Below are 72,089 nucleotides of genomic sequence, written 5' to 3'. Positions count from 1 at the left end.
CGTAGGCGAAACCTACATTATCCGATACTAGTCTTGATGAGTGCTAAAACTTGGAAAGCATAAACTTAATATTTAATTTGAGGGAATTTGCATTTATTCTGATCTCACTGGCTTATTTATCATATAAATCGTTTCTCACATGCATCAACATACATTCACATGCATCAACATACATAATGAAACAGTTATGGCCCCTAGCACAATTGTTCTCCCAAGCCAATGAGAGAACCTAAGCTAACCTAATAACGATCTAAGCTTCTCCAAGCAAGATCTTCAAGGTTGTCCTCCTTTGATATTGAACTCTTCTCTTTCTTCATAACATTACATTACATAAAAGAAACTCGTTTTACATACGAGGGAGTGAGATGAGAAAAGAAGTTACATTAAGAGATTAAAAGAGATGCACGACACGCAGGTCGTATTTTAAAAACCCAAAACAAAATAAAGGAAAACTAAGGCCATAAGCGATCACCACAAGACAAAAATAATAAACACATTGTTATTATTAATTTTAATTCTTTTAATTAATTAAAACCAAATTAAATTTCGGCGACCGATCACACTACGCAGAGTTAGTCGGGGGTCTGTTGCCCGATCAACGGACGGGGGTTCCGCTGCCTGGTCAGCGGATGGGGGTCAAGGGGGCAGCGCCCCCTTGCGGGGTTGTAGGGGCAGCGCCCCTGACTGAAATTTTTAATGAACAATTCATTTGAAATCGACGTCATTTTTCGCATCAACACTTGATACTTTAAAGCACAACTCTTGCGCAGTCATAACCCTAATCGCATAACTCTTTGACAACACAACCCTTGTGTCGTCATTAACCCTAATGCACCAATTTCAGACCGTCAAACACGCCTCGATTGTTAATTCAGTATGATTGATCAACATGTCATTGCTTCACCATACTAATGTCGGATCAAGAAGCAAACAACCATTGATCGCTCAAAGGAAAACAACCATTAAGTGTTTGAATGAACGAAACAGAAACAGTATATCATATATACCGTATTTTGCATCAGGATTACTTATATCATATATATAACTTGATCGATCTCAATTGCATAACCTATGGACGATCGATGTATCGCTGCTTCACCATACTAATTCGGATTCCGAAGCATAGTCAACATCAATCATCCAAATCGTACACACATGATGCCAAATTTAATTACTCATTTATTCTTTGATTCATTCTGTCTTTTAATCATATTAATACAGAAAATACAGAAAATAAACAGCTATCAGATGCAGGGTTTCGTAAGTGGCTCTGATACCACTGAAGGAGAAGAGCGATCCAAAATGCAGCGGAATTTAAAATTTCTCCTTTAATGATCCTTATGAATGGGCATGATCAGTGATAGAATTGTTACCTCTTGTGGCGATTGTAACCTTTGATGCAGATCTACGGAGCGATCACGAACGTTGAACGATGACAACGCCTCTACTCAGTCCACACGAACGGATTCCTTCAATCTTAGTGCTAGCTGCTACGAATGAAGGCTTTGAGTGAGAGAGAGAGAGAGAGAGAGAGAGAGAGAGAGAGAGAGAGAGAGAAACGAAATTGCAACTGCACAAATGCTTCTACACAAGGGTTCTATTTATAGAACCACTTGTGTGGGCTGCAAGCTAAAAAAAAGCCCACTCAAGTGTATGTGGCCCATATCTTATAATATGCCAAAATCACTTAAGCGCGTGGTACCTTACCATATTTCGTATTCTACTTAAGTACACCGTACCTTATGATGTTCTACAATTCACTTAAGTGCACCGTACATTACGGTATTCCTTAGTTACTCTATCTCTCATCAATCCGTCCTTTTGTGTGTGACCCTGTAGGTTTTCGCGGCATTGGCAATTATATTAAATCACGTATTTAACATAATAAACAGTGAGCGATATCTAGCAACACATCACTGCTACCCAAGACACGAAAATGTCATGTGATATGACAAATCCTGTTGTGATAATACTTATGTGTACAATTACCCTTTTGCCCTTATGTCTATATTGAACACAAGGCATAGACCATGTCATCCTTGTCCAGTTCAATATTGGGCCCATAGACATTTATCCTGTTACACGGGATGGACAAATTCCATCTAGGTCACTCATGTCCCTTAGCATGCTTCGTGGAGTACTCATCAACTGTCTTTATGGTCATCCAGTTATGGACAATGTTTTATCAGCAATAAGGCCATCAACTCTACATCTAGGGTCCATAGTGGTTTCAGGTCGAAGGATGGTATACACCGTTATCACCATGAGAATAACTTATGACACTTTGCATAATATTCTATATATTATTCTCATAACGGGTCAATCCAGTATAAATATTACTCTTAATATTCATACCTATGTTTAAGACTTGATAACTCTTTATCCATGATCCATGAGATATGATCATTAGTCTATATACATAATAGTCTTAATGCTTTAATGTTATCCCACTTCACAATAAAGCTCGACTATGGATACTTTAAGAATAGTGTCCTTATGTTTAACGTGATCTCATGATTAAGTCACACTTGATACATTAAACGAACTATCTATTCTAGGGACTTTATTAGACAAACATAATAAAGAAAAAGCATTTTATTATTAATAAATAATTCGATACAAGTACCAAAAGTATTGGCCTCTAGGGCTTACACCAACAGACATATCCATAAATGTGTCGACACATTGTGAAGAATTTTTGACAAATACAAAGCTTAAATTTATGCGTCGACCTATACGACCATGTGTTGGAGCATTATGGACAAAACTTGACAAATATCACATTTATGACCTATGAAATGATTTTTGATGACTCAATTTACTTAGGCATGACTAATGAATAAGAGACTTATGCATATGAAATGATTTGATGGCTTGAAAGCAATTAACATGCAAACACAATTGTAAGCATGAAATGACAAAAGATATAGATCACATATGATAATATTTAGTATAAATTCACTATAAACATATGAAATGAAACACACAATAGTTGCATAGATATTTTTGGAAGTGAACAAATATTATACATATCATATATATACCACACCATATACCTTTAAAAATAAATAGGTAAACGTAATACTTACTTACAAAATAAGAAAAAGGATTGAAACAATATTACCTCACCATACAGAAGATGGAGGATGCACAAGCACTCCACGAGAACACAAGCACTCCACGAGAAACTTTCGAACGAAAGTTGAAATGAACGCAACAAGTGCCACAAACACAAACAGAACCAAAATGCTATTACCACTTTTCTATTTGTACAAGTATTTCAGAATGCTATTAATAATGTACCCAAGTGAATCATTGACTTGATGATTTTCATAATACTTTGACGTTCAATCATGATAGTAATCTTGATCCTCCTCACATTTTCTCATCTTAGGTTGATGAATCCTTAATTTGATAAACTTGAGTATGTTTTGTCGAAGATAACCTACATCATTAACAACAATACCTTTTCCGATGCATTTTGATATAAAATATTAGTAATAAGAAATACACTTTTACCAATTAAAAGAACACTAAATGTTAACTTCTTTAGTAACATATTCTATCTTCCATGTCACCAAGTCAAGAAATAGAGAAGTGTTACAAGTATTATGTCTTGAGCTTCCACAAACGAGATCTCATACTCTACTCATAGTGCCAAGACATTTATCCTGCAAAATCAATGACTAGTGTTAGGTACCCAATCTTCATTCGATCCTTGATGATTAGTTAAACCTTGGTTGCATTTAGGCAATCATTGACGAGTGCTTTTGGGGACCAAGAGTCTCCTAAAGTTACATTTTGCAATGGCATGACCCTTCATGCAACAATAATGAAAATAAACATTGTGAGAAGATGCTCTTTTACTAACCTAACTCTTTTCAACATATCTATACCTTCTATAAGGATTATGAGAAGGCATGTCATATTTTGAAGTGTCAATAGCAAAAATGACTTTAGTTTCAAAGCCTTGTTCAACTTGGCTTTAAGATCTCTTGACTCTTTTTTCCAAATATGACAAGTCTCGCTTCCAAACCATGAGTTTTTTATTATCATAACACTTATCCTTTAAAATATCTATCATAGATTTCCTTAGAGCTTCCTATTCTTTTCATTTTCCAACATTTTAGTTTGCAAATAAGAGAAAATTATTTTATTTGAAGCTAGCTTTTTGAAAGCTTTTATGGCTTGTCTTCGTAGATTTTCAAAGGATTCTTGCAATTGAGAATAAGATAAGTCATACGTGGATTTAGGATTAGAGTGACTTATATTCTTTTTTTTCCTTTGTTGGCCATGTAACACATCTTTGTCGATTCGTCATTGAGTTAGAACTTTCTCCACTTGAAGAACCATTTTCGCTTTCCCAAGCAACATAAGCCCTTCTGGACTTATTGGACCTTTTGTGATGACCTATCTCATTTACTTTCATGATCTTAGGGCACTCTGGCCTAATGTGATCTTCTTTTCCACAATTATAGCATGTACTTCTACCCTTACTTTTCTTCTTCTCATCTTCCTTTGAGGATTTTAACAACCTTCTAGATTTGATGTAATCATCCTTTTCGGGGTACTTATTTGCTTGTTCCCACATATATTTATTGTACCTCTTGATGAACAACCCCATATCTTCTTTATCAGAATATTTGTCATATTTAGTTTCACAATTACTAATCTCATTCATTTAGGACTTTAAACTAGAAGTCTTTAGAGCAATTTACTTCTTCTCTTCCACCTTGTCTTTACCTTTCTCTTTCTTCATCTTCTTTTCATACTCTTTTTCATGTTTTCCCAAGCAAGTGAGTTCTTGCTCATGTTCTTCCAATTTTCCAAACAAAATAGTGAGATCAAGTGCTTTAATATTATTTTCCTCTTTAATCGCGATGACCTTGGGTTTCTATTCCCTATTAAGAAATCTTAAAACCTTGTTAGTAGCAATACCATTGGAGATAAGATTACCAAGAGCATTCAATCTATTAATAAGATATGTGAATCTCTTTTGCATGTCGTCAATGGTTTCACCATGCTTCATACGAAAGAGTTCAAACTCTTAGTTTAATGTATTGATTATAGCTTGTTTAACCTCATTAGTTCCCTCATGGGCAAATTCTAATGCATCCTACATAGCTTGGCGGTATCATAATGAAAAACACGATAATACTCATCAACACCTAAAGCGGATATGAGAATATTTCGTGCTTCCCAATCATGTGACCATAACTTTATATCATTATCATTCCATTGACCTTCCGGTTTTTGTACAATGACGCATTCACCATTGCTCATTGTAATTTCGTTTGGACCATTGATGATGACGTCCCATACACCCTTATCAATGGAGTTGATATGGATACGCATACGAGCTTCCAAAAGCCATAATTTTTGCTGGTGAAAATAGGTGCTCTATTATACGCTCCTTTAGGTTCGGTAGCCATTATCTTATAAGCAAATCTTAATACCGGAAACAATCGGAGCTCGTGATACCACTTGTTAGGCGATAGGCCTAGATCTAGAGGGGGTGAATAGATCTCAAGTTAAAACTTTATCTGAAAATTTGACTTAGAAACATTTATGGCGCATAAGCATGTTTCAAATATTTCCTGGATCAAAAATCGTCTAACCGAACCTACTATTGAATATCCCATATATGCGTAAAGGTGTCAATGTTATGATAATAATCCATAAGTCAATCAACAACAATTAAGCACAACTAATTGAATACTCTACAATAGTAAAAGTCCATCTCTAATGATATCCACACACACAAAAACTAAGTCAAACAATTTGTCGAACACTTGGTGTGCGAAAAATAAAGTTTAGAATTTTATGTGGTGTTTGTTGTTATAAGAAATCCAATCACAGTCAAATGGTTAGTGATCAATACAACAAGCACGAGATTCAAAATGTAATCAAAATTATGATTCAAACTATGTTGATCCGCTTATCAAAGCAATCGATAATTTGCAAATTGAAAAATAAAAGAGATGGAGATCGAGAGAGAGAGAGAGAGAGAGAGAGAGAGAGAGAGAGAGCACAAGGATTTGTTTAGGCAGTTCCCCAATCGAACTCGCTATGGGTACGTCTTTCCTCAATTCGAATCGAATTGAGATATTATTATAATAAATATTACTTTGTAAATGTATGTATACAAGATATGGGAGATCAAATTACACAAACCATGAGTTTATTGTTGACTCTAACACCTCCAAAAACCTTGATCAAAGATTGATCAAGACACAAACAATGTCACTTCTATTCACCTGTTGTTACTACTTCCTTGTATGACCTCCTTCTCTCAAGGCTTTCACCCGACTGAATTAATCTCAAACGCACACTTGTTGAACCCAAGATTTGTCAACATGACCCACTGTTTCATATTACTCCCTTGCACAACACACCTAGTCCCAAGGCTTTCACTCAATCGGATCCGAATTGCACAATCTTGTCCAAAACCTTCAAACCCTAAAGATCTTGAAGGAAAAACCCACCTCGTTTTTTTGATTTGAATCCCTCAAAGATCTCAACCTAATATTCTCAGTACAACAACCCTAATTGGAAGTTATCAATCCTAATATAGATGACACCCAATCCAAAAATGATTATGTGTAGTTTGATTGTGTGTATGCATATATTGAATTGAAGACGGTGAGATGCTTTGAAATCCTGGATTCATGTAGGTTTTACTCACTCTAGAAACTTTGCTAGAGAATGATATATGTATATGGTACTTATATGTATGTCACCAATAGAGAGCAAAAGGAATGCAAAAGGAATGAAAACAAGAGCGATTTTTCAACTTTTTTGTTCAATAGGTCGACCTGTACGAGCCATGTGTAGACCTATTTAAGCAATGTATTAACTTGTCTGAGGTCATGTGTCAACCTATCAAGGTAGTGTGTTGCCTATAGGTCGACATGTTTAGTTAGCACATAAAACAGAATATTACATGCTTTAATACTGTAGTGTATGTGTCGACATGTTCCTACAATGTGTCGACCTATGCATTTGCAGATGAGCTATGTGTCGACCTGTTACGCACATGTGTCGACCTGTAATGTAAAATTTTCACCTAAAACCAGTTTTTCATGAATGACATAATATTTTTCCAAACCATTTCCCTAATGCAAGAGCGCTAAAATGCACATCTAGACTCGGATGATACAATCCAATATACATAAACGTTAATTCCTAGTTTTGACATCATACAAAAACCTATATAAACAAAAATATGCAATCACATAAGTGTGGTAAGCCATTAGGATACAAGGATTTTATGCCAGGATATACAAGTGATTATACACATTAGCATGCCCAATCATCTTCAGCGAAGGTAGTGCCTGAATGGTGCAAAAATAGTGATAAAAAACAAGATGACATGTATCGTTAGCAGATAATTGATGTGCAAATATTAGATTACATGTAAATGCAGGAACATACAAGACATGGTGAAGTGTTAAATTCTTATTTAATGTAACGGTGCCATAAAATTTTGAAATAATGTTAGAACTATTAGGTTATTTGATGGTGATATGATTAATAGAATGGTATGAGTAAAAAAGATTTTTAGGGAAGATCATATATGGTTTGTTTCATCTGCGTCAATTATCCAACTGTTGTGAGGATAACTTACATTATTGTGTATGAAAGTTTGGTGCAAACCTGATGAAGATGTGTTAATGGCGTGAGAATCATATGGAGTTGAGGTATCAACTTGATTAAGGAGAGCTACCAATTTGTTGTACATTGTTGAAGAGATCTCTACTTTGTCTTCTTGAGGAGTTGCATCAGGGGACGATGATTCCTGGTGTTCATAAGCAGTTGCAGCATTATTGGTGAATCCAACTTTGTCTTTGAAACGAAAACCTGGTGGAAAGCCATGATTGAAATAGCAGGTATCAACAATATGGCATGTCTTACCACAGAAAGAACACATTTTGGAATTACTTGGGGATTTAGTGTAGGAAGAGGGTTTTCCACGCCCTTTGTTGTGTTTGGGGTTGAATCTATTTGGAGTCATATGTTGAAATTGAGCCAAGAGAATGTTGGAATTATCAAAGAAAGAAGAAGAAGATATTTGACGTTCTTGTTGCAAGATCGAAGAGAAAACTTTTGAAACATCAGGAAGAGGCTCAATCATAAGAATTTGAAACTTGACGGTGTTGTAGTTTTCATTCAAACCTTTCAAGAAAACATAACATAATCCATGTCACGTTGTCTCTTAAGGGTAGCATGATCACCACAGGTGCGGGTTGGAAGAACTCTGAGAATTTCCAGATCTTCCCAACATGTTTTGAGTTCATTAAAGTACGATGTTACCGATTTCTCTCCTTGGCACATAAAATGAATGTTTTGAAGAAGATCTGATAATCTGAAATGATCAGTTTTTGATAAATGATGTTGGAGATTTGTCCAGAGTTGAACAACATTGTCGATATAGATTGTGCTCTGCACAATTTCAGAAGAAAGAGACGTGGAGATCCATGCAAGTATCGAATGAGGAATCGGTTTCGTCTGGAGTTGTTATCTTTCCATTGATAAACTTGATCTTATTCTTGTTGAGAAGAGCTCGCTTCATGGATCTACTCTAAGATTCATAGTTATTCTCCGATAATGGAGGTGAGACAAGAACAGTGTTAGGATTTTCAGCATGATGTAGGTAGTATAGGCTTGAGTGATCAAGGGCAGGGTTCTTGGCATTGTTGTTCTTGTTTGTGATTATGGATGAGTCTTCATTATCGCTATCCACCATGGTGAAAAAGTTGAGGAAGTTCAAGAATGGAATGAAGAAGATGGTGAATAGTGAAACTGAATATTATTCACACTACTAATACCATAATATGATTGGTGTGTAATCGCATTAATGAACTTGTGTTACAAGAGAAAGGTGATGTCATATATATACAAGTGAATGCTTGAGATACAAGCAATAGAAAATAACAAACATTCCTATAAAAAGGCAGCAAACCTAACCACCAATGGTAAACTAAACTGCCAGAAAATATAGTTTAATAGTGAGCTCACCATAATTAAAAATAGTTCATATACATTTACCTTCCTCATTTTCAATATGAATGATTTCCTTATTGACAATGGTCGAAAGGGTTGGATATGTCAGATGCAAGGCCTGAGGGATATGTCATTGGTGATTGAGAATAAAAGTCTTGACCGAAGCCTTAAGTTGATGATGAGCTCAATTTAGAACGTTTAGAACGTGAACCAAAGGTAAACCACACTAAGAATCTAACCAAAAGTTGATTTTGTTGTCATCTAAAAAAAATCAACCATAGTTATTCTTGAACTAAATGGTTAAAGAGTAAACCAACATGTTATAAAAAATACTTTTAATAAACCGAATTTTTTCAACAAAAGAAAGCAGAATATCTTCCAAACTAGCTGACCAGATTTCGACTTTGCACCACTTTCTATTTTATACTCCCTCCTCTCTTATTTACAAGCAAAATATTTTTAAATTTATTGACTTTAAATATAAGTAAAGGTATACAAATATAAGTTTATTTCATGTCTTTATTTCAAAATTATCCTTGCATTAATGACTTAATAGTATTAGTGGATGATGATTTAATTAAAAGTATACTAGTAATTATGCCGTTTCTCTTATATAAAATTAAAAAAAAAAACTAAATATACTTAACTTATATTTTTTAATAAACATAAAATTTATCTTTGCTTATAAATTATGTTGAAGTAGTACCTCTAGTAAAAGCCAATACATTAATAAATGATAAAATCATTTTAATAAATTATTATTTCTATTTATATAAAAAAATTCAAGATACACACTTATTTCTCTCTTGACTTTGTCTCTTCTCATATGACAGATGCTTATATATGTCCCACCGAAGTTCACATGGTGATACAGCTAAGTCCATAGTCCATACATACATGAGAGTGGTCCACACCTATGTATGTGGTCCTCAACTGTGTTGAAGTTAATTAATTAATGAATTAAATTAACACTTTTTGAGTGTCACAATACTCTCCTCTTTCAACCCTCAAAATTGAGCCAAAATGGATAGAAACACCAATAGCCACGTAAAGGATTAAGCTTTTACAATATGTAAGAAAAGAATCTGTCCTTTTTTGGGGCACGATTTATGTATCAAAGCATATTTGAAACTAAACAACGGTAGCATATCATTCAGCCATTTGAATAAAGAAAGTATACATAAAGGAGAAATGGAGGTATTGAAGCTTTATCATTGATTTAAAGAGGTAAGATTGAAAACCAAGGCTTCAATTGTATGCTACTGTTACAATAACAAGTCATACTGTCGCACTGAAATTGGATGAAAGAAAAAAAAAAGACAAATTAGAAGCATAAATAAGGTTTTAGATAGGGCAAAATATCTGTAGGTATTGGAATACAGATATGAAGGTATCATATTTGTAAGTGTTTGTATTTGTTAATAATTATTAAAATTATTTATATTATTTTGTTGAATCTAAAATAATAATAATTATTATTATTATTATTTTGTTGAATATAAAACTTTTTTTTGTTGAATATAAAATTGTTATTATTATTATTATTATTATTATTATTATTTTGAATTTAGTATTTTTATGTGGTAAAAGAAGAAATAAAATGAATGCTATCTTTTATTATTATTACTATTTTATTTTGTGTTAAATTTGAAATTATTTATATATATTTTTAAAAGAGGATAAAAAATTTAATTAATTATATATTTTTTCCAAAAAATTGTTATTTAATTAATAGTATTCATGTATATTCGTAAATATACGTGGATATCTCAAAATCTATGATTGCTCAAGTATGAGGTTGACACGAATATTCCATTTGTTAAAAAAAAATAGATTGCGAAAAACTAGTACTAGTACTTGTGTTTATGGGTATTCATTGGCATCATTACATTCATATTATAAAGGCTAAAATATTATATATTTGTCCTTTATATTATTATGAAGAGTTTTATTTTTTAGTTTTTAAAATCTATTTTATAAATTAATTTTAAAAAATTATTTTGAAGAAAATAATAAAATGAATAACTTTCATTTTGAAAATTATTTTAACGATGAATTTTTTTTGTTTAAATGATTTATTTTCAAAATATATTTCAAAAATTTTGAAAAGAAAAAAATTGTTTTATACGTATTTATTATTACTTTAAAATAAATTTTATTTTAATTTAGATATAATTCAAAATATTTTTGATAAAGTCAAAACAAACACATCTAATTTATTCTATTTTATATTCATCATCTTTATATTCGCATCTACATTATAGATATTTACAGAACACAATGTAGCATACTGGTATGAAAAATATGATTAATTGGACTATATTCTCACTAACTTGAACTATTTAAATGGTTTATATATATATATATATATATATATATATATATATATATATATATATATATATATATATATATATATATATATATATATATATATATTCTAAACAATTAAAAATGAAATTAACCAAATTAAAATAAAACCAGTTTAAACTTTTGAATGAATTTTTTTAAAAAACATTAACTAAAATGTATTTAATAATTTTTTTTAAATCAACATTTTTTTCTTAAAATAAAAAATGCAAAAGAGAATTTAAAAGACTGTTTACAATTTGTTTTTGGAAAATATATTTTTTGTTTGTTTTTTCTATAAATAAAAAAACTTTTTCATTTGAAAAAAAAGTAATTTTTTTTCTTTCTGAAAATTTTAAAAAAAACGACAAAAAAATAATGATTTTTTTTAATTTTTTAAAACAATATTTCTTATTCTAAGTGTGTGAGAGATATTTGAATAAATTGTGTGAGAATAGTGTCGCATCCGCGAAAAACAACCGGCGGGCTAAAACAAAACAACACAGAGCCGCCACCGTGCGTTATTTATCCCAAAAGAGGGAAAGGAAACGCTCGAAGTAAACCTGGGAAAAGCATGGTCTCGCGACCAAAGAGAATGGGATCGGGAGTCGGTTATGCGAAGGGAAGGTATTAGCACCCCTACGCATCCGTCGTACTCGACGGAATCCACGCTCAAAAGATAGAAAAAGGTTGCTAAAACAAACATCACACACACACTGAAGACAACACAGGTGGAGGAAGAGGGGAGAGGGCTCGCTAGGACATCGCATCCTATGCCTACGTATCTCGTCTGGAACGAGAATCAGAGCTACCGTAGTTCGGCTCACGCACGCCAAACAAAACACACACTGGAAACCGACTGCCAATCGCTGGACTTATGTCAGACTCCACACAAAACGGCAAACATGGAAACCGAACGCCAATCGCTGGACTTACATCAGATTCCGAACCAAACAAACACACTCAGGATATGGACAACCAATCGCTGGTCTTACATCCATATCCTGACACACAAGAGGGTTAACAAACAAACAAGTTACTAAGGAGTCAGGCACTCGAGCCTAGTAACTGTCAAGAAAACACACACAAAAAGAAAAAAGGGTGCCCGGAGAGATCTCGTGCGACCTCCTGCCTACGTACCTCATCTGGTATGAGGATCAGGGCAACGTAGTTCCCCTGAACAGGGGAGAAACTTTCTCCTAACCAGAGACCGGGAAATGACTAACTAGAAGGGAGACTGACTCGAGCCTAATAGTTATCATGTATTCCACAATGGTCCTAGGTTGAGTTTTCTATCTACTTGCACAAGCAGCAAGCTAATCCTAACCAGGCAAAGCAAAGCATGCAAGCATAATCAAAACAAAGCAAACACTCACAATTAGCACACACTATATACAGACAAAGGTGGGCTCACACAAGGGTTAGGCTGCAAAAGCAAGCCAACTGTATCAGGTGAAGTTAGCTCTTTACCCTAACATTGAGAGTTAGGGTGAAGCAGATGAAATAGGAAGTGAGGGGTGTGCCTCACAGCTCTTATCTCTGGCCAGGGAGAGCTTCAGACAAAGAAGTGTGGGTTCAGAAAGCGGGAACCCTTCTACACTTATGACTAACTCAACTGTACAACTGTACAAGGATCTTGGGTTACTATCCTCAAGGCATCAACATGTAATGTGAGCCAAGGGATGACTCAACAGATTAGCAGGAGATGGATTGCACATCTCTTGTGTCTGCCAATTGCCTTAACAAAGGTCTTTTCCTGCTTGGGGACAAAAATAAACAAGCACAAGCATTGCCTCTTAAGGAGGACTTCAGACAGGTGCCTGGCCAAGTAACAGGCCAGGTCTTCCAGACTACATGAAGTTAGTGATGCTACACCTCAATTGGTTAAGCAACCAAGCAACAACACAAGCAAGTTCACAATGAACTATAGCAACTAATGTACCTGAAATCAATCTAACATAATCAGTACTCAGTTCAAACAGTCAAACATACAAGTTAAAAGTCAACAGTTAACTGTACACAAGCAATGCATCAAGCAAAGCATAAGCCAATGCTCAACACAAATGACTTTGAGGCAACCTACAAAACAAACTTAATGTTAATCAACATCAATCAACTAAGCAACTCAAGCCAAGTGAATTAATTCCTCCATGCCATATGTTTTTTGTCCTGAAAACACAACTCAAACATAAGAAGCAAACCTCTAGGACAAGGCCTAGGGTCAAAATGGATCAATATTTCAAAATAGAACATGAAAATTATGAAAAATCAAGTTCAATCAAATTAGAACAACATCCAATTGGTCCCATGTTCAAATCATACACCAAAATTATTTCACAAGGCATCTAGTGCAAAGCATGTCATTTCAAAGCTCATTGGACCAAACAGAATGAATCAATCCAAATCCAATCAAAAACAATTCAATAAATCTCAAGAAAATTCATAGCTAAACAGCACTCATAACATGATTATCATACCAAATTTCAGGTCAATTGGACAATGGGAAGCAAGTCAATTAAAATCCCTAAGTCAGGGCAAGGCAAAACAAGCTTATACAAGGCCTAAAATCATGCATCAACTTCAAGCAAGCATAAAACAGTGTAGGAACATGATAAATGCACCAAACCAAAACCATGGCAAACTTTAAAGTGTCTAGAATCACTCCACAAAATTTCAAGTCCATCCAATATATATCAAGAATTTCACAAAACATTTAAAAACATGACTCACAAAAGGTCCACAATTGGTCAAACAGAAAGGAAATTCTCAAACAAATTGGAAATGCACTCAAAAATTCTACAAACATTCACATGTGAACCTAACATCCAGAAGTATCATCATGCAAAAACTCAGCTCAATTCAAGTTCATATGGCATGGAAAATAAAATCAGCAAGTTAGACAAGAAATGGTGTGACATACATTGTCACACCTAGATTCAAATGATCATATATCACAAACCAGGAATGATAAAATAGCAAACTCAAATCCAAAATGTCCATTAAGGTCTCTAGAATAAGCATGCAAAGTTTCAAGAATTTTGGATTAAGTATCATCATTTCATAAACAAAACATCAAGCAAGGTGCATGAAAGAATACATGTGAACAAACCCTAGCCAAAACAGAAATCCACATGTGCACAATTTTAATAAAAATCACCAAAAAATAGTAGTGGTTACAAGGATCATGGCACAAAAAATTTCATCTCAATTGGATTAGTGGTTTAGGAGATATGATTTTTGTAATGTGAAGAAAAAATAAAAATGAATGGAACAAGCATGTGGACAAGGCATGGTATATGAAGAAAAATTGCAAAAGGAAAAAATGAGAATGTGCTGAAGCCAGAATCGAAGTATGTTCACTTTCAAAACGCGCGTGCTACAGTATGACTAACACCAATCAACATGTAAGCAAGCGAAATTATGGATCAAAATCATGTTTCTGGAAAATTTCTAAAGCTTCATACGCGTTCTTCATAGATTCATCACTCAAGAACAAATTGTCACCAAATTCCACAAACCATATATCATTGGAATCCTTGTTCAGCATACATCATGAATCACAAATTGATTAACCTAATTCCTCATAATTCAAGAGATTTGAACCAAAACATAATCATGCATCAAAATGAAAATCAACATAACTTCCTTGTTTCTCAACCAAATTCAGTGATTCAACTTGCAGCATGACCTACTCTCAAAGATCTATCTAAATCCTCCATCAATTTTAAGAATAATCACATTCGAAAACTAACCTTACTTGAAGCACAGTGATGGATTTGTTGTTTTTTGGCTTTGTAACATGAAAACAGATGCTCTCCAAGGTTTATATGAGTGAATGAAGGGAGAATCGAAGCTCAATTGTGTTGAATAATGTGGAATTCTTCAACTGCCATGGGAGGATGCTTCTTGCTACAGTCTCAAAATCAGCTCCACAGTTCCTGGATCTAGCTTCTAATCGCCTCAACAATGCTCATGGATCATGAATTGATGAAGAACAATGCTATGTTTATGCAGATTTTTGGAGAAAAAGTGAGAGAGAAAGTGAAGAGTTTTTGGATTTCTAGATCTAGAATGCAATTCTGTTATGGTTAATCAGAAAACAGTTATGATTTAGTTTATATATGTGATGTTAATGATGTTGTTAATCATGATTAGTGTAATGGCAAAGGATTAAGTGAAATGCAAGTTTCATGCTAAATGGTAATTGACCAATCCACCCTCACATGTACAAAACCAATGTAACAGTGTAATTTCTGGTTTGGAGCAAGTTTGAAATGATGTTTGTAAGCTAATGCAAGTGGAATGGAGTGAAAACAATGAATATTTTGCAAAATGACCTTTTTCCCTCCACTTTTCAAAATTGGTTCACTTGAAAAATGCACTTTTTGTGTGAGCAAAATTCATGAAATGTAATGCTTGTTTTGGATAGAGGACATCAAAAGTGATTTGCTCCAAAAAGTCTCACTCCATTTGGCCTTGTGAATCAAAAGTTATGCAACTTTGAAATTCAACTTTTTTGGACAATGATTTGATCATAACTTGCCAACCACAAATGAGAAATTCATGTTCTTGGACTTTTTGGAAAGGTGAGATCAAGATCTACAACTTTCATGTTGGACAAAATTTCATTTGAAGTATTTTTGGACATGTAATATTGAAGAGAAAACCTTTCCATTTTTGGCAATTTTGAATTACAAGTCACTTTCTATTTTTGGAAAGTTTTCATCTGACTTTATTTTCTTCATTGTTGATGTTTGCAATGTCAAATGAAACTTGTTTGGACATGAATGAAGTGTCTCTAACCCTCTCCCACCTCCAAATCCATCAGTTGACCTGTGGTTGACTTTTGTTGACTGATAGATGAATTGGCTGTGCATTGTTGAACTTGAGCCTCAAACTCCTGATGAAATGGCTCAATGATGAAACCCTAGCTTCCATAAGCTCAATATAGTCATATGATGATCCCCATATCCATGAAGACCTCATCTCCTTGACAAGCCCTGATTGGCACAATTCAGATGATTAGGGTTGACTAGAGGTCAAAACCCTAATCTCAAGGCATCTGATCAAGCATAAGGAATCTCTTGGTGATGATAATACCATGATGATGATGATGTACCATTTCAACCAAGATGATGATCAACCCCCTTGAGGAACCATGAAACCCTAATTTGAAGCACAAACCCTCAGATGGTTAGTGATCAATCCAATGAAACCCTAGCTTGCATCTTAACCTCTTTATCTTCGGATCAAGACCTAGGAGGATGACTTGCTCAATGTTGCCACATGATATGCAATATGCAATGACTAAAACCCTAAAAATGAAATGCAATATGCAAAGCTAGTCCCAAGAGAGGAGGGCAAATTTTGAGGTGTTACAAATAGCATTACAATGATTTTGTTATATATATATATATATATATATATATATATATATATATATATATATCGGTGTGTGTGCGTGTGCCCGCGTGTGTTTATGAGTGTGTCTGCGTGTGTGCACGTGCATGCATGCGTGCATGTGTGTGTGTGTGCATGCAAGGGTGTGCGCGTGCGAGCGTGTGTTCATGAGCGTGCACACATGTATGTGTGTGTGTATGTGTGTTTGCATGTGTGTGTTTATGTGTGTGAGTGTGTCTGTGTGCATGTGTATGTGTCTGTATGCGTGCATGTGCGGATGTGTGTGTGTGTACGTGTGTGGGTGTGTATGCATGTGTGTGTGCTTGCATGTAAATATGTGTGTGTGTGTGTGTTGTATGTTGGTGTGTGTGTGTGTGTGTATGCGTGCTTGCGTGTATGGGTATGTGTGTGCCTGCATCCCTGCATGTGTGCATGTGACCGTGTGTGTGTTTATGTGTGTGTGTGTGTGTGCGCGTGTGTGTGTGTGTGTATGTGCATGTGTGTGTGTGTGCGTGTGTGCGTGTGTGCATGTGTGAATATGTGTTTGTGTGTGTGACTTATCCACTCTTGTAATTTTAGACATTCCATCACATACAAGCCGAGATTTGTAACACTCAAAACAACCATTAGATTTCTTTTTATGCTGGAAAACCCATGTACAACAAATAATGTTAACATCACAAGGTTGAGGAACTAAATCCCATATATTATTTCTAATAAAAACATTAAATTCAGATTGCATTGTGGATTTCCAATTAAGATCAGAAAGGGCAAATTTATGGTTTTGGGGAAGAGGGGAGATGGTCGGATCATCAATGGTAACCGATAGGTTAAAGAGTTCCCTAGGTTTGTAAATGTCTCTTATGCAGCGAGTGGTCATGGTCCGGGTAGGAAGTGCGGGTTAGGTTAGTGGTGTAGGTAAGGGAGAGGTATCTAGGTGATTTGACGAGGAGGAGAGGGGTGACTATGGAGGATGGTGGTATATGATGAGGGTTAGGTATAGGCGATTGTCTGAGAATGTCATTTGGTGGAGACTCTAAAGATGTATGAGTCCACTGATGTATAAAGGAGGGGGTGTAAAGCATCAGTCAAATTGTCGTATGTAGGGGAATGTGGGCAAAGGGAAACTGAGTCTCATCAAAGATGACATGTCGCAAGATGGTGATTTTTCTATGCGACAAATCAAAACATTTATAACCTCTATGATCACTATTACAAAATAGACCTTCCGTAACACCCATTTTACAACGGTCTTCCTGTTAACCGTGATAATAATTTTTTGTGGGCGTTTTTTTTTTGTATTTACTAAAAGACATTTCACAATGGTAATAGGTATCAACCATGGTGAAAAGTGGCACATGGTCATGCGTTTGAATCCTAGCATCTACAATTTTGTTTTTTATTTAGTTTTAAGCCTCTTTTCACCACGGTTGGAACTTCTAACTGTGTTGAAAAGTGGCGTCTGATCATGAGTTCGAATCCTAGCACCTACAATTTTATTTTTATTTATTTATTTATTAAAAGACATGCAACAATGGTTGTTTAAAGTAACTGTTGTGATAGATTGAGACATACAACAATGGTTGTTTGAAGTACCCGTTGGGATAGGTTGAAATCTACAATTTGGTTTTTATTTATTTTAAATCCATTTTATATAAGTGTGTTTATTGAGTTTCTTCACTGTTCTTAAACAAATCTTTGTCGTCCATTTAGTGAGTTTCTTCACTGTTCAAGTTGGCTTTGTTCCATTCCTCCAACGATATTATGTTAAGATCGCCCTGACTTTTGGGGGAGCAAACTCTCTTCCATGCAATCGGAGATTTTCGGGTAATTTTGTCACTGCCCGACCACAAAAAAGACCTGCAAACAACCTCAATTCTTTTAATCACTTTCTTGGAGATAGGGATGCATTGCATCCAATAGTTCGTGATTGAAAATAAAATGTTATTAATTAACTGAATTCTACCCGCAAAATTGAGTAACCTAGCGCTCCAATGGTTAATCCTTGCCACAATTTTGTCTACAAGAACCATATAGTGGTGCATAGATAGCTTCTTACTTGTCAACGGTATGCTAAGGTATCTGAACTGAAGGGCCCCTTCATTGAACATAGTTATGCCATGAATATCTTGTTTGTTCTCATCATCAACATTCCCAAAATACACTATACACTTAGAAGGATTAACCTTCAGGCCCGTGGACTCAGAGAAGTCGTTAAAAGCTATCATAACCATCTTCACATATATAGGATCATCCCTGGTGAACAGGAGGAGGTCGTCGGCAAAACTAAGATTGATGATAGTGAGCTTTTCACACTTTGTATGGAAATTGAAGTCATGTTTATGCTTCAGCTTATGCAGAACTTTATGCAAGTAGTCCATAACAGTAACAAAAAGCAATGGGGAAAGAGGATCCCCTTGCCTTAAGCCTCTTTTAGCTAGAAAGATGTGGGTTCTCTCTCCATTCATTTGGTACCTATAAGAAACCATTTTCATAGTGATCATCACACAGTTAATAAACTTGTGAGGAAAGCTTAACTCTTTAAGAATAGTTTCTAAAGCATCCCATTCGACGGTATCATAATCTTTTTGTAAATCTATTTGAAGCATACATCTAAGATTTCTCCTTTTTATGCTATAACCTCTAATCAACTCATATGTGTAACACCTCAAAATTTGCCCTCCTCTCTTGGGACTAGCATAACATATTACATATCATTTTAGGTCATTAGGCATTGCATATTGCATATCATGTGGTTACAGTGTGCAAGCCATTCTCACAAGTCTTGGTCAGAAGATGAAGAAGTCAAAGTGCAAGCTGGGGTTTCAGTGGATTGGATCATTAATCATCTGAGGGTGGTGATTCAAGTTAGGGTTTCATGATTCTCAAAGGATATTGGTCTTCATCTTGTTTACAATGATTCATCATCATCATGGTTTGTCATCATCAAGTGTTGAAGCATATTCCTTGAGATTAGGGTTTTGACCTCTGGTCAACCCTAATCAGTTGCATTGGGCCAATCAGGGCATGATCAGGAGATGGGGTCTATGATGTATATGGGGATCATCTTATGGTTTTATGGAGCTTATTGAGGCTAGGGTTTCACCCTTGAGCCATGTCATCAGAGGATTGGAGCTCAGATTGATCTATGCATTGCCAAATTCATCTGTTAGTGGAAAAGTCAACTGTGGTCAACTGTACGTGATTTTATGGATTTGGAGGTGGAATTGAGTTGGATACACTTCATTCATGTTGGGACAAGTGTTATTTGACATGTCAAAGCTCAAGAATGAAGAAAATCAAGTCAGGACAAAAACTGCCAAAAATAGAAAGTGACTTGTAATGGAAGTTTCCAAAAATGGAAAGTTTTGACCTCAAAATTACATGTCCAAGGAAGCTTCAAATGAAAAATTGTTCAACATGAAAGTTGTAGATCTTCTTCTCACCTTTTCAAAAAGTCCAAGAACTTGAAATTCCCATGTATGGTTGGCAAGTTATGGTCCATTCAATTTCAAAAATGACCCATAATCAGAGGGGCATAACTTCCACATGGAGTGTCCAAATTGGATGATCTTTTTATGGGCAAACTCTATTTGACATGTACTTTCATGGTGCATAATTGGAATTCTTCAAAAATGGTCAATGCAAAAAGTCAAATTTCAAGTGTACAGTTAAAAATCCAAGGGCAAAATGGTCCAACTTGAGAAATAATGAGAGTTTTTGAGTGGGGATTTTTACAACACCTCACAAATGCTATTTGAAAATTGTTGGAATGGTCATAACATGTCAAGGTCTCATATTTGAACAAGTCATTTGTGAATTGCACTTGAAAAGTATACAAATTGCCATGGCATAGTGAAAATAAGAAATACACATCCAATGGCCATGGGACAAGTTGCAACAGATCACACATGTCATTTTGAGAGTGTGTGTGCTGTCAATGAGCTGTCACAGAGCTCATATGAAAAGACCATTTTGCCCTTGCTTTGAAAGTGACACTTTTGCTAATTACCTTGCACTTTGGTTAAATCATGATTAAGAGCTGATTAATTGGAAGTATAAATTCTTAATCATAACTAACTTATGAAAACAATCACAATTCACAAGAAATTGCAACCACTTTTCCCTCCAAATTCTCCAAAATTCTCAAGAACACACAAGAACAAAATTGGATCAAACTCTTCCAATTCTTCACCAAATCGTGTGATTCTTTTTGCTGCCATCTCCATTCATCTTCTTCTTGATCTGTTTTGGCAATTCATCACCAAAGAACAACCAATTCGCAACTGTTCACATAATGCTCAACAATGGTGATTTGAAGTTTCTCGCAATAGAAGCGTCTTTGAGCTAACCTAAGCGTTCCACTCACCTTCCCTATCATCGTTCTTCATCTGTTTGGAGGAATTTCGAGCCAAAACATCACGATTCAACACTGCCTTCGAATTAAGGTGCATTTTCGAATTTCTCCTTTGCTTAAACTATTATGTGCTTCTTGTAGATCGTTTAACATAGATTAACATGATATGCATAGTTTTTGAATTGGTTAAGTATTGAGAGAGTAATCTGAATTCGAAGCTTGATATGCGAAACTTTAAATGATCGATCCGGTTTGTACAGTTAGATTTAGGTTGATTAGGTTACATATTTGGAATCCTGATGATGAGACCTTTCCAATGACTATCCATTTGTTAATTTTGGTTGAGATTTGCGTATTTTTAATTTTCCGGAATTTGGCTCGAAGAACAACGATGAACTGCAGTTTGTTTTTCTGGAAATTCGTTGCTTGATCCGTGCCAGGCTTGTTCCGTTTTGAATTTCTGTTTCCCTCCCAAATTCGTCCAATCACGCGCCTCCACCTCATTTAATTAAACGCCTGCGTTTTGGACCGGCCAGGCTTAATAACGAAAATGCCACTGCTGTAATTCAAAATCATTTTAATTAATCAAAATACTTAATAATTATTTAACAATTCATTCAAACTTAGAAAATTCATAAAAAAATATTGGTTAGTCCAAAAATTATGAGAGTTTTTTTGTTGGATCCCAATTTTTCTCTAGTTTTTTATGAGCATGATATCACAAGTTGTGCATGGTGAAATGTTGACCTGGCCTATTGATCTTTGACTTGTGTGTATTTTTTACATGTTTTACCATTTTCAATGTGAAATGCTCATACATTAAAAGAAATTCCTGAACTTTTTTGTGCTCATTCTGGACATGTTGATGGTGATTTCCATATAAAGTTTGTGATTTTTGGATACCTGATGATTGAGATATGATTTTTTGAATCTAGGTGTGACAATTTGTGTCACACCTAGCTAGGTCAAATTCATGAATTTATTTGCATGACCTATGATTGTTGGATTGGATTGAAATTTTGCATGAATGATCATTGATGTGTTGAGATAACATGTGAATTGTTCTGGATTTTTCTATGGCATTTTCAATTTGATTGATATTTTTCTTCTCTGTTGATTCATTGTGCAAGCTTGTGTGACACTTGTTTGTGTATCTTGTGTGAAATTCTCATATGGTTTTGGATGAATGTGAAATTTGGTATGCTGGTTGTAGACACATTGTAGGACATCCCTGTTTTGGTCTCATTCATTTCTTAATTGATTTCATTGATTTATGAATTTTTGAAGTGAATGCATGTGTTGATGCTATGAGTTGGCTTGAATAATCTTGTCTGGATTTCTTGATTTTCATTGGCCTAGTTCCTTTTGTCCAATTGAGCTGAAAATTGACATGCTATACCTTGAATAGGTCCTGTTTAGGTGTGAATTATTTGAGGATTTTTGGAATTGTTTTGGTATGCTTTTGATTGAAGTTATTCTGTTTGGACATTGGATGTTGCATTTGACCTAGTTTGTACCATATTGTGCATGAAATGAGATTGGTAAATGATATGAGTATGGGATCAATTGCATTTGCTTTCTATTTGCATTAATTTGGTTTTGGCTGAGAATTGTTTGCTGTTTAGAATTTTTTCTCCCTTTTGGACCCTAGGCTTGGCCTAGTGGTCCAGTTTCTCACATTTGGATTGACTTTTCAGGATGAAATGCACAATGCTTAAGGAGAATGATTCAAGTCAATTAAATTGGGATTGTTTGATGTTGAGAACTAACATGATTTTGTTTTGTAGGTTGTGAAGCTTGAGCTTGAGCTTATAGCTTGCACTTGTGTGCATTAACCTGTGTTGTTTGTCTGTACAGATTAACTAATTAACAATTTGCTGTTTACTGTTTGTCTGTCTGAGTACTGATGATACTTGATTGATTTCAGGTACATTTAGTTGCTTACAGTTCTTTAAGAACTTGCTTGCTGCTGCTTGGTTTTTAAACCACTTGAGGTAGGACTTCTATTCTTCATGTAGTCTGGGAGACCCGGCCTGTTACTTGGCCGGGCAAAATGTCTGAAGTCCTCCTTAAGAGGCGATGTTTGTGATTGTTTACATTTGTGCCAAGCAGGTAAAGACCTCTATGAGGCAATTGGTGGAAGCCAAGGGATATGCAATCTATCCCCCACTATTCTGTGAGTCGTCCCTCTGCTCACACGGCTGTGTGTTGATGCATTGGTGTAGCACCTCAAATTTGCACCCATCATTGCACATACATTCTCATATTAGGTCATAGCATATCATGGTCCACTGCATAGCATTGCATTGTCCCATTTGCCTCAAGTGCAAGCCAATCAAGAAATTAGGTCAAACTGATCAAGAGATCAGTCAGTCAAGCAAGCAAGTGCATTTCTCAAGGAGCCAAGGCCCTAGGGTTGGTCCAACATGTTCACATGACTCGGGGATCCATTTGAAGTGTTTTGGTCAAGGATTGGATGTTCAGAAGTCATCAGTCAATGCACAGTCAGTCAGAAACCCTAAAAAGTCAACTGTTGGTCAACTGTCCATTTAATCAGTGATTTGATGATGGGATTTGGTTTGAGAGGTCTCATTCATGTCCATATAGTCTTCATATATCATGTCAAACACCATCATGGAAGAATTTGAAGCCAGATCAGAAATTTCCAAAAATGGAAACTGGACCTGTAACTGAAACCTGCCCAAAATGGAAAGTCTTGATCCTCAAACTTACTTCATGATACAAGCTTCAAATGAATTTTTGCCCAACATGAAAGTTGAAGATCTTGTTCTCCCATTTACAAAAAGTCCAAGAACACTCAATTCCCATGTATGGTTGGCAAGTTATGATCGAATCATTTTCAGAAAATCTTGAACTTCAAAAGGCCATATCTCTCAAACCATTTGGCCAATTTTTGTGGGGTTTTTTCCTACAAGTCACATTTGATCCCCTCTTTCCAAAAATGTAACTTTCATGTGCCAAAACTTCACCAATCAAAATGGCATTTTTGGACTTGCATGAATTAATTTCAAGTGTGGTACAAAAGTGAGTTTCAAAATTAACCATTTCTAATCAATTCTACCAATCAAACATGTTCTGAAATGTCATTTAAAACTTGTTGGAGGCCTATTCTTATGCAGTACACATAGCCATCACCTAGTTTCTTGAAAATTGGAAAGAAAGTACATTTCTCAACAACTCTATCCCACATATCCATGGACTTGGATTTGTACTCTAAAACAGAGATTTTGGACATCATTTTCTGTCATGGTAAACCCTAGTTGCAGCCATCTAACTCAAAAAAATTCACTCTCTCTCAAAATTCATCTTGCTTGCATTTTTTCAAATCCTTCAAAAACCTTCAAAGGCCACGACCTGGTTAGCTTTGTTCAATCACCTAAGCATCATTTTGGACATATTTTCATTGCCATTTCACAACTGGGAGGAGGTTTAATCGACTGTTATTCCAAGCATCCATCCATGGCAGAAGCTGTTTGCATCTATTCCAAGCTTCTTTGAGCCAAACCCTTTGCATCATTCATCATTTGGAAGTTATTGGCACACCTGTTTCAGGCCAAAAACACTAAATAACAACTGAATCTCATCTGCCTTTTCACTTTGGTAAAAATTCGATTTCCTTGTTTCTTAAAATAGATACATGCTTTAGAAAGGTCTATCCATGCTGAGCTTCATGATGCTTTTGTTTTTGAAAATGGTTGTTTATTTCTGAAGTTATGTTGTCTTGAAGTTTGATGATAAAACTTGTTTGTACTCGATTCATGATGTGTGTGGTGTTTTAATGAAAAGTGATGATGGATTCGTGTTTGCCATGCCTTGATGATCATTTGTGTGTGTTCAATTGAGAATTCTGGAAAAATTTTGATGAGCTCGAATTTGGAATGATGAACATGCATACTGTGCCCAGAAACCCTAGAAATCTTCAAGCCTTGCCCAGATTCCTGTTTGTTTCACGTTGTATGGTTACTGTTGGCCCATGAGCCAATCAAAACATTTCCCTGGCCGCGCCTAAACGGCGCCGTTTTGATAAGTGAGTTTCAATATTACTGAAATGCCATCCGGTTCATTAATAAATCCAATTAATTCATTTTAATTTCATATTTTATTTCACTTTGGTTACTCAACTTTGAAAATTCATATTTCATTCATTTTAATTCCAAATCTCATGGGGTTTTTTGCATCATCTTCATCATGATCCCTAGTTTTTGTCATGATTTTTGATGATTTTTTGGATGGCTAGATTTTAATTGGCATTAGGGTTTTGTTCATGTGCTCATATTTTGTACACTTTGCCAAAACATTTGTGAAATGATGATACTTTATCCAATGGCTCCCAAATTTTTTGTGCTTAAACTAGACACACTCATGGTGATTTTGGCGTAGAGTTTGTGAATTTATCATGGCTGGTTTGTGAGTTATGATTTTTTGAATTAGGGTATGACAATTTGTGTCACACCATTGATGTCCAACTTCATGATTTTCATTACCATGCTTCTTGAACTCAAATTGGTTTGAATTTTTGCATGAATGTACTCTTGGATGTCTAGTTTACATGTGAATTTTCTTGGAATTATTTGTGGCATTTCCTAATTGTTTGAGATTTTCTCCCCTGTTTAGTCAAATGTTGACTTTTTGTGACACATGTTCCCATTTCATTTGTGAAATTCTCATACTTTATTGGATGGACATGAAATTTTACATGAGATAACTAGACATCCTAAGATTTGCCATGGTTTTAGTCCCATTCATTTATCATACACCATTCCTGATTTATGAATTTTTCAAGTTGATGCATGTTTGGTTGACTTCTTTGAGCATGTTCAAAATTGCTTTGACTTTCTGATTTTCATTGACTGCCTTCCACTTGTCCAAATGAGATGAAATTTGACATGCTTACCATGCTGTGGGTTGTGATTGGTCATGATTTATTTGATGATTTTTGGAAATGTTTAAGATTGCTTTTGAGTTAAGTCTTGCTGTTGACTTCTATGAGCTTCTGTTTGCTATACCTTGACCTAATTTGATCATGAAATGATGATGATGATTGATATGAATGTGAACCCAATTGGTTTTGTTTCTTGAATGTTTGAACATGATTTTGGACACTTGTCATTTGCTGTTTTGACCTTCTCATTCCCTTTTGACCCTAGGCTTGTCCTAGTGGTCCTGTTACTCACTCTTGAGCTTGTGTTTTCAGGTTAAGCTACAAATGCTTCAATGAGACCAATACAAATTGATTGAGTGTGCTTGTTTATCATGACTAACATGCTTGTTTTGTAGGTTGCTTGGCTCACATGCCTTGAACCTTGTGCATTGCACATCTATCTGCTTGTGCTGACTGTTAACCTTTGTTTCATTCTGATTTAACTTTGACTTGTATACTAACTGTGCTTGACTGATTTCAGGTACTTTAGTTGCTTTTAGTTCCTTGTGAACTTTTGCTTTGCTTTGCTTTAAATAGCAACTTGCTTGAGGTATAATTCCTTTACTTCATGTAGTCTGGAAGACCTGGCCTGTTATTTGGCCAGGCAACTGTCTGAAGCCCTCCTTAAGAGGCAATGTTTGTGACTGTTTACATTTGTCCTTGTATAGAGCCAAAGTCCTCCTAAGTGAAGAGGCAATTGGCAGAACCCAAGGGATATGCAACCTATCCCCTACTATTCTGTGTGTCATATATTTTGCTCACACCACTGTGTTGACGCATTGCAGATACAAACCCAAGATCTTGTACAATTGTACAGTTGAGTCAGTTTCACATGTGTAGAAGGGTTCCCACTTTCTGAACCCACACATTCTTGTCTTAAGCTCTCCCAGGCCAGGGATAAGAGCTGTGAAGTCTTATCTTCACTCTCCTTTCATCTGCTTCACCTTAGCCCCTCAATGGCAAGGTTAAGAGCACATTCACCCAGTTCCAGAGGTTTGTTTGTTGAGGTTGATATGACCCCTCGACTAAAACCTAACCCTTGTTTGAGCCCCCTTGCTTGTGTATAGTGTGTGCTACCTGTGCTTGTATGTTTGTTTGACTTGCTTCTTGTGCAAGTTAGGGTTAGTTTAGACTTGCTTCCTGTGCAAGATAGGTTGTGCTTGACTTGCTTCCTGTGCAAGTTAAGTGTGTGTGTGGCTTGCTCCCTGTGCAAGTCATGCTTAGGATAGGCTGGCTCCCTGTGCCAGTTAGCTAGAAACCTTAACTAAGGGTTGACTTTGCATGATAACATCTAGGCTCGAGTCGTAGTCTCCCTAGTTGTGTCCCCCTCTGTTATCTGGTTAGGCTAGTCCTTTTTCCCTGCGTAGGGGAACTACGTCGCCCTGATCCTCATACCAGATGAGGTACGTAGGCAGGAGATGAGCTGATCTCTCCGGGCGCCTGTGTCTTTGTTTTGTCTTGTTGTGTGCTTGGAAGCTGATGTAAGTCCATCGAGTGGCATTTGGGTTCCAGTGTGGGTTTGTTGGTTCGGATGCTAATGTAAGTCCAGCGATTGGCGTTCAGGCTCCACGTTTGCCTCTTTGTGTGTGTTTTGGTTCGGATGCTGATGTAAGTCCAGTGATTGGCATTCAGGCTCCACGTTTGCCTTTGCCGGTGTTTGTTTGTGTGCGTGTCAGCCGAGCTACGAATGCTCTGATTCTTCTTTCGTCCAAGAAGATACGTATGCATAGGACGCGATATCTTAGCGAGCATGTGTCGTTTCCCCAGTCCGAACTACTTCGACTCTGATGTCTATGCCTGATAGACTAAGTAGGCCCAGGATGCGGTATCCTGCCGAGTCAGTTTCAGTCTTGTCTGTTTTCTTGTGTCTCTTTCAGCCAGTGTGTATGTGTGTGAGCAGTGTTTTAGCAACCATTTTCCTTTCTATTGTGCGTGGATCCCGTCGAGTACGACGGATGCGTAGGGGTGCTAATACCTTCCCTTCGCATAACCGACTCCCGATCCCATTCTCTTTGGTCGCGAGACCATGTTCTTTCCTAGGTTTACTCTGAGCGTTTCCTTTCCCTCTTTTGGGATAAATAACGCACGGTGGCGGCTCTGTTGTTCTTGTTTTCCCGCCGGTTTTTCGCGTGATGCGACAGCTGGCGACTCTGCTGGGGAAAATAGAGAAGTTGACCTGTGCTGGTCCATCTTCCCTAAGCGAGTCTCTCCTAGCGCTCTCTAGGTTAGGGCTTTAGTTGCTTGGCTGTTATTTATTGCATTCATTTGTATATATTTGCATTTATTGTTTGCATTTATGTTTGCATTAATGTTTGCATTCATATTCATCTGTTCACCTGGCTGGTTGTCTGTTTCTCTCTGTTGGGGTGGGAGTTACATGAGGTAAAAGGCCCAATACCCAGGCCATGAGTGAAATCTAGGATGCTTAGGAATAGAGTGATTCATGGGAAGCGGGTGGTATTGCGCCACTTAGCGGAACATTGATATCACGAGCAGTTCAGACCCTGGTGGGACATTATCGTTACATACTTCGGGTGTGTATATGATGATGTTCTGCGAAAGGTTATTTATGCTGCGTTTCTCTCGACCTTACCCTGGCCTAGATGACACCCGTGAGTGGGGAGGGAATGATCATTATTACAGGTACAGTTGGTGACTTGTTGGTGACTTGTTGGTGACTTGTGATCCTGTTGGTGACTATTGGTTCAGAATTTTGGGGTCTCAGATGACTTTGGGTTTCAGATGAATTTGTGGTTCCGAGTTCAAGCCGAAGCTTTGATCCTGTGTTCTGAGAGACACAGCCAACCAGTCCGGTCTGCATCATTTGCATCATAGCATATTTATTTTTCAAAAGAAACGCAATAAAAAAAAAGGATACAAAAAAAAAAGAGAAAAGAAAAGAAAAAAAACTAATCCCTGCATGCATATCATTTCTCAGGTACATTCCAGAGCTTGTTCACTGATAGAGATGGCAACAGTCCCAGAGTTGAAGCGGAAGACTTGTTCCTACAGCTTTCAGCGTGAACCTTTGACGTCTCTGATTGAGTTGAGCAACCTTATGACCAGTGGTAACCAGAAGGGGTTTGTTGACCAGTATGGAGATATTCTGACACTGTTGAAGATGGTAGTCGATCCGGTGCCGTTGCAGACTCTTCTACAGTTCTACGACCCAGAGCTTCATTGTTTCACCTTTCAAGATTATCAGTTGGCGCCTACTCTTGAGGAGTACTCCATTCTGCTGAGTGTCCCGGTCCGGTATCAGGTTCCTTTCTTGGATGTGCCCGAGGAGGTTGATTTCAGAGTTGTTGCCAGAGCTCTCCATTTGGGTATCAAGGAAGTCAGTGATAGTTGGAAGTCCAGTGGGGACGTTGTAGGATTGCCTTTGAAGTTTCTGTTGAGGGTAGCTAGAGAAGAAGCAGAGAAGGGAAGTTGGGAAGCCTTTCATGCTCAGTTGGCCGTCATGATCTATGGGATCGTCTTGTTTCCGAGTATGCCAAATTTTGTTGACTATGCTGCAGTCAGTATTTTCATTGGAGGAAATCCAGTTCCTACTCTGTTGGCTGACACTTACTATGCAATTCACAATAGGCATGGTAAGGGTGAGGCTATCAGGTGTTGTCTCCCGCTTTTGCTCAGATGGTTCTTGTCTCTTCTGCCAGTCAGTGGACCTTTTGTGGATGCTCAGAGCACGCATAAGTGGACTCAGAGGGTTATGTCTCTTACCTCCTATGATATCAGGTGGCAATCTTACCGGATGGATGTGCGTAACGTCATTATGAGCTGTGGAGGATTCCGTAATGTGCCACTCGTAGGGACTAGGGGTTGCATCAATTACAACCCGGTTCTTTCTCTTCGCCAGTTGGGGTTTGTGATGAAGGGAAGACCACTTGAGGCTGAGGTAGCTGAAAGTGTGTATTTTGAGAAGCAGAGTTGTAACACCCCGATTAAAATAAGAGAATTATTTAATTGAGTTAATATTATTTTATTAATTTAATTAAATAAAGTTGAATTATTGGATTATTATTATTATTATTATAGATGTTAAATATTTTAATAATAATTAAATAGATAAAATAAGTGGAATATGAAGAGTGGAAGGGTAAAAGTGGAAATGGGATAAAAGAGGCCAAAGTGAGAACTCAGGTTGTTTTCACGTGTTGTGCATCAGAGTCAGAGAAAGGGGGAGAAACGCTGAAGAGAAAGAGAAGGAAGAGGAAAAGGCCAAAGAGTGCTCAGAGCTTCCTTCAATCCAAAAAGGTAAGGGGTCTGAACCTTATTAAACGATAATATGCGAGCAATTTCACGATATCTGTTGGATTATTGATAGATTTTGGGGATTTTAGGGAGATTGGGAAAGTTTGGGTTTTGATGGAAAATCCTCCGATCTGTGAGTTTTGCCGCGTTATATGAATTATAATCGAAGTATGTTGTGTATATATGACTGTTGAATGTTGATTGTGGATTGTTAGCGGTAGGGTATGAATTATAGAGAGTAGAGAAGCAAAGCTGCGCTGAATTCTGCAGCAGAGGGCTTCTGTTAGCGCGCGATTCGCGGCGCGAAGCCCAGTTCGCGGCGCGAACTGGGCAGGATTTAGAGGAGTTCTGTAATTCATTGTTCGCGGCGCGAACCCTGCTTCGCGGCGCGTACTGAAGCGAAATAAGTTGTTCGCGACGCGATCCTTCGTTCGCGACGCGATCCTTCGTTCGCGGCGCGAACTGTGTTGTATTGGAGGAGTTCGCGGCGCGTCCCTTGTTGGCGGCGCGAATTGGAGAAATGCAGAAGCTAATGTTGGTGGGTTTTGAGTATGTTGAGTTACGAGACTCTTAGTAAGTCGCTGTAGTTATATTATAAATAATTAATAGCGATTGTATGATTGTGTATGAGGTGTTTATGATGATGAGATGTTGGATTTACGTGTTTAGTTATAAATGTTGTTGTTGTTGTGTTGAGTTGTATGTCATGCTATTAATGATGATGATAACATGGTTATATGATATTGTTGTTGCTATGTTGATTATGATGCATGTTTGATGTGCATGCATTCATGAAAGGCCGATGCCTAGTGATGAACGGACTGAGTTCCAATGATGTTGTTGACTCCGGGCTTGTTGAGAGGCTTGGTTCCTTACGGGGAACTCGGATTCTATGGTGATGAATCTGGGAGTGGTGATCCTGTAGTTGGTCACAAAATGGGTATACCGAGTCGTGTTGAGTCATGCATGGGTGTGTGCATTGCATTTGATATGTTGTTTTGTTGATGTTCATGAGTATGTTGATCATGATAATTATGATGAGCTGTGTTGGTATATGTGGAATATATTTATGTTTATATTTCTGTCGTTATATTATTATTTAATAATGTAATTCTCACCCCTTCTGCATGTGTTTATGTTCATCTATGATGAACAATGTGCAGATAAAGAGGAGTAGCTATTGTTGAGATTTGAAGAATAAGTGTAGAGTTATTCTACAGAGTCGAGTCAAATGCTCTGGTCATGTGACACCGGGGTTATGGGATTCGATAGATAGTTGGTTATTATTTACGTTGTTTATGATGACTAAATGTTGAGATATTATTATGAATTGTTATATGATGAATTATAATATTCGTGTTGTTGTCCGCTGCAAAGTTTTGAATATTAAATAATATGTTTTTTTATTGTAATGCAATGAATGTTATGTGGTAAGAAATGTAAACTCTTCTACATGTTGTACTCTGATAATATATTTAAATATGTCGTTTGGGTAGAAGGGTGTTACATTAGTGGTATCAGAGCATGGTCAGTCCAGTCGAGTCATAATGTGATGTTTTCCCTGTTGGTCGATTAGTGTAAATGACACTGTCGATATTTAACGGTTGTGGTTGGGTTGTGCAGAGTATGGCTGGAGAAAATGACCGTGCGATTGCTGAGGCTTTGGCTGCTATGGCGCAGGCCTTGCAGGCGCAGCAGAATCCGCCGGTCGACGAGTTTAGGAATTTGGGAAGGTTTCTGAAGAATAACCCTCCTACATTCAAAGGGCGCTATGATCCAGATGGTGCTCAGAGTTGGCTGAAGGAAATTGAGAAGATTTTCCGGGTGATGACGTGTACTGAAGCACAGAAGGTGCAGTTTGGTACGCATATGTTATCTGAGGAGGCTGAAAACTGGTGGGATAACACTCGCCAGAGAATTGAAGTACCAGGTGGTGAGATGACTTGGGAAAGGTTCAAGACGGCCTTTCTGGAGAAATATTTTCCTGCTGATGTGCGATGCAAGAAGGAGATGGAATTTCTAGGACTGAAGCAGGGTAACATGTCTATTGCTGATTACGCTTCGAAGTTTGAGGAGCTGGTGCAGTATTGTCCTCATTATAATAATGCTGATGCTGAGGAATCCAAGTGTGTCAAGTTTGAGAACGGGTTGCGTCCCGAGATCAAGCAAGGCATTGGTTACCAGGAGATTCGTAGGTTTCCTACACTGGTTAATAAGTGCAGGATATTTGACGAAGATAGCAAGGCTAGGACTGCTCACTACAAGAGTCTTAGTGAGAAGAAGAATAAGGATCGTGGTAGTCCTTATGCATCTCCGAATGGGAAGGGTAAGAAGAAAGTGGTAGATGAGAAGAAGCCAAGTGGGGGAGGATCTTCCATAGCTGGTAAATGTTTCAAGTGTGGCGAGCCAGGCCACCGTGCTGATAGCTGTACCAAGAAAGTGCTGAGATGTTTCCGATGCGGTCAGGCTGGTCATAGAGTTACTGAATGTAAGGATGCTGGTCCGACATGTTTTAATTGTGGCGAGAAAGGCCATATCAGTTCGCAGTGCTCGAAACCGAAGAAGGCGGCCACTGCAACTCATACTACTGGTAGGGTGTTTGCTCTGAGTGGGACTGAAGCTCCTAAAGAAGATAATCTGATTAAAGGTACTTGCTTGATTAATAATGTTGAATTGCTTGCTATTGTTGACACTGGTGCTACTCATTCGTTTATTTCGTATGAGTGTGCGACCAGGATTGGTGTGATTATGTCGTCCCTAGGCGGAAGTATGGTGATAGATACTCCCGCTAATGGTTCTGTGAAGACTTCTGTTGTCTGTCGAGGTTGTCATTTGACGATCTTTGAGAGAGAGTTCGTGGTTGATTTGGTGTGCTTACCCTTGCACCAAATTGATATTATTCTGGGAATGAATTGGCTAGAATTCTATGGCGTGTTTATCAACTGCTATAGTAAGACGATGCGGTTTTCTGAAGTTGGTGAAAATGATGAGGCAAGATTTCTATCTGCTAGGCAGGTGGGGGAATTTGTGAAAGATGAAGCTCAGATATTCACTCTATTTGCGTCTCTGCAAGCGGATAAGAAAGTGGTGAGTGTAGATTTGCCTGTTGTCTGTGAATTTCAGGATGTGTTTCCGGAGGATGTAAGTGAATTACCTCCAGAACGTGAAGTCGAATTTGCCATTGACTTAGTACCAGGTACGAGTCCAGTGTCGATGTCTCCTTATAGAATGTCGGCAACTGAATTAGTTGAATTGAAGAAGCAACTTGAAGAATTGCTTGAGAAGAAGTTTGTGCGTCCAAGTGTTTCTCCTTGGGGTGCACCAGTATTGTTAGTGAAGAAGAAAGAAGGTACGATGAGGTTGTGTGTCGATTATCGGCAGTTGAATAAGGTGACTATCAAGAATCGGTATCCATTGCCGAGGATTGATGATTTGATGGACCAGTTGGTTGGAGCTCATGTTTTCAGTAAGATTGATTTGCGGTCGGGTTATCATCAGATCCGAGTGAAGTCAGATGATATTGCGAAGACTGCTTTCCGTACGAGGTATGGTCATTATGAATACACTGTGATGCCGTTCGGTGTGTCTAATGCTCCAGGTGTGTTTATGGAATATATGAATCGTATATTTCATCTGTACCTTGATAATTTTGTTGTGGTGTTCATAGATGATATATTGATATATTCTAAGACGGAAGAAGAGCATGCAGGACATCTGAGAATTGTTTTGCAGGTGTTAAGAGAAAAGAAATTATATGCAAAGTTATCTAAATGTGAGTTCTGGTTGAAGGAAGTGAGTTTCCTTGGCCATGTGATTTCGAGTGGTGGGATTTCTGTTGATCCTGCTAAAGTTGTTGCTGTATTACAGTGGGAGACTCCGAAGTCTGCTACTGAGATACGCAGTTTTCTGGGGTTAGCTGGTTATTATCGCAGATTTATTGAGGGCTTCTCTAAGTTGGCATTGCCGTTGACGCAGTTGACTAAGAAGGGTCAAGTGTATGTGTGGGATACAGCTTGTAAAGCGAGTTTTGTTGAGTTGAAGAGGCGGTTGACTAGTGCTCCAGTGTTGATTTTGCCTAATCCTGGTGAGTCCTTCGTTGTTTATTGTGATGCTTCTTTGATGGGTCTTGGTGGTGTTTTGATGCAGAATGGTAAAGTTGTAGCTTATGCTTCTAGACAGTTGAAAGTTCATGAGAGGAATTATCCTACGCATGATCTAGAACTTGCAGCTGTTGTATTTGTGTTGAAACTGTGGAGGCATTATCTGTATGGTTCCAGATTCGAAGTGTTCAGTGATCACAAGAGTCTGAAGTATCTGTTTGATCAGAAGGAGTTAAATATGAGGCAGAGAAGGTGGTTAGAATTACTGAAGGATTTTGACTTTGAATTGAGTTATCATCCCGGTAAGGCTAATGTAGTTGCAGATGCGCTGAGTAGAAAGTCTCTACATATGTCTATGATGATGGTTCGGGAGCTTGAGTTAATTGAACAGTTCCGTGATATGAGTTTGGGTTGTGAAGTTTCCGCTGATAGTGTAAAGTTGGGTATGCTGAAGTTGACTAGTGGAATTCTGGAAGATATTCGGAATGGTCAGCAAGTTGATGTCGCTCTAGTTGATCATATTACTATGGTTAACCAGGGTAATGGTGGTAATTTTGAGATTGATGAGAATGGCATCCTGCGATTTAAAGGTAGAGTTTGTGTTCCTGAGGAGTCTGAATTGAAAAAGAGTATTCTTGAAGAGGGCCATAGGAGTGGATTGAGTATCCATCCAGGTGCAACTAAAATGTATCAAGATTTGAAGAAGTTGTTTTGGTGGGCGGGTATGAAAAGAGATGTTGCTAAGTTTGTGTATGCCTGTTTGACTTGTCAGAAGTCAAAGATTGAACATCAGAAACCGGCAGGTATGATGCAACCTTTGAAGATTCCTGAATGGAAGTGGGATAGCATTTCCATGGATTTTGTGACGGGATTGCCGAGGACGGTGAAAGGTAACGATTCTATTTGGGTGATTGTGGATCGATTGACTAAGTCGGCGCATTTCTTGCCGATGAAGATTAATCACTCTTTAGAGAAGTTGGCAGAATTGTATATTGAGGAGATAGTGAGGCTGCATGGTATTCCATCCAGTATTGTGTCCGATAGAGATCCCAGATTTACTTCTAGATTTTGGGAAAGTTTGCAGAAAGCGTTGGGGACTAAGTTGAGGTTGAGTTCAGCTTATCATCCTCAGACTGATGGTCAGACTGAAAGAACTATCCAATCCTTGGAGGATTTGTTGAGAGCTTGTGTGTTGGAACAGAGTGGTTCTTGGGATAGTTATTTGCCGTTGGTGGAGTTTACTTATAACAATAGTTTTCATGCTAGTATCGGTATGGCTCCATATGAAGCGTTGTATGGTAGGAGGTGTAGAACTCCATTGTGTTGGTATGAATCAGGTGAGAGTGTTGTACTCGGACCTGAGATTGTGCAGCAGACGACTGAAAGGGTTAAGATGATTCAGGAGAAAATGAAGATTTCTCAGAGTCGTCAGAAGAGTTATCATGATAACAGGAGAAAGGCACTTGAGTTCCAAGAGGGAGATCATGTGTTCTTGAGAGTTACTCCGACGACAGGTGTGGGTAGAGCTTTAAAGTCCAAAAAGCTTACTCCGAGGTTTGTGGGTCCGTATCAGATTTTGAAGAGGGTTGGAGAAGTGGCGTATCGGATAGCTTTACCGCCGTCGCTTTCTAATCTGCATGATGTGTTTCATGTATCTCAGTTGAGAAAATATATTGCGGATCCTTCGCATGTTGTTCAGTTGGATGATATCCAGGTGAGGGATAATTTGACCGTTGAGGTGTTGCCAATTCGGATAGATGACCGAGAAGAGAAGACCCTGAGAGGTAAGAAGATTGCTCTAGTGAAAGTTGTTTGGGGAGGTCCAGCTGGTGAGAGCTTGACTTGGGAGCGTGAAGATCAGATGAAGGAGTCGTATCCGGCTCTATTTGCTTGAGGTATGTTTTCGAGGACGAAAACTCTTTTAGTGGGGGAGAGTTGTAACACCCCGATTAAAATAAGAGAATTATTTAATTGAGTTAATATTATTTTATTAATTTAATTAAATAAAGTTGAATTATTGGATTATTATTATTATTATTATAGATGTTAAATATTTTAATAATAATTAAATAGATAAAATAAGTGGAATATGAAGAGTGGAAGGGTAAAAGTGGAAATGGGATAAAAGAGGCCAAAGTGAGAACTCAGGTTGTTTTCACGTGTTGTGCATCAGAGTCAGAGAAAGGGGGAGAAACGCTGAAGAGAAAGAGAAGGAAGAGGAAAAGGCCAAAGAGTGCTCAGAGCTTCCTTCAATCCAAAAAGGTAAGGGGTCTGAACCTTATTAAACGATAATATGCGAGCAATTTCACGATATCTGTTGGATTATTGATAGATTTTGGGGATTTTAGGGAGATTGGGAAAGTTGGGGTTTTGATGGAAAATCCTCCGATCTGTGAGTTTTGCCGCGTTATATGAATTATAATCGAAGTATGTTGTGTATATATGACTGTTGAATGTTGATTGTGGATTGTTAGCGGTAGGGTATGAATTATAGAGAGTAGAGAAGCAAAGTTGCGCTGAATTCTGCAGCAGAGGGCTTCTGTTAGCGCGCGATTCGCGGCGCGAAGCCCAGTTCGCGGCGCGAACTGGGCAGGATTTAGAGGAGTTCTGTAATTCATTGTTCGCGGCGCGAACCCTGCTTCGCGGCGCGTACTGAAGCGAAATAAGTTGTTCGCGACGCGATCCTTCGTTCGCGGCGCGAACTGTGTTGTATTGGAGGAGTTCGCGGCGCGTCCCTTGTTGGCGGCGCGAATTGGAGAAATGCAGAAGCTAATGTTGGTGGGTTTTGAGTATGTTGAGTTACGAGACTCTTAGTAAGTCGCTGTAGTTATATTATAAATAATTAATAGCGATTGTATGATTGTGTATGAGGTGTTTATGATGATGAGATGTTGGATTTACGTGTTTAGTTATAAATGTTGTTGTTGTTGTGTTGAGTTGTATGTCATGCTATTAATGATGATGATAACATGGTTATATGATATTGTTGTTGCTATGTTGATTATGATGCATGTTTGATGTGCATGCATTCATGAAAGGCCGATGCCTAGTGATGAACGGACTGAGTTCCAATGATGTTGTTGACTCCGGGCTTGTTGAGAGGCTTGGTTCCTTACGGGGAACTCGGATTCTATGGTGATGAATCTGGGAGTGGTGATCCTGTAGTTGGTCACAAAATGGGTATACCGAGTCGTGTTGAGTCATGCATGGGTGTGTGCATTGCATTTGATATGTTGTTTTGTTGATGTTCATGAGTATGTTGATCATGATAATTATGATGAGCTGTGTTGGTATATGTGGAATATATTTATGTTTATATTTCTGTCGTTATATTATTATTTAATAATGTAATTCTCACCCCTTCTGCATGTGTTTATGTTCATCTATGATGAACAATGTGCAGATAAAGAGGAGTAGCTATTGTTGAGATTTGAAGAATAAGTGTAGAGTTATTCTACAGAGTCGAGTCAAATGCTCTGGTCATGTGACACCGGGGTTATGGGATTCGATAGATAGTTGGTTATTATTTACGTTGTTTATGATGACTAAATGTTGAGATATTATTATGAATTGTTATATGATGAATTATAATATTCGTGTTGTTGTCCGCTGCAAAGTTTTGAATATTAAATAATATGTTTTTTTATTGTAATGCAATGAATGTTATGTGGTAAGAAATGTAAACTCTTCTACATGTTGTACTCTGATAATATATTTAAATATGTCGTTTGGGTAGAAGGGTGTTACAAGAGTGACCCGGCTAGATTGGAGTAGATAGGGAAAGCTTGGAAGTCTATTGGTATGAAGGATGGATCTGTCTTAGGGAAGAAGTTCGCCGTTGCTATGCCTGATTACACTGATTGGGTCAAGGAGAGAGTAGAAACTTTGTTGTTACCCTACGATAGGATGGAGCCGTTGCAGGAGCAACCACCTTTGATCCTTGCTGAGAGTGTGCCTGCGGAGCACTACAAGCAAGCCCTGATGGAGAATCGCCGTTTGAGAGGGAAGGAGCAAGATACCCAGATGGAGTTGTACAAAGCCAAAGCTGATAGGTTGAATTTGGCTCATCAACTCAGAGGAGTGCGAGAAGAAGATGCTAGCAGACTGAGAAGCAAGAAGAGGTCCTATGAGGAGGTGGAGAGCATGTTAGATGCAGAACACCGGGAGTGCTTGAGGCTGCAGAGGGTTGAGGCCAGCTATCAGAAGAAGATCAGAGACTTGGAGAAGCAACTCAGAGATAAAGACATCCAGTTGAAGAAGGAAGTAGACTTGAGACAGGCATCAGAGAACCACCTTGGAGGAGAAGTGGTAGAGCTTAGACGACAACTGAAGGAGAAGATCACTCTTTTGCCAGAATGTTCAGAATGTGACCTGTTGATAGATCAGTGTCGGTACTTGAAGACTCTCATTCCGGGAGGCCGTTTGTCTTAGCTTGTATCTTTGATATGTATGTTGAGAATCACCTACAGGCTTGTTGGATGGGATTCATTGTTGTACTCCGATTGTTTGGATTTTCTTTGTCGACTTTGTTGTATGATCCTGTTGCTCATATAGATGAGGTTGTTGGTTTCACCTTGTACTCATCACTCTTGTGTATGTTGTTTCTGTGCTTCTATGTTGTTCTTGCTGCAGGTTGCCATCTTTTGAGGATGACTCAGGCTCTTTGAATGCCTGAGGAATGAACATATCATGTGCATCATACGCATCATTAGCACCATACTCATATCATTTTGGATAACAGGTGTTCTTGGTCGTGACTTCTCACTCTTGGTTCCTGTTCAGGCAGGATAGCTGATCAACGTCCGCACCGCTACTCAACAAGACTGAATCAACAGAGAGGTATGGATCAAGTTCAAGCAGAGTTGGCTGAGATGAAGGCTAACATGGCCCAGTTTATGAATATGATGCAAGGGGTTGCGCAAGGTCAAGAAGAGCTTCGAGCCATGGTTCAGAGACAAGAGGCTGCAATTCCACCGGTCAACCATGCTCCGCCAGAGGGAGGCCCGGTCAATGATAATAATGTTGCTGCTGCTGTACCCATCAACAACTATGCTGTAGGTGATGAGTTGGGAGGTATTCGAATCAACGGTCAACCTATTGCTCCAGATGCCGCTAATGCCAGAGCAGTCCGTGCCCCGGCCCGTAATCCTGTTCCGATTATTGACAGACAAGAGGATATGTTCACTCTGCTCAGTGAAGACGAAGACGTTCTGGGAAGGGTTAATGAGAGGGATCGTAAAGTTGATGCCCTTGCTGAGAAAATTAGAGCTATGGAATGTCAGAATTCTCTCGGTTTTGATGTTACCAATATGGGGTTGGTGGAAGGTTTGAGAATCCCTTACAAGTTCAAAGCACCGTCCTTCGATAAATACAACGGTACTTCTTGCCCTCGCACCCATGTGCAGGCTTATTATCGAAAAATCTCTGCGTATACAGATGATGAAAAGATATGGATGTATTTTTTCCAAGATAGTCTATCTGGGGCTTCTTTGGACTGGTACATGGAATTGAAGAGAGATTCTATCCGCTGTTGGAGGGATCTAGGTGAGGCCTTCTTGAGGCAATATAAACACAACATGGACATGGCACCGAGCCGGACTCAGCTGCAGAGTCTTTGTCAGAAATCCAATGAGAGCTTCAAGGAGTACGCCCAGAGGTGGCGTGAACTGGCTGCTAGAGTTCAACCCCCTATGCTGGAGAGGGAGTTGACAGACATGTTTATCGGTACTCTTCAGGGTGTGTTTATGGACCGGATGGGGAGCTGCCCATTCGGTAGTTTTTCTGATGTTGTCATTTGTGGAGAGAGGACTGAGAGTTTGATTAAAACTGGGAAGATCCAAGATGCTGGTTCCTCTTCTTCTAAGAAGCCGTTTGCTGGGGCACCTCGTCGAAGAGAGGGTGAAACTAATGTTGTTCAACACCGCAGAGATCAGAACAGAATTGAATACCGTCAAGCTGCTGCAGTAACCATTCCGGCACCTCAGCCTCGTCAACAACAACAACAAAGAGTTCAACAGCCGCAACAACAACAACAACAACGTCCGTATCAGCCCAGACAAAGGATGCCTGATCGACGTTTTGATTCGCTACCCATGTCGTACGCCGAACTGCTGCCCGAACTACTCAGGTTGGGGATGGTTGAGTTGCGTACAATGGCTCCGCCTACAGTATTGCCTCCTGGGTACGACGCCAACGTCCGTTGTGACTTTCACTCTGGGGCACCAGGGCATCATACTGAGAAGTGTCGGGCTCTCCAGCACAAGGTCCAAGATTTGATCGATGCCAAAGCAATCAACTTCGCTCCAGTGCCTAACGTCGTAAACAACCCTATGCGTCAGCATGGTGGGCATAGAGTGAACAATATTGAGGGGAAGGAAGTTGAAGATCCGGTTGTTAGTGTTGATGATGTTCAGACTTCTCTGGTAGTTGTGAAGGGCCGTCTGCTGAATGGGGGTGTCTACTCGGGTTGTGATGAGGATTGTTTGGGCTGTGCAGAATCTGAGAATGGTTGCGACCAGTTAAGGGCCGGTATCCAGGGTATGATGGATGAGGGTCGTTTGCAATTCAGTAGGGCTGTAAAAGATCGTGGAACAGTGTCAACTATCACCATTTACTTTAAACCGTCTGAAGAACATGGACAAAGGGTCGTTAGTGCACCTGCAGCAAATGGTACCCCAGTTACCATTTCCGTGCTTGTAACCATCAGTGCTCCAACTACTATCGCTGCGTCTGGAAGAAGGGCTGTTGAGAATAGTAGAGCCGTGCCGTGGAAGTATGATAATGCTCACCGCAGTTACAGAAGGGCTGAAAGTCAGACGAGACCAGTGAATCAAACTCCAGTGACAATTGGTTTACCGAATAGAGTTCCTGCAACTGTTGGTCCGGCTGTGGATAATGTAGGGGGTCCAGGAGGTTTTACCAGAAGCGGTCGTCTGTTCGCACCGCAGCCTTTGAGGGACAATAATGCTGAGGCTCTCGCCAAAGCAAAGGGTAAGCAAGCTGTGGTTGAGGAAGAGCCTGTCCAGAAGGAAGCGCCCGAGGGCTCATTTGAGAAGGACGTGGAGGAGTTTATGAAGATGATCAAGAAGAGTGACTACAAGATTGTAGATCAGTTGAATCAAACTCCGTCCAAGATTTCTATACTTTCACTGTTGTTGTGCTCTGAGGCACACCGTAATGCCTTGCTGAAGATGTTGAATCTGGCTTACGTGCCTCAGGAGATTTCTGTCAATCAACTGGAGGGTGTGATGGCCAATGTGAGCACCAGGCATGGTGTAGGATTCACCAACCTGGACTTACCGCCTGAAGGGCGGAACCATAACAAAGCCTTGCACATCACCATGGAGTGCAAGGGGGCAGTGTTGTCTCACGTATTGGTAGACACCGGGTCGTCGCTGAATGTGCTGCCTAAGCAGATTCTGAAGAAGATTGATGTGGAAGGGTTTGTGCTTACTCCCAGTGACCTGATCGTTCGTGCTTTCGACGGATCCAAACGTTCTGTGTGTGGGGAAGTTACCTTGCCTGTGAAGATAGGTCCTGAGGTATTCAATATCATCTTCTATGTTATGGACATCCAGCCCGCCTATAGTTGTTTATTGGGGCGTCCATGGATTCATGCAGCAGGGGCAGTCTCGTCGACTCTCCATCAAAAGCTCAAGTATGTCTGGAACGGTCAGATTGTGACCGTGTGCGGTGAAGAAGAGATTCTGGTGAGTCATCTATCCTCGTTCAAGTATGTTGAGGTGGATGGCGAGATCCACGAAACCTTATGCCAGGCGTTTGAGACTGTGGCTCTTGAGAAAGTGACGTACGCTGAGCAGAGGAAGCCAGGTGCTTCAATTACTTCTTACAAGCAGGCTAAGGAGGTTGTTGATTCTGGCAAAGCTGAAGGCTGGGGCAAGATGGTGGATTTGCCTGTCAAAGAAGACAAATTTGGCGTTGGTTACGAGCCTCTCCAAGCAGAGCAGAATGGTCAAGCGGGTCCGAGTACCTTTACCAGCGCTGGGCTGATGAATCATGGCGACGTCTCTGCAACCGGTAGTGAAGACTGTAACAATGATTGTGATCTGGACAACTGGGTTCGCCCGTGTGCACCAGGGGGGTCTATCAACAACTGGACGGCTGAAGAAGTGGTTCAAGTTACTCTTCTGACAGAGTAATTTTCTGTTGTTTTATCATTTTGCATGAAAATCCTACGATCCGCCCAAGGCGTAGTGATTCATTGTAGGGCCTCATCATGTTTTAAATGATTATCATTAATGAAGGACATTTTTTGCAATCAAACTTTGTGATCCCTGTCTTTCTATTTTTTGTTTTCATCTTTTTTCAAAAACAATAAAAATGGCAATGTTTTTGTTTTTTGTGACTTTATTGAACTCTTTTTCTAAAACAAAGCATTAAACATGCAGAAGCGATCTTATGGCATTCACTATGAACAGTTCTGTTATGGCTCAGTATGATTTCGACAATCCCATCTACCAAGCTGAAGAGGAGAGTGAGGAAGACTGTGAACTCCCTGCAGAATTGGTCAGATTGCTGAAACAGGAGGAAAGGGTCATCCAACCTCATCAGGAGGAGTTGGAGGTTGTTAATTTGGGTACTGAGGACGCCAAAAGAGAAATCAAGATTGGGGCTGCTTTAGAGGACTCTGTCAAGAGGAGGCTGATTGAGATGCTGAGAGAATATGTGGAGATATTTGCCTGGTCATATCAAGATATGCCTGGTTTGGATACAGACATTGTGGTGCACCGATTACCTCTTAGAGAAGGATGTCCTTCGGTCAAGCAGAAGCTTCGTAGAACGAGTCCTGATATGGCAACTAAGGTCAAGGAAGAGGTTCAGAAGCAGTGGGATGCGGGTTTTTTGGCTGTTACAAGTTATCCCCCATGGGTGGCCAACATCGTTCCTGTGCCGAAGAAGGATGGCAAAGTCAGAATGTGTGTCGATTACCGGGATTTGAATAGAGCGAGTCCGAAAGATGATTTCCCATTACCTCACATTGATGTATTGGTTGATAATACGGCTCAATCCTCGGTATTTTCTTTCATGGATGGTTTCTCCGGATATAATCAGATCAAGATGGCGCCAGAGGACATGGAAAAGACAACATTCATTACACCTTGGGGCACGTTCTGCTATAAGGTGATGCCATTTGGGCTAAAGAATGCCGGTGCTACCTATCAGAGGGCAATGACGACTCTCTTTCATGACATGATGCACAAAGAAATTGAAGTGTACGTAGATGATATGATTGCGAAGTCGCAGACAGAAGAGGAGCACCTGGTTAATTTGCAGAAGCTGTTTGACCGGTTGAGAAAATTCAAGCTGAGGTTGAATTCGAACAAGTGTACGTTTGGGGTGAGATCAGGGAAGCTTTTAGGCTTCATTGTCAGTGAGAAAGGGATTGAGGTTGATCCAGCGAAAGTCAAAGCTATTCAAGAGATGCCTGAACCGAAAACGGAGAAGCAAGTCCGTGGGTTTTTAGGGAGATTGAACTACATTGCAAGGTTTATATCTCACCTAACTGCCACGTGTGAACCAATTTTCAAACTGCTCAGAAAGAATCAAGCGATCAAGTGGAATGATGATTGTCAGAAAGCTTTTGACAAGATTAAAGAGTATTTACAGAAACCTCCAATCCTTATACCTCCAGTTCCGGGGAGACCTCTGATAATGTACCTGTCAGTGACTGAGAACTCGATGGGGTGTGTATTGGGACAGCATGACGAGTCTGGTCGAAAAGAGCATGCCATATACTACCTTAGCAAAAAGTTTACCGACTGTGAAACAAGATATTCACTGCTCGAGAAAACTTGCTGTGCTTTGGCCTGGGCTGCTCGCCGACTAAGGCAGTATATGTTGAACCATACTACCTTATTGATTTCTAAGATGGATCCAGTGAAGTACATCTTTGAGAAACCAGCTCTCACCGGACGCGTTGCTCGTTGGCAGATGATTCTAACAGAATATGATATTCAGTACACGTCACAAAAGGCCATCAAAGGTAGTATTCTGTCAGACTACCTCGCCGAGCAACCGATTGAAGATTATCAGCCTATGATGTTTGAATTCCCTGAGGAAGACATCATGTATCTGAAGATGAAAGATTGTGAAGAGCCTCTTGTCGAGGAGGGACCGGATCCGGATGACAAATGGACACTGATGTTTGATGGGGCTGTGAATATGAACGGTAACGGTGTTGGGGCAGTATTGATCAATCCTAAAGGTGCTCATATACCTTTTTCTGCCAGATTGACGTTTGACGTCACCAACAACGAAGCTGAGTATGAGGCTTGTATCATGGGGATAGAAGAAGCCATTGATCTGAGGATCAAAACTCTTGATATATATGGAGATTCCGCTCTAGTGATCAATCAAGTCAATGGATATTGGAATACGAATCAGCCGCATCTGATTCCGTATAGAGATTACACCAGAAGAATACTGACGTTCTTCAAGAAGGTGAAGTTGTACCATGTCCCCCGGGATGAGAATCAAATGGCTGATGCCTTGGCTACTTTGTCGTCTATGATCAAAGTTCATTGGTGGAATCATGTGCCACATGTTGCGGTGAATCGACTCGAGAGGCCTGCGTATGTGTTTGCAGCCGAGTCTGTTGTGATTGATGAGAAGCCGTGGTATTATGACATTAAGAACTTCCTCAAGACTCAGGAGTATCCTGAAGGTGCGTCGAAGAATGACAAGAAAACCTTGAGAAGGCTAGCTGGAAGCTTCTATTTGAATCAGGATGATGTGTTGTATAAGAGAAACTTTGACATGGTCTTGCTCAGATGCGTGGACAGACCCGAGGCGGACATGTTAATGCAGGAAGTTCATGAAGGTTCCTTTGGTACTCATGCCGGCGGACATGCAATGGCTAAGAAATTGTTGAGAGCGGGTTATTACTGGATGACTATGGAATCCGATTGTTTCAAGTATGCTCGGAAGTGCCATAAGTGTCAAATTTATGCTGATAAGGTGCATGTACCACCAAGCCCTCTGAATGTCATGAATTCGCCTTGGCCGTTTGCCATGTGGGGCATTGATATGATTAGGAAGATTGAGCCTACTGCTTCGAATGGACATCGCTTCATCTTGGTTGCGATTGACTATTTCACCAAATGGGTGGAAGCAGCTTCCTATGCTAACGTTACCAAACAAGTGGTTACTCGGTTCATCAAGAAAGAAATCATATGTCGTTATGGAGTTCCTGAGAGAATCATCACTGACAATGGTTCGAATCTCAATAACAAGATGATGAAAGAGCTTTGTAAAGATTTCAAGATTGAACATCACAATTCTTCTCCTTACAGACCGAAGATGAATGGTGTTGTAGAAGCGGCGAACAAGAATATCAAGAAGATTGTGCAGAAGATGATCGTTACGTACAAGGATTGGCATGAGATGCTGCCTTTCGCTTTGCATGGGTACCGTACCTCAGTACGTACGTCGACCGGGGCAACCCCTTACTCCCTTGTGTATGGTATGGAAGCTGTCCTACCTGTTGAAGTGGAGATCCCTTCTCTGAGAGTTTTATTGGATGTCAAGCTGGACGAAGCCGAGTGGATTCGAACAAGGTTTAACGAGTTGAGCCTTATCGAGGAGAGACGGCTAGCAGCTGTATGCCATGGACAGTTGTATCAGCGAAGGATGAAGCGAGCCTTTGATCAGAAAGTGCGTCCTCGAAGCTATCAGATAGGTGATCTAGTTTTGAAGAGGATCCTCCCTCCCGGTGCAGATAACAGGGGCAAGTGGACTCCTAATTATGAAGGTCCCTATGTTGTGAAAAAGGTATTCTCCGGTGGAGCCTTGATGCTTACAACTATGGATGGTGAAGATTTTCCGTCTCCTGTTAACTCAGATGTAGTCAAAAAATACTTCGCATAAATTGACCCGCTGGACAAAAAGAAAAAAGAGTCCAGGCAAAAAAGGGCATCCCGGCGAACCAAAAACAGAAAGAAAAGGTTCGGGCAAAAATTAGGGATAAAAATGAAAAGAATTTGTACACCCGGTAAGTCGAAAACCCGCAAGGGCGGCTTAGGCAAAAATGGGTATCCCGGTGGATTGAAAACCCGAAAGGGCGATCCAGGCAAAAGAGGGATTAAAGCGAAGACTACAGTCTGAGTTGTCTGTACTTCATCAAGCTTTATCGTCTGCCATCTCGAAAGATGTGATCCGTCCAGTCATTCTTCTCAGAAAGCAAGGTGTTGGGAGGAAAACTGATGATCTGTGAGTTATAACAGAATTAGGAAATAGTGGATGTCGTGTTCACATTGCCATTAGGATAGATTTTTCCTTTTATGCGCAATTACCTCTTTCTAGGAATTGCTTCCCAATGTATTTGCCTCTTCAGGCACATTTTCAATCAATAAAAGTCGTTATTCAGATAAATAGCTCTTTGGTTTTTATTTTTACTGTTTTGTTTGCAAAATGTCCGAATTTTTGATAAGCATTGCATATAAAAACATGAAGGCTAAACAATAGCTTGCAGAATGACAAAACATTTGAAAATCATTTTGAATGTTGAGGACACTTGAGCGTATCTTGTCCATGTATCCCCTGGGGGCATTTTGTTGTGCTGTTTTTCAGATTGGCATCTGTGAGGACGTTTCCTCAGCAGATATTTTCCCCAAGCAAGTTTGGAAGCTATCAGAGCTGTGTTCCCCTGCGGAGACGTCTGTGGATAGTGCCTTCTATTCCCCAACAGATCTAAGGATTGCCTATCCCCAGCAGGCCTGTATTTGCCGATTTCCTCCCCGAGTGAGGCAGGTTCATATAAGTTTATCTCCAACATTTATCCTATCTGTGGACTGAAGGATATCCCCAGCGGAGTTTACCTTCCCCCCAGCAGCAGTGCTATTCTCCAACATGAGTGAGAAGTCGTTGCTCTCCCTGCAGAGTCTCCCCGCAGAGTTGGAGTACCCGATCAGTTTTGGCTCCCCAGCCGGAGTTTTTCATCATTTTTGCATCTTGCATATAGTAATCATTGCATCCTCAAACTGCGTAGCATTCCCATTCAATATGGAACATTACGCCATAGAAAAATTCAAACATATGCATTCATGTGTTAACCTCACCAGACCGTATCCCCGGCAGAAGCGTGTAACACCTCAAAATTTGCCCTCCTCTCTTGGGACTAGCATTAACATTGTACATATCATTTTAGGACATTAGGCATTTCATGTTGCATATCATGTGGTTACATTGTGCAAGCCATCTTTCCAAGTCTTGATCAGGAGATGAGGAAGTCAAGTGCAAGCCTAGGGTTTATTGACTGATCATGGCCATCTGAGGATTGGGCTGTGAATTAGGGTTTTATGATTCTCAAGGATGTTGGTCTTCATCTTGATTACAATGATACATCATCATCATCAAGTGTTGGAGCATATTTCTTGAGATTAGGGTTTTGACCACTGGTCAACCTTAATCATCTGCATTGGGCCAATCAGGGCATAATCAGGAGATGGGGGCTATGATGTATATGAGGATCATAATGTGATTATATTGAGCTCATGGATGCTAGGGTTTCATGGTTGAGCCATTTCATCAGGAGTTTGGGGCTCAATTTGATCAGTGCGTAGCCAAATTCATCTATCTGTCAGAAAAGTCAATTGTGGTCAACTGTGCCTGGATTGATGGATTTGGAGGAGGGAGGGGGCAAGAGATACTCCATTCATGTTCAAACAAGTCTCATTTGACATTTCAAATACTCACATTGAAGGATTTGAGGTCATAGCAAAGGTTTCCAAAAGGAAAAATGACCTATGGTTTCAAGTTTCCAAAAGGATGGCAAGTTTTTGGAGCGACTTCAACCCAATTTTCCCCCATCAAAAAAGCTTCAAATGGAATTTTGTTGAACATGAAAGTTGTATATCTTTCTCTCCCATTTTCAAAAAGTCCAAGATCGTGAGAATCGGATGAACGGTTGAGGAGATATGGTCAAATTACCACCGGGCGTGCATGGCAAAATTTTCCATGTATCGATGCACACGAATTTCGTATCGATGCGTGCAAGGCAAAAAAGGGCCATGTATCGATGCACACGAGTTATGTGTCGATGCACACTGTTAAAAAGTGCCTTGTATCGATGCAAACAAGTTATGTATCGATGCATACTGTTAAAAAGTGCCTTGTATTGATACAAACAAGTTATGTATCGATGCACACTGTTAAAAAGTGCCATGTATCGATGCAAACAAGTTATGTATCGATGCATACTGTTAAAAAGTGTTATGTATCAATACATAACTCTATTTTGAGCTCTCATACAGTACTGTTCATGTCCATATTACTTCATGCACCATCTTCATGCACAAGAGTGAAAATCTCATTTGAGCCAACACACTCCAAATATCAATTGAGAATGTATGAGCTGTCAATGAGCTGTCACAGGGCTTGAGTGAAAAGGCCATTTTGCCCTTGCTTAAGTTAAACCATATTATGCTAATTACATTTGGTTTGGTTAATTAAGGTGATTAAGTGTGGATTAAGTTGAAGTATATATTCATAATCATCATCTAATCATAACAGAATTCACAATCTCCAAGAACCAGATCTGAAACTTCCACATTCTCTCAAAACCCTCAAGAACACTAACACCTTCAATTCCAAAATTCATCATCAATTCTCAACCATTTTTCGTGATTCTTTTTGATTTGGACTCCTTGCATCATCCTCTAGAACTGTTTGTGGTATTTGGAGCATGAAAGGCATCGAATCGTGACTGCATCTTCAAGAGCATCCATGGTGAAATCGGATTTTGAGCTCTAGGATCAACATCAATTGGAACTGGACACACCTATCACCTTCCTCATCATACTTCTACTTCTGTTTGAAGAAAAAAAGCGCGAAGAACAGCTCTATCGACACTGCATTTCCAGGTTTGAGCAAAATTCGATCATCACCATTTGCTTAATAATTATATGCATTAGAAGGAGCATGAAATGTAGGTTCTGATGATGCTTGTGGTTTTAGGAATAGTGACCTGTAGCGTGAGATATCGTGATTCGAAATTATGAACTCAAACCCTAAATGCTTCGATCTGTTCGATTTAGGAACTTTTAGGTTATAATAGTATGATATTTGTAATCCTCTTGTTGAGACGGTTCGAATGATACCATGCATGTTCATTTTCGTTAAGATTCGATGTTCGTCCAATTCTGTGAATTCTGGAAAAATGCTAGCTGAAAACGATGACTGTTGTGAGTTAGATCCAAATTGACATTTTGAAAATTCAAATAGGTTGTTTCCCGCCGCGCAAAAAAAAATTACAGAAATGCCATTGTCCTTTTTTAAATTAATTCACTTAATTATTAAAAAATGTTTAACACTTTAAATAATTCACCAAAAATAGTAGAAAAATCCTAAAAATATGGAGATTTTTTCTATGACTTTGTTGACTTGTGTAGGATTTTTTTGACCTATTGGTCAAAGTTGTGCTTGGCAAATATTTTATTTGGCATAGGCTTTTCTAATGTATGTCACATTTTGATACATTTTGGCAATTTGATCATGAAATACTCATATCATAAAATAAATGGCTGAAAATTTTTGTGGTGGTTCTTGACTCATTGAGGATTATTTATATGTAAATTTCATGAATTTTTGATACCTGGTCAGAGAGCAGCAAATTCTGGAACTTAGGTGTGACAATTTGTGTCACACCTCTTGATGTCAACTTGTTGAATTTAATTGGATAACCTATGCATGTTAGAATTGAATGAAATTTGGCATGGTGAATTGTTGATATGTTAGGATGTTGTATGAATTTTTGTAGAATTTTTCACTGCCTTTTCTAATTGATCATGATTTTTCATTTCTGGTGATTGAAATTGCAAGCTCATGTGAGACATGTTGGTAGATTGATTGGGAAATCTTCATATTGTATTGTATGGCCATGAAATTTGATATGCATGAACTAGACCCATGTTAGGACCTCCCTGTTTTGGTCTCATCCATTTCTTTTTTGTTTTCAATGAGATATGAATTTTTGAATTGGATGTATGCATTGATGGTGTGAATTGAAGCATGAAATTGTGTCTGTTTTTGTTGATTTTCATTGACATGGTTCTATTTGCCCAATTAAGCTCAAATTTGGTATGGTAGACCTTGATTAGGTTCTGTTTAGGTGTAATTAATTTGAGAATTTTTGGATGTGTCTTGGTATGGATTTGAATGCAGTACTTCTGTTTGTATATTTGGTGCTTCATTTGAACCAATATGGATTGTTTTGTGCATGAATTGAACTTGATGGATGATATAAACATGAGACCAAGGATGTTTGCTCTTGTTTGATGTTAATTTGATGTTGGATGGTGGATAACTTGCTGTTTTAACTTTTTTCTTGCTTTGGGACCCTAGGCTTGGCCTAGTGGTCTAGGTGCTAATATTTGCTTGATTTTTCAGGATCAAAAAAGCAATGTACATGGAGAATGATACAAGTTGGTTTTAATTGATGTTGTGGATGTTTGTACACTAACATAACATTGTTTTGTAGGTGTTGAAGCTTGGGCTTAAGCCTTGAGCTTGCCTTGTGTTGTGCAATAGCTTGTATAGTTTGACTGGTTAACTGTTTATTGTTTATGCTTTGTCTGTCTGATTACTGACTGAGTTTGACTGTTTCCAGGTACTTTAGTTGCTCAGTTCCTTGTGAACTATTGCTTTGCTTTGCTTTGCATAAGCAACTTGCATAGAGGTATAACCTTCTTACTTCATGTAGTCTGGAGACCCGGCTGTTACCGGGCCGGGCAAATTGACTGAAGTCCTCCTTAAGAGGCAATGCTTGTGTATGTTTATTTTTAAGCCCAAGCAGGAAAAGTCCTTCAAGTAAGGCAATTGGTGGAAGGTAGGGGCAAGCAACCTGTCCCCCACTATTCAGTTGAGTCTTCTCCTTGCTCCCATTACATGGTTGTAGCATTGAGATCAAAAGCCCAAGATCTTGTGCAGTGCACATTGAGTCAGAGTCATCGAGTATAAAAGGGTTCCCCTATTCTGGACCCATGCTCATTTGTCAGCTCTCCCTGGTTAGGGATAAGAGCTGTGAGGTCTGATCCTCACTTCATCCTATCATCTGCTTCACCTTAGCCTCGTAATGGCAAGGTTAAGAGCAAACACAGCCTGTACATACGACTTGCTTAGGCAGTCAAACCTGATTGATTGAGCCCCTTGTGTGGTTATAGTGCGTGCTATATGGATATCTGATTGACATGCTTGTTTGAGATGCCTGTTCTCATTTGATGTATGATATGTGATTGTATGCTTGTGTGCTAGCTTCTTTCCTGGTTAGGATAGGCTTGTTTATGCAAGTAGGATAGAAAACTGAACTTAGGGTTAACGATGCATGACAACATTAGGCTCGAGTCTCAGCTCCCTAGTCGTGTATCTTTCCCCGGTTTCTGGTTAGCAATTTAGTCCCTTTCAGGGGAACTACATCGCCCTGATCCTCGTTCCAGACGAGGTATGTAGGCAGGTGGTCGTGCGAGACCACTCCGGGCAACCTTTTTCTTTTTGCGTGCGTTTACTTGTTATCTGATTATGTGTGTTTGGCTCGGATGCCGACGTAAGCCCAGTGATTGGCAGTCGGGCTCCACGTTTGCCCTTTTGAGAGTGTTTTGGTTCGGATGCCGACGTAATTCCATCCAGTGGTTGTCGGGCTCCATGTTTGCCACCCTTGTGTGTTTGATTGTTTTGTGTTGTTTGGCGTGCGTAAGCCGAACTACAGAGGCTCTGATTCTTGTTCCAGACAAGATATGTAGGCATAAGGTGCGATACCTTATCGAGCTCGTTCCTCTTAACCCCACCTGCGTTCCCCGTGTGTGTGTGTGATGTTTAGCAACCTTTTCTTTATTCTAGGACGTGGATCCCGTCGAGTACGACGGACGTGAGGGGTGCTAATACCTTCCCCTCGCGTAACCGACTCCCGAACCTTTTCTCTCTGGTCGCGAGACCATGTCTTTCCAGGTTTCTCTGAGCGTTTCCTTTCCCTATCTTGGGATAAATAACGCGCAGTGGCGGCTCTGTGTGTATTTCTTTTGAGTCTCGCCGGTTGATTTTTCGCAGGATGCGACAGCTGGCGACTCTGCTGGGGACTTGCGATGTAGACCTATGCTGGTCCATCGTCCCTAAGCGAGTCCTTCCTAGCGTTCTAGGATTAGTTTAGGTTGCTTGTTTGTGTTATTTATTGCATTTATTATTCTAACCAGTGTGTATATATTTGCATTAAATGTTTGCATGCATCATACTATCATGTTGTTGCTGTCCTCTGCAGGTGGTTCTGTTGTGTGGGGTGGGTGTTCTGAGTGGGGCTAAAACCCAGGCCCGAGTATACACCTAGGGCTAGTGTGGTCTCACGTTGCCTCTTTCATGTTAAGTCAACATGTGCCTGGCGGCGTGATGTGCCACAAGCCGGACGAGGCTCACTTGATAGTGCTCATCTCTGTGGATATTCCGCTTTGTTTGAGTCACTCCATTTGAGTTGTTGACTCTGGTGACCGATCATTCCCGGATCTTTGGTTTAGACGATTTTAAGGGAGCTACAATGGCACACCCGAAAGGGCAAACCCATTGAGTATCTCCGCCCGATTGTCGAGACCATTATCCGCCTTAGGATGACTTGATTAGAACTTGCCTGTGAGGGGAGGGTGACTCTTTCAGATGCATAATCAGATGGACGCAGATGGTGACTTTGTGATCAGTGATTCAGAGACATAATTATGAGTCGGATTTATGGTCAGTTATTGCCGAGACGCCGGAGTGCTGTCCGTGATTTATCAGTGGGGATCCGTTTATTTCAGGATTCCCCGGGCCGAGATATTTATCAGTGGGGATCCGTTTATTTCAGGATTCCCCGGGCCGATTCAGATGATTGTGGTATCTGCTCAGAGATGGTTCAATGATGATGATGATGTATCTGTCTTCCGTTTATTTCGGAACCCGTGAGTCTGATTGACGATTGTGCAGTCCTCAGATGGTTGTGATCAGTTCAGAGCCCAGATTCAGTGCAAATGATCAGATGGCTTGGAGGATGGCAACGCATTGCATTCATTCATCAGCATCATTGCATTTTGCATTAATTGCATCTAACCCATGTTTACCCATATGCAGGGACACTTTTGATCGAGATTCTGGTTGAGAGATTTTCTGCTCCAATATGAGGACCGGTTTGAAGAACAACATTGCTTACAGTTTCTTTGATCCAGAGATTGGTGTGCTCAAGGATATGATAGCATTGATTACTCCCGACCATGTGGGGACGTTTAGAGAGGCATATGGCGGTATCCTGAAGATGGTTTTCAGGCTCACTGACAGTGACAGAAGCGCCATCCATACCCTTCTCCAGTTTTATGACCCGGGGCTGAGATGCTTTGTATTTCCAGATTATCTGTTGGGACCTCTGATGGAGGACTATGCTGGCATCCTGAGTATTCAGATCCGTGATCAGATTCCGTTCCATGTCACCAGAGCAGAGCCAGATGTCCTTGGGATTTCACGCGCTCTTTATTTGAGTCCGGAAATGGTCAAGGAAGGATTGAAGGAAAAGGGGAAGTTACCCGGTTTTCATTTGAGTTTCTTGGAGGCCAATGCCAAGGAACATGCTGCTGTGGGTAACTGGAAGACGGTATGTGCTCTGATTGCTGTGAGCATTTATGGGATTGTGTTGTTTCCTAACCAGAAGAATTTTGTGGACCATAATGCTATCAGATTGTTTATGCAGAGAAACCCTATTCCTACCCTGATTGGAGATGTCTACTATTCAGTGCATAACAGGAATGAGAAGAGGCGTGGGGGTCTGGTCAGATGCTGCTCTCAGTTGCTCTTTAGATGGTTCATGGGGTATTTGCCTTCCCGAGGTGCTTTTGTTCAGATTGACCCTAGTGTCAAGTGGTCCTTCCGATTGATGGGTCTGCGGGCTGATGACATTGCTTGGACTCATAATGGTTTAGCTGGTCAGGACTTCATATGCAGTTGTGGGAGTTTACCTAATGTGCCTTTGGTGGGAGTTCAGGGTTGCATTAATTACAACCCGATGCTTCTCCGGAGACAGATGGGGTTTGCTATAGAGGGTCCTCCTCTCGGGCGAGAGATTCAGGAGTCCTTCTATTTCCCGATTGATGGTAACCAGACCAAGCTGAGGCAGGTATTGGACGAATGGCGAGATATCCAGAGGAGGGGTAAGGTTCCTTATGGCAAAGTCAACTGCCGGTATTTTCCACTATTTGAGGATTGGTTGCGGAAGAGGATTGAGTCTACATTTCTACCGTTCCCTGGAGGTGACTCAGTGTGTCCTAGGATTGAGGGTCCAAGTTCTTCTGTCAGCATGGAAGAATTCCTTGAGATGAAGAGGGCCAGAGACCAGTTACTTGCAGAGAAAGCGGAGTTGGAAAGAAGTGTTGCTCATTTTCAGGCAGCTAATCAAGAAATCAAAGTGAAGATGGAAGATCAAGACAAGCGACATGCTTTGGAGGCCAAACGCTTCGAGATGGATACAGCCTACTATGGGAAGATCAGCCAAGCTTTAGCATCGTCCAACAGGGAACATGACATCACAAAGGAGAAGCTGTTCAGAGCATCGAAGGTGATTGAAGATGAAAAGAGGAGGCAGATCATTGTCCGGGATCAGAGAGATGACAGAGTCAGGGGTCTCATTGCTGAGTGGGAGGCAAAGCTGCAAGTCAAGGAGTCAGAGAAGCTAAAGATCATTGCAGAGAGAGATCACTATATGGCTGAGAGAGACCACTACTTCAGGCAGATGAAGATTCATCAGAAGGAAGTGGGGAGACTACAGCAGGAGAACACAGAGCTCAGGTTCACCGCAGAGTTTGTGAGGATGGAAGACGAGATAGGGCCACCTGCGGGACCCTCATCCAGTTAGATCTTGCATTTGTGTTGGATTACCGTCAGGCTTGTTGACGGAATTCACTTGTCTGTATTTCTTTCATATTCTGGAGAATTGTATTTGATATCTGACTTGATGTATGACTATGGCACTGTTTGTGCACTTTTGGTTATGTGATGGTGATTTTCTATTCAGTGATGGTTTTCAAGCTTTATTTGCTTTGCTGTATGCACTCTCACAAGCACACACATGGTTGGGGGTATCATGCTAAATCACATATCTCCGATCTGCACGATGAATCAAGCGCTGAATGACTGAATATCGATGCCGGATTATTATTTGTCTCGATGATGCCAGGATCAAGAGACAAAGTGTCCTTCATATGGATAGACACTGCATTCATGCATAATCATGATAACTTGTGTTTTATTTTGCAGGTATCTGTTACTAACGTGCTTGATTGTGACAGGAATCATTGCTCGCGCTCGAAGAGTAGTACCCCTGCACTCAACTCGCCCTCACCGATATTACACAAGAAGAAACACTCCCAGACTCATGGAGCTTCCCAGTGCTGATATGCTGGAACTGAAGGAGAAAATGAACGAACTGATCAATATAATGCAAGGTTTTGCCATTGGTCAGAAAGCGCTGGCGGATAAAGTTGAGAAACTCGAGCGGGTTTCTGCTCAGAACAGTGGGGTCAACCTGGATGGAGTCTCCAACCAGGGGCAGGGATCTCGTGATGGGGGAAAGAGGACAACAGTTGGTCTGGTGAATAATGCTGGTGCTGCTGGTCAACCTGGGCCTAGTCAGAATATGAAGGACAACTTTGTGCCTCCGTTTTATGGGTTTGACGAGGATCAGGAGGAAGATAGAGAGGCTGACCAGTTCTCTATGCGAAATGAGCCTTTTGTGCCTTACGACATTCCTCCTCAGAATAAGGAAATTCAGCTGCTGGCTGAGAAAATCAAAGTGCTGGAGAGCTATGCCACGCCTGGGGTGGTAAATATGTCCAACATGGGGCTGGTGGAGGGGATTGTAATCCCTCAGAAATTCAAGGCGCCTGCGTTCGATAAATACAACGGTAGTTCCTGCCCGGAAACTCATCTCCAGGCATTTGTCCGCAAAATCTCAGCATACACCGCGGATCAAAAACTGTGGATGTACTTTTTCCAGGACAGCCTGTCTGGAGGCTCCTTGGAATGGTACACCAAGTTGAGATCGTCCGATATCAAAAGCTGGCAAGATTTGGGAGATGCTTTCTTTAAGCAATACCAATTTAATGCTGATATGGCTCCGAGTCGTACCCAGCTGCAGGGTATGTCTCAAAAGCATAACGAAGGATTCAAGGAGTATGCTCAGCGATGGAGAGAACTGGCTGCGAGGGTGCAACCTCCTCTGGTGGACAGGGAGATGTCGGATTTGTTTATGGGGACCCTGCAGGGGCCGTTTGCAGAACGAATGGTGGGGTGTCCTGTTACCAACTTCTCTGATATCGTGGTAGCTGGAGAAAGAATAGAGAGTTGGTTAAAGCGGGGCAAAATTCAGGGTGCGTCTTCTTCTTCTTCAGGGTCGAAAAAGCCGTTTGGTAACAATGGTGGACAGAGGAAGAAAGAGGGAGATACCAGTGCAGTGTACACTCAACGTGGACCCAGTAGGGACCGTTACTTCCAGCACAATGCTGCGGTGACAATTCCTGCTGAGTCTCAGCCAGCACAACCGCAACAACAGACGCAACAGCAACAGAGACAACAACCCTTTCAGCAGAGACAGCAAAGGGCTGGTTATCAGATCCGGGGCAGAGTGCAGGATCGTCAGTTTGATAGGCCTCCAGTGAGCTATGCTTTCTTGTTTAAGAAGCTGCAAGATTTGGGCCTTGTGCAAACTAGAACTCTGGCACCTTTGAGACCTGATCAAAGGCCGCCCAGCTATGATGAGAACGCGAAGTGTGAATTCCACTCAGGTGCGCCTGGGCATAACATTGAGAACTGTAAAGCTTTTAAGCACACAGTTCAGGATCTAGTGGATTCCAAGGCTATTAATTTTGCTCCATCTCCCAACGTCAACACAAATCCCATGCCCGCGCATGGTCAAAGGGGGGTGAATGCAATTTCTGCTGAAAATAGGGTTGGACTGTCTGAGGTTGATCAGCTGAAGACGCCTTTGGCTGAGGTCAAGAGGCAGTTGTTAAGAAATGGGGTTTACCCGGGCTGCGGGTTTGAGTGTGCTGAGTGCACTATTTCTGCAAATGGTTGTGAGCTTCTGAGGAAGCATGTCCAGGGGCTGATGGACGATGGGGAGATTGTGATCGAGAAGTCTGAAGGGAAGAAGGAAGAGGTCTCCATCATAACTATATACTATGATCCGGTGGATTTGTCAAATCTGGTGGAGGAGGCCCCAGTTACCATCACGGTACCTAGGCCAATTCCATATGACAAAGATGATGCCGTACCTTGGCATTATGGTGGGGAGATATATTGTAATGGTAAGAGATTGGAAGAGCAATTTGCTAGTGAAACCACCGTGCTAAAGGTGGATAATGCCGGTCCCAGTGGTTTCACTCGCAGCGGAAGATTGTTTGCTCCCGACACTTTGAGGAGGGGGGAGGAAGAAAAAGAGAAGAAAGAAAAGGCCGAGGCTTTAGCCAGGGCAAAGGGTAAAGCTGTGGTGAATAACGAAGGTACTCCTGTGATGACACCGACGCCTGCGGGGTCGGATAACAAACTTGATGATGAGGCTGAAGAGTTCCTCAGAATAATCAAGAAGTCAGAGTACAAGCTGGTGGATCATTTGCAGCAAACTCCGTCCAAAATTTCCATTCTTTCACTGTTATTGAGCTCAGAGGGGCATAGGGAAGCCTTGTTGAAGATTTTGAAGAAGGCGTATGTTCCCCAAGAGATCACAATCAATCAGTTGGAGACCGTGGTATCTAATGTTCATGCCAGCCATGGGCTGGGCTTTACTGATATGGATTTGACCGTAGATGGAAGGAACCACAATAGGGCTTTACACATTGCAATGGAGTGCAAAGGGGCTGTGCTTTCACATGTGCTGGTTGATACCGGATCCTCTTTGAATGTGTTGCCTAAGAAAGCCCTAGCGAAGCTAAACTGTGATGGGCTGATTTTGACCCCGACTGATTTGATAGTGCGTGCTTTTGATGGGTCAAAACGGGCCGTGTTTGGGGAGGTGGAATTGCCAGTGAAGATTGGCCCAGAAGTGTTTAAGTCGACCTTCTATGTTATGGACATCCAGCCGGCTTACAGTTGCTTGTTGGGTCGCCCATGGATCCATGCTGCGGGAGCAGTTACATCGACTTTGCACCAGAAGCTGAAATATGTCTGGGGAGGCCAAGTCGTTACTGTTTGCGGAGAGGAGGACATCTTTGTCAGCCACCTGTCTTCGTTTAAGTATGTGGAGATGGATGGAGAGATATGGGAAACGCCTAGTCAGGCATTTGAAACCGTCAAGGTGGAGAATGCTCTGTTTGCTAAGCAAGAAGAGGAGAAACCATCCATCGCTTCGTACAAGCAGGCTGCTGAGGTGGTCAAAAGCGGAGAGGCTCCTGGTTGGGGCAAAATGATGGAGGTCCCTGAGAAGAAGGACCGTTTTGGGGTTGGATATCAGCCGGGCCGAGGCTTGGGACGAGGAAGAGGACATCGTGCGCCTGTAACTTTCACCAGTGCCGGAATGCTAGATCCAGACCACATCTGCATGATGGGTGAAGATACTGACAGCGATTGTGACATGGACCGGTGGATAACGCCATGCGCACCAGGGATGGAAATCCGCAACTGGAAAGCCGAAGAGATCATCCGGGTCACTCTCCTCGAAGAGTAATATTTTTCTTGTTTCTTTCTTATTTGCATGCAAACCTTACGTGTTGCCCGACACGTAATGGTTCATTGTAAGGGCCACCTCATGTCATAATTTGCAAAATTTTGCATCATTAATAAAAGGATGTTTTTCAGTCAAAAGCGGTGTTCCCTGTTTTTCATTTATTTTTGCAGTTTAAAAATAAAAACAAATAAAAATGGCAATGTTTTCATTTTTCTTTTTGTTTTGTCGCACCGGTTCTAAAGCAATGCATGAATCAACATTCATGCAGATGCGATTCCTCTCCGGATCTCATTGATAACAATCCTGTTACACCCTTGTATGACTTCGACAATCCGATCTATCTTGCTGAAGAAGAAGGCGAAGAAGATTGTGAACTGCCAGGGGAATTAGCCAGGTTGTTAAAACAAGAGGAGAAGGTGATTCAGCCGCATGAGGAACAGATAGAGGTTGTGAACCTGGGTACCGATGAGGTTAAGAAAGAAGTGAAAATCGGGGCTGCTTTGGAGGAAAGTGTCAAGAACAGAATGGTGGCATTGTTGAAAGAGTATGTCGACATCTTTGCCTGGTCTTATCAAGATATGCCAGGGTTGGATACCGATATTGTTGTGCACAAGCTACCGTTGAGAGCAGATTGTCCTCCAGTGAAGCAGAAGTTGCGCAGAACTCGACCGGATATGGCAATGAAGATTAAGGAAGAAGTGCAAAAGCAGTGGGATGCTGGTTTCCTTGCTGTCACTAATTATCCGCCATGGGTTGCGAACATTGTGCCAGTCCCGAAGAAAGATGGGAAGGTGAGAATGTGTGTGGATTATCGAGATCTGAATAGAGCTAGTCCGAAAGATGATTTTCCATTACCTCACATTGACGTGTTGGTAGATAATACAGCTCAATTCTCGGTGTTTTCCTTCATGGATGGCTTTTCTGGCTATAATCAAATCAAGATGTCGCCAGATGATATGGAGAAAACAACGTTCATTACACCGTGGGGTACTTTTTGTTACAAGGTGATGCCATTCGGTCTCAAGAACGCCGGTGCTACTTATCAGAGGGCCATGGTGACTTTGTTTCATGATATGATTCATCATGAAATTGAATGCTATGTTGATGACATGATAGCAAAGTCCCAAACAGAAGAGGGGCATTTGGTTGATTTGGCTAAGTTGTTTGACCGGCTGAGACAATTCAGACTGAGGTTGAATCCGAATAAGTGCACGTTCGGAGTGCGGTCCGGTAAACTGCTGGGGTTCATTGTAAGTGAGAAAGGAATCGAGGTTGATCCTGCAAAAGTAAAAGCGATAAAAGAAATGCCTGAACCGAGAACAGAGAAGGAAGTTCGTGGTTTCTTAGGTAGATTGAACTACATTTCACGGTTCATATCTCATCTAACAGCCACGTGCGAACCGATTTTCAAATTGTTAAGAAAAGATCAGACGGTCAGGTGGAATGATGATTGCCAAGCGACATTTGAAAAAATAAAAGAATATTTGCAGGAGCCTCCGATTCTGATGCCTCCTGTGGAGGGAAGACCTTTAATTCTGTACCTGACAGTCCTCGAGGGGTCTATGGGGTGTGTATTGGGGCAGCATGACGAGTCTGGTCGAAAAGAGCATGCCATATACTACCTTAGCAAAAAGTTTACCGACTGTGAAACAAGATATTCACTGCTCGAGAAAACTTGCTGTGCTTTGGTCTGGGCCGCTCGCCGACTAAGGCAGTACATGCTGGTTCATACCACTTTATTGATTTCCAAGATGGATCCAATCAAGTACATTTTTGATAAGCCAGCATTAACCGGAAGGGTTGCGAGGTGGCAAATGATTTTGACTGAATATGATATACAGTATACCTCTCAGAAGGCGATTAAGGGGAGTGTATTGTCTGATTACCTCGCCCAGCAACCTATTGATGATTATCAACCGATGAAGTTTGAGTTCCCTGATGAGGACATCATGTTTCTCAAATCGAAAGATTGCGAGGAACCAATCCCGGAGGAGGGGCCTGACCCTGAATCCGAATGGATTCTGATGTTTGATGGGGCCGTTAATGTGAATGGAAGCGGTGTTGGTGCTGTTTTGGTTACGCCGAAAGGATCTCATATTCCTTTTGCTGCCCGGCTAACATTCGAATGTACCAACAACGTAGCTGAATATGAAGCTTGTATCTTGGGTATTGAAGAGGCGATTGATTTGAGGATCAAGAACCTTGTTATATATGGAGATTCAGCTCTGGTGATAAATCAGGTTAACGGAAAATGGTATACGCATCAATCTCATTTGGTTCCGTATCGAGATTATACGAGGAGATTGTTGACGTTTTTCACCAAGGTGAAGATGCATCATGTGCCTAGAGAGGAGAATCCTTTAGCAGATGCTTTGGCTACTCTAGCTGCCTTGATTAAGGTGCAGAGGTGGAATCAGTTCCCCAGTGTGGAAGTTGGTCGTCTGGATAGACCGGCTTATGTGTTTGCTGTTGATACAGCGCCTGATGATGAGAAGCCGTGGTATTATGATATCAAACGCTATCTTGAGACGCAAGAGTATCCTGAGGGAGCATCAAAGAAAGATCGAAAGACTCTGCGGAGGTTAGCCATGGTATTCTACCTGAATAAGGATGGGGTTTTGTATAAGAGGAATTTCGATTGGGTCTTGCTCAGATGTGTGGATGATGCAGAAGCAAGCCAATTGATGAAAGAGGTTCATGAGGGATCGTTCGGTACCCATGCCAGTGGGAATGCAATGGTAAAGAAGCTGCTGAGAGCAGGTTATTACTGGATGACTATGGAGGCCCAATGTTTTAATTTCGTGCGGAAGTGTCATAAATGCCAGATTTATGCTGATAAGGTGCACGTGCCTCCAAATCCGTTGAGCTTAATGTCGTCTCCGTGGCCGTTTGCTATGTGGGGCATTGATATGATTGGAAAGATTGAGCCTACAGCTTCGAATGGGCACAGGTTCATATTAGTGGCTATTGATTACTTCACCAAGTGGGTAGAAGCAGCCTCTTATACGAATGTGACGAAGCAGGTCGTGGCCAGATTTCTCAAGAGAGACATCATCTGCCGATATGGGGTTCCCGAGAGGATCATTACTGATAATGGTTCTAATTTGAATAATAAGATGATGGCAGAACTGTGCCGGGAATTCAAGATCGAGCATCACAATTCTTCTCCCTATCGTCCGAAGATGAATGGGGCGGTTGAGGCAGCCAACAAGAATATAAAGAAGATTGTGCAGAAAATGGTGGTAACCTACAAAGACTGGCATGAGGTGTTGCCATTTGCATTGCATGGGTATCGAACGTCGGTACGCACATCTACTGGGGCAACTCCATTCTCGTTGGTATATGGGATGGAGGCTGTATTACCTGTTGAAGTTCAGATTCCCTCTTTGAGAGTCCTGATGGACGTGAAATTGCAAGAGGCTGAATGGGTAAGGACCCGATATGAAGAGTTGAGCCTGATCGAGGAAAAGAGGCTAGCAGCCATCTGTCATGGGCAGTTATACCAGCAGAGGATAAAGCGTGCTTTTGACAAGAGGGTGCGACCTCGGGTATATCACGTAGGTGATATGGTGCTGAAAAGGATCCTTCCTCCTCAAAACGATCGAAGGGGCAAATGGACACCGAATTATGAAGGTCCATTCGTGGTCAAGAAGGTTTTCTCTGGCGGAGCCTTGTTGCTAACGACCATGGATGGCGAGGATTTTCCATCCCCTGTGAATGCGGACGCAGTTAAAAAATACTTCGTGTAAATTGACCCGCTGGACGAAAAGAACAAAATAGTCCAGGCAAAAATGGGCATCCCGGCGAACCAAAAACAGAAAAAGGTTCGGGCAAAAATTAGGGATAAAAAGGAAAATTGTACACCCGGCAAGTCGAAAACCTGAGAAGGCGACTTGGGCAAAAAAGGGTATCCCGGTGGACTGAAAACCCGAAAGGGCGGTCCAGGCAAAAGAGGGATTGAAACGAACAACTGCGTCCAGCATGATCGTTTGCGCTTTGGTTAAAGCATCATGGATAATACCCGGTGGGGATCAATCAGAAACGTCTTGTTCAGAAGGCAGAAAGCATGGAGAGTCTGAGGACATATGGGGTGTAACCGAGTTGGAACTCGATGAGATCACGAGTTTCACATTGCCATTAGGATAGATTTTTCCTTTTGAGCGCAATTACCTCTTTTCAGGAATTGCTTCCTTTTGTATCGCTCAATTTGAGCCACACTTTTTCAATCAATAAAATGCATATTCAGTCAAATAATTTTGTTTTTTGTTTATCATTACCGCTTTGATTGCAAAAACATCCAGATATTTTTGGTAAAGAATCCTGCATTTTAAAACATACAGGTTTCCTTCCAATGCATGTTTATAAGATTGAACGCTTGAAATCTTATTTGGAAGGTTGAGTGACCCAAGTGTTGAAATCTTGACACGCCTGGGGCACGGTTTTATCTGACGATCTGTTTTGCAGGAACTGTTAGATATTTTCACTCACTTGCAGGTTGTGATGTGGAGGCTTTGTAACAAATCCCCAGAGAGTTCGCTCAGGAACTAATATATGAAGGAATGACGAAGACGTTGAGGCGCACGACGATCCTTGATGGTAATCAAGAAGACTCTTCAAAGTCGGAAGACTTGAAAGTATGTAATTCCCCGCAGAGTCCGATCAGGGACGAGGAAAGGGCGGAGAGACGTCGAGACGTCCGACGACCCTTGAAATTAATCAAGAAGACTCTTCAAAGTCGAAAGATTGAAATTTCTATATAACTCCCAGGAGTACATCTCTCGTCGAGCGCGGAGTGACTTGGAATATAAGATGATGGAGCAGAAAAGGTCCAAACGAGTCTGGGAATTCTCAAAAGTGGAAAGCTGATACGAGATTGGGAGGTGGATACCGTGGTTCGACGAGTCGACGGGTGTTCTGTACCAACTTTTCTCATTTCCTCAGCTAGGTCCCCAAGCAGAGTTATAGGGCTGGCTCCCCAGCAGATCCAAGGTCTGTGACCTCTCCAGCCGAGTCAGGATGGTTATCCCCAGTAGGTTTGCAATGGTGTTTCCTCAGCAGCCAGGCCAGAAGGTTGCTGTTCCCCGAGTGGAGCGGGTCTTTTTCAAAGAAATATATCTCCAGCAGTGTTCATCCTACCTGTGGATCGGACAAGTTCCCGTAGCGGACGGATTTTTGCATCCCCAGCTGAGTTGATTCTAACTATGGATTGCGTGGGTTGTCCCCAGCGGAGTAGTATGCGGTTCCCTAGCAGGGTCAAGGAGGTTCTTCCCCAGCAGGTGATGTATTGATGTTCCCCCAGTTGAGCCTGGAGGTTGCTATTCCCCTAGCAGAGTCTCTGTGAGTGTTTCCCCAGCGGAGTCAGCAGGTATCTGTGAGGGTTTTCCCGAAGCGGAATCAGGATTGATATCCCCAGCAAGTCAAGACTGTTGTATCCCCACAGAGTGTTGGTGGTGCTTATCCCCAGCGGTTTCTCGAGTGGATTGGGTGCAAAGGAGGTTCTTCCCAGCAAGGGTTGCCTATGTCCCAGCAGCAGTATTATTCCCCAGCAGGGTGAAATCGGAGTAGTGACGAGTTCCTCAGCAGAGTGTCTCATGCTCCCCAGAAGAGTCCCTTGAGGGGGATACCTTTTTATGCATTCATCATGTAAAAAATAACATGGCATATTGCATGGAAAAATAAATAATCGCGTAGCATTTCCATAATTATGGAGCATTACGCAGAAAAAATCAATCATGCATCATTGCGAGCATAAGCTAGTCTCAAGCCGTGGTTACTGTTTGAGAAGTGGTTTTTGCCAGACAGCGAAGGTGTTACTCCGAGGAGTTTAGCCTCATGATTTGATCAAAGGTAGTTCCCCGGTAGTGCGATACTGGAGGAGGTTTCTGTCGTGCGAGATAGAGGGTGAAGATGTTACTCTGAGGAGTTTAGCATCATGACGTCAGTTCAGCAGTGTTCCCCAGTAGTGCGATATTGGAGGAAATGTTTCCGTCGGACAGAGATGGAAATGATATCAGAAGACGTTACGCGATCAGCGCGATTCCGGGGTTCAAATGGAGAAAAGGAGATGTTGCGACATTTTTTTGGAGATCGGGGTTCAATCAGAGAAGAGTATATGCTGAGGCATTTTCTGGGGTTCAAATGGAGATGGAGTTGAAGATTGTATCCGGGATGAGGTCCTTAGGATTATCTTCTGTTCATGTGTCACCTTAGGCTTTGGCGGATGCCAATGGAGGTCGTTATAGGTGTCTTCTGAGGAAGAGATACACATGCTACCTTCCTTTGAGAAGGTTTACCCTCTGACATGTCGCCCTCAGAGTGGTTTGGTGTTATTTCCGACGTTGCCAGCGGAATTATCACGAGAGATTGGAGAAAAGGATATGTTGAGGCATGATCCTGGGGTTCAAATGGAGAAAAGGAAATGTGGATACATTTTCTGGAGACGGGGTTCAAATGGAGAAAGGGAGATGTTGCGACATTTTCTGGAGAACGGGGTTCATTCTGGCGATCGAGAGTTATCGTCAGGCGACTGGGGTTCAAACTGGAGATGGGGTTCATTATTTTGGCAAAAAAAAAAGGAGTGCTGAGGCATTTTCCGGGGTTCGAATGCAGAGATCTGAGGATCGTTTGCGCAGAGAAAAATTTTCGGGGTTCAAGAAAAGCAAAAAAAAGAAGAGATAATCCTGAGTGGATGTGTGGTGTTCAGGCCATGGTTATCCCTGAGTTACCATTTATTGTGGTATCCAGGTCGAAGTCGCTCTTCGCCGATGCTGACAGGCGTTGTTAATTATTATCCCATCAGAGTGCAAATTGTTCGTCTGTTCTTGGTATTCAATCACTCTTCATTCTGATCATCCGAAAGCCGAGGCTATTCGTATCGACTGGTTCACAGTGGATTGAATAGGGGCAGCTGTAACACCTCAAAATTTGCCCTCCTCTCTTGGGACTAGCATTAACATTGTACATATCATTTTAGGACATTAGGCATTTCATGTTGCATATCATGTGGTTACATTGTGCAAGCCATCTTTCCAAGTCTTGATCAGGAGATGAGGAAGTCAAGTGCAAGCCTAGGGTTTATTGACTGATCATGGCCATCTGAGGATTGGGCTGTGAATTAGGGTTTTATGATTCTCAAGGATGTTGGTCTTCATCTTGATTACAATGATACATCATCATCATCAAGTGTTGGAGCATATTTCTTGAGATTAGGGTTTTGACCACTGGTCAACCTTAATCATCTGCATTGGGCCAATCAGGGCATAATCAGGAGATGGGGGCTATGATGTATATGAGGATCATAATGTGATTATATTGAGCTCATGGATGCTAGGGTTTCATGGTTGAGCCATTTCATCAGGAGTTTGGGGCTCAATTTGATCAGTGCGTAGCCAAATTCATCTATCTGTCAGAAAAGTCAATTGTGGTCAACTGTGCCTGGATTGATGGATTTGGAGGAGGGAGGGGGCAAGAGATACTCCATTCATGTTCAAACAAGTCTCATTTGACATTTCAAATACTCACATTGAAGTATTTGAGGTCATAGCAAAGGTTTCCAAAAGGAAAAATGACCTATGGTTTCAAGTTTCCAAAAGGATGGCAAGTTTTTGGAGCGACTTCAACCCAATTTTCCCCCATCAAAAAAGCTTCAAATGGAATTTTGTTGAACATGAAAGTTGTATATCTTTCTCTCCCATTTTCAAAAAGTCCAAGATCGTGAGAATCGGATGAACGGTTGAGGAGATATGGTCAAATTACCACCGGGCGTGCATGGCAAAATTTTCCATGTATCGATGCACACGAATTTCGTATCGATGCGTGCAAGGCAAAAAAGGGCCATGTATCGATGCACACGAGTTATGTGTCGATGCACACTGTTAAAAAGTGCCTTGTATCGATGCAAACAAGTTATGTATCGATGCATACTGTTAAAAAGTGCCTTGTATTGATACAAACAAGTTATGTATCGATGCACACTGTTAAAAAGTGCCATGTATCGATGCAAACAAGTTATGTATCGATGCATACTGTTAAAAAGTGTTATGTATCAATACATAACTCTATTTTGAGCTCTCATACAGTACTGTTCATGTCCATATTACTTCATGCACCATCTTCATGCACAAGAGTGAAAATCTCATTTGAGCCAACACACTCCAAATATCAATTGAGAATGTATGAGCTGTCAATGAGCTGTCACAGGGCTTGAGTGAAAAGGCCATTTTGCCCTTGCTTAAGTTAAACCATATTATGCTAATTACATTTGGTTTGGTTAATTAAGGTGATTAAGTGTGGATTAAGTTGAAGTATATATTCATAATCATCATCTAATCATAACAGAATTCACAATCTCCAAGAACCAGATCTGAAACTTCCACATTCTCTCAAAACCCTCAAGAACACTAACACCTTCAATTCCAAAATTCATCATCAATTCTCAACCATTTTTCGTGATTCTTTTTGATTTGGACTCCTTGCATCATCCTCTAGAACTGTTTGTGGTATTTGGAGCATGAAAGGCATCGAATCGTGACTGCATCTTCAAGAGCATCCATGGTGAAATCGGATTTTGAGCTCTAGGATCAACATCAATTGGAACTGGACACACCTATCACCTTCCTCATCATACTTCTACTTCTGTTTGAAGAAAAAAAGCGCGAAGAACAGCTCTATCGACACTGCATTTCCAGGTTTGAGCAAAATTCGATCATCACCATTTGCTTAATAATTATATGCATTAGAAGGAGCATGAAATGTAGGTTCTGATGATGCTTGTGGTTTTAGGAATAGTGACCTGTAGCGTGAGATATCGTGATTCGAAATTATGAACTCAAACCCTAAATGCTTCGATCTGTTCGATTTAGGAACTTTTAGGTTATAATAGTATGATATTTGTAATCCTCTTGTTGAGACGGTTCGAATGATACCATGCATGTTCATTTTCGTTAAGATTCGATGTTCGTCCAATTCTGTGAATTCTGGAAAAATGCTAGCTGAAAACGATGACTGTTGTGAGTTAGATCCAAATTGACATTTTGAAAATTCAAATAGGTTGTTTCCCGCCGCGCAAAAAAAAATTACAGAAATGCCATTGTCCTTTTTTAAATTAATTCACTTAATTATTAAAAAATGTTTAACACTTTAAATAATTCACCAAAAATAGTAGAAAAATCCTAAAAATATGGAGATTTCTTCTATGACTTTGTTGACTTGTGTAGGATTTTTTTGACCTATTGGTCAAAGTTGTGCTTGGCAAATATTTTATTTGGCATAGGCTTTTCTAATGTATGTCACATTTTGATACATTTTGGCAATTTGATCATGAAATACTCATATCATAAAATAAATGGCTGAAAATTTTTGTGGTGGTTCTTGACTCATTGAGGATTATTTATATGTAAATTTCATGAATTTTTGATACCTGGTCAGAGAGCAGCAAATTCTGGAACTTAGGTGTGACAATTTGTGTCACACCTCTTGATGTCAACTTGTTGAATTTAATTGGATAACCTATGCATGTTAGAATTGAATGAAATTTGGCATGGTGAATTGTTGATATGTTAGGATGTTGTATGAATTTTTGTAGAATTTTTCACTGCCTTTTCTAATTGATCATGATTTTTCATTTCTGGTGATTGAAATTGCAAGCTCATGTGAGACATGTTGGTAGATTGATTGGGAAATCTTCATATTGTATTGTATGGCCATGAAATTTGATATGCATGAACTAGACCCATGTTAGGACCTCCCTGTTTTGGTCTCATCCATTTCTTTTTTGTTTTCAATGAGATATGAATTTTTGAATTGGATGTATGCATTGATGGTGTGAATTGAAGCATGAAATTGTGTCTGTTTTTGTTGATTTTCATTGACATGGTTCTATTTGCCCAATTAAGCTCAAATTTGGTATGGTAGACCTTGATTAGGTTCTGTTTAGGTGTAATTAATTTGAGAATTTTTGGATGTGTCTTGGTATGGATTTGAATGCAGTACTTCTGTTTGTATATTTGGTGCTTCATTTGAACCAATATGGATTGTTTTGTGCATGAATTGAACTTGATGGATGATATAAACATGAGACCAAGGATGTTTGCTCTTGTTTGATGTTAATTTGATGTTGGATGGTGGATAACTTGCTGTTTTAACTTTTTTCTTGCTTTGGGACCCTAGGCTTGGCCTAGTGGTCTAGGTGCTAATATTTGCTTGATTTTTCAGGATCAAAAAAGCAATGTACATGGAGAATGATACAAGTTGGTTTTAATTGATGTTGTGGATGTTTGTACACTAACATAACATTGTTTTGTAGGTGTTGAAGCTTGGGCTTAAGCCTTGAGCTTGCCTTGTGTTGTGCAATAGCTTGTATAGTTTGACTGGTTAACTGTTTATTGTTTATGCTTTGTCTGTCTGATTACTGACTGAGTTTGACTGTTTCCAGGTACTTTAGTCGCTCAGTTCCTTGTGAACTATTGCTTTGCTTTGCTTTGCATAAGCAACTTGCATAGAGGTATAACCTTCTTACTTCATGTAGTCTGGAGACCCGGCTGTTACCGGGCCGGGCAAATTGACTGAAGTCCTCCTTAAGAGGCAATGCTTGTGTATGTTTATTTTTAAGCCCAAGCAGGAAAAGTCCTTCAAGTAAGGCAATTGGTGGAAGGTAGGGGCAAGCAACCTGTCCCCCACTATTCAGTTGAGTCTTCTCCTTGCTCCCATTACATGGTTGTAGCATTGAGATCAAAAGCCCAAGATCTTGTGCAGTGCACATTGAGTCAGAGTCATCGAGTATAAAAGGGTTCCCCTATTCTGGACCCATGCTCATTTGTCAGCTCTCCCTGGTTAGGGATAAGAGCTGTGAGGTCTGATCCTCACTTCATCCTATCATCTGCTTCACCTTAGCCTCGTAATGGCAAGGTTAAGAGCAAACACAGCCTGTACATACGACTTGCTTAGGCAGTCAAACCTGATTGATTGAGCCCCTTGTGTGGTTATAGTGCGTGCTATATGGATATCTGATTGACATGCTTGTTTGAGATGCCTGTTCTCATTTGATGTATGATATGTGATTGTATGCTTGTGTGCTAGCTTCTTTCCTGGTTAGGATAGGCTTGTTTATGCAAGTAGGATAGAAAACTGAACTTAGGGTTAACGATGCATGACAACATTAGGCTCGAGTCTCAGCTCCCTAGTCGTGTATCTTTCCCCGGTTTCTGGTTAGCAATTTAGTCCCTTTCAGGGGAACTACATCGCCCTGATCCTCGTTCCAGACGAGGTATGTAGGCAGGTGGTCGTGCGAGACCACTCCGGGCAACCTTTTTCTTTTTGCGTGCGTTTACTTGTTATCTGATTATGTGTGTTTGGCTCGGATGCCGACGTAAGCCCAGTGATTGGCAGTCGGGCTCCACGTTTGCCCTTTTGAGAGTGTTTTGGTTCGGATGCCGACGTAATTCCATCCAGTGGTTGTCGGGCTCCATGTTTGCCACCCTTGTGTGTTTGATTGTTTTGTGTTGTTTGGCGTGCGTAAGCCGAACTACAGAGGCTCTGATTCTTGTTCCAGACAAGATATGTAGGCATAAGGTGCGATACCTTATCGAGCTCGTTCCTCTTAACCCCACCTGCGTTCCCCGTGTGTGTGTGTGATGTTTAGCAACCTTTTCTTTATTCTAGGACGTGGATCCCGTCGAGTACGACGGACGTGAGGGGTGCTAATACCTTCCCCTCGCGTAACCGACTCCCGAACCTTTTCTCTCTGGTCGCGAGACCATGTCTTTCCAGGTTTCTCTGAGCGTTTCCTTTCCCTATCTTGGGATAAATAACGCGCAGTGGCGGCTCTGTGTGTATTTCTTTTGAGTCTCGCCGGTTGATTTTTCGCAGGATGCGACAGCTGGCGACTCTGCTGGGGACTTGCGATGTAGACCTATGCTGGTCCATCGTCCCTAAGCGAGTCCTTCCTAGCGTTCTAGGATTAGTTTAGGTTGCTTGTTTGTGTTATTTATTGCATTTATTATTCTAACCAGTGTGTATATATTTGCATTAAATGTTTGCATGCATCATACTATCATGTTGTTGCTGTCCTCTGCAGGTGGTTCTGTTGTGTGGGGTGGGTGTTCTGAGTGGGGCTAAAACCCAGGCCCGAGTATACACCTAGGGCTAGTGTGGTCTCACGTTGCCTCTTTCATGTTAAGTCAACATGTGCCTGGCGGCGTGATGTGCCACAAGCCGGACGAGGCTCACTTGATAGTGCTCATCTCTGTGGATATTCCGCTTTGTTTGAGTCACTCCATTTGAGTTGTTGACTCTGGTGACCGATCATTCCCGGATCTTTGGTTTAGACGATTTTAAGGGAGCTACAATGGCACACCCGAAAGGGCAAACCCATTGAGTATCTCCGCCCGATTGTCGAGACCATTATCCGCCTTAGGATGACTTGATTAGAACTTGCCTGTGAGGGGAGGGTGACTCTTTCAGATGCATAATCAGATGGACGCAGATGGTGACTTTGTGATCAGTGATTCAGAGACATAATTATGAGTCGGATTTATGGTCAGTTATTGCCGAGACGCCGGAGTGCTGTCCGTGATTTATCAGTGGGGATCCGTTTATTTCAGGATTCCCCGGGCCGAGATATTTATCAGTGGGGATCCGTTTATTTCAGGATTCCCCGGGCCGATTCAGATGATTGTGGTATCTGCTCAGAGATGGTTCAATGATGATGATGATGTATCTGTCTTCCGTTTATTTCGGAACCCGTGAGTCTGATTGACGATTGTGCAGTCCTCAGATGGTTGTGATCAGTTCAGAGCCCAGATTCAGTGCAAATGATCAGATGGCTTGGAGGATGGCAACGCATTGCATTCATTCATCAGCATCATTGCATTTTGCATTAATTGCATCTAACCCATGTTTACCCATATGCAGGGACACTTTTGATCGAGATTCTGGTTGAGAGATTTTCTGCTCCAATATGAGGACCGGTTTGAAGAACAACATTGCTTACAGTTTCTTTGATCCAGAGATTGG

The sequence above is a fragment of the Lathyrus oleraceus genome, chromosome 7 (assembly GCF_024323335.1).
Source record: "Lathyrus oleraceus cultivar Zhongwan6 chromosome 7, CAAS_Psat_ZW6_1.0, whole genome shotgun sequence".
Lineage (NCBI taxonomy): Eukaryota > Viridiplantae > Streptophyta > Magnoliopsida > Fabales > Fabaceae > Lathyrus > Lathyrus oleraceus.
This window is presented reverse-complemented; position numbering follows the sequence as displayed.